Here is a 72,089-nt window from a genome sequence, read left to right as displayed (position 1 = left end):
CCTGGGCACAGCCAGGAGAGTATCGCCGTCCAAAAGAGGAGCTGGAGGCAGCTAGAGTGGAGCGGCGACACTACGAGGAATTGGCTCGAGGTAACGTGAGCGAGGGGGGAGGCGCACGGGGAGATTGGCGGAGTCAGGTAGGAGACCTGAGCCAACTCCCCGTGCTTACCGTGGCGAGAGAGTGACCGGGCAGGCACCGTGTTATGCGGTGAAGCGCACGGTGTCCCCAGTGCGCACACATAGCCCGGTGCGCTACATCGCAGCTCCTCGCATCGGCCGGGCTAGAGTGGGCATCGAGCCAGGAGGGATGATGCCGGCTCAGCGCATCTGGTCTCCAGTGCGTCTCCTCGGCCCAGGGTATACTGCACCAGCCCTACGCACGGTGTCCCCGGTTCGCCAGCACAGCCCAGTGTGGCCTGTTCCAACTCCCCACACTTGCCGGGCTACAGGGGGTATCCAGCCAGGACGAGCAGGCTCGTTGCTCGAGACCTCCAGTGCGCCTCCACGGCCCAGTGCATCCGGTGCCTCGGCCAAGGACAAGGCCTCCTGCATATCTCCCCAGCCTGGTGAGTTCTGTGCCTGTGCTAAGCCCTAACCCTCCTGCATGTCTCCCCAGCCTGGTGAGTCCTGTGCCTTATCCCAGAGCCAAGCCTCCTGTGAGGATCCATGGCAAGAAGCCTCCAGTGATGATCCATGGCACGAAGCCTCCAGTGATGATCCATGGCAAGAAGCCTCCAGTGATGATCCATGGCACGAAGCCTCCAGTGGTGATCCATGGCACGAAGCCTCCAGTGGTGATCCATGGCACGAAGCCTCCAGTGATGATCCATAGCACGAAGCCTCCAGTGATGATCCATGGCAAGAAGCCTCCAGTGATGATCCATGGCACGAAGCCTCCAGTGATGATCCATGGCAAGAAGCCTCCAGTGATGATCCATGGCACGAAGCCTCCAGTGATGATCCATGGCACGAAGCCTCCAGTGATGATCCACGGCAAGAAGCCTCCAGTGATGATCCATGGCACGAAGCCTCCAGTGATGATCCATGGCAAGAAGCCTCCAGTGAGGATCCATGGCACGAAGCCTCCAGTGAGGATCCATGGCACGAAACCTCCAGTGAGGAGTTATGGCACGAGGCCTCCAACGAAGGCTGTCAGTCCGGAGCCTCCAGCGACGCCCTCTAGTCCGGGGCCTCCAACGATGCCCTCTAGTCCGGAGCCTCTAGCGTCGCCCTCTAGTCCGGAGCCGCCAGCGTCGCCCTCTAGTCTGGAGCCTCCAGCGACACCCTCTAGTCCGGAGCCTCCAGCGACGCCCTCTAGTCCGGAGCCTCCAGCGACGGGCTTCAGTCAGGAGCAGCCAGAGTCTCCCTCCTGTCCGGAGCAGCCAGAGTCTCCCTCCTGTCCGGAGCAGCCAGAGTCTCCCTCCTGTCCGGGACCCGCTGCGAGGGTCCGGCGTCGGCGTTAAGGGTCCCCACGTCCCGCACCAGAGACGCCACCGCGGTGAAATGCCCAGCCAGACCCTCCCCTATAGGTTCAGGTTTTGCGCACCTTTGGGGGGGGGGTACTGTCACGCCCTGACCTTAGAGATCCTTTTTATGTCTCTATTTTGGTTGGTCAGGGCGTGAGTTTGGGTGGGCATTCTATGTCTGGTGTTCTATGTTGTTCTATGTTTTGTATTTCTATGTGTTTGGCCTGGTATGGTTCCCAATCAGAGGCAGCTGTCTATCGTTGTCTCTGATTGAGAACCATACTTAGGTAGCCTGTTCCCACCTGTGTTTGTTACTTAGGTAGCCTGTTCCCACCTGTGTTTGTGGGTAGTTGTTTTCTGTTTTGTGTGTATACCTTGCAGAACTGTTCGTTTGTCGTTTTGATGGTTTTTGTTCAAGTGTTTTGTATTTATTAAAAGTAATATGGACACTTACCATGCTGCACCTTGGTCCTCTTCTCCTTCTCCCGACGACGTTCGTTACAGCGCAGGAATACACAATAGAGGTTTTTAATACACCCAAAACAAACACGTATACAAAAACACTGGGCTGTACCCAAACAAAAAAGCGAGGGTAAACCTTATTGACCGACACGGGACGATACCCGTAATACACAATATACTGTATATATAAAGCACGCAGCATAACAGCTGAACCAACGCATAGGTACTCACACCACCAATGGACATGGGAACAATAATCGAGAAGACAATGGAAACCAAAGGGCACATATATACAAATACTAATCAGTGGGAATAGGGGAAAGGTGTGCGTGATGAAAGTTCCGGAGGGATCCGTGACAGAAATATAAGATCCCAGACATTTTCCATATGCACAAAAAGCTTATTTCTTTCAAATCCCTGTTAGTGAGCATTTGTCCTTTGCCAAGATAATCCATCCATCTGACAGGTGTGGCATATCAAGAAGCTGATTAAACAGCCTGATCATTACACAGCTGCACCTTGTGCTGGGGACAGTAAAAGACCACTCTAAAATGTGCAGTTTTGTCTCAGACGTCTCAAGTTTTGAGGGAGAGTGCAATTGGCATGCTGACTGCAGGAATATCCACCAGAGCTGTTGCCAGAGAATGGAATATGAATTTCTCTACCATGAACCGTCTCCAATGCCATTTTAGAGAAGTTGGCAGTATGTCCAACTGGCCTCACAACCGCAAACCACATGTAACCATGCCAGCCCAGGACCTCCACATCCTGTTTCTTCACCTGTGGGATCATCTGAGACCAGCCCTCTGGACAGCTGATGAAACTGAGGAGTATTTCTGTCTGTAAAGCCCTTTTGTGGGGGAAAACTAATTCTGATTGGCTGGGCCTTGCTCCCCAGTGGGTGGGCCAGTCTCCCAAATGGGTGGGCCTATGCCCTTCCAGGCCCACCCATGGCTGCGCCCCTGCCCAGTTATGTGAAAACCATAGATTAGGGCCTAATGAATTAATTTAAATTGACTGATTTCCTTATATGAACTGTAACTCAGGAAAATCGTAAAAATTGTTGCATGTTGCGTTTATATTTTTGTTCAGTATATAATTTTGATATCATGGATGGTCAGTCCTTGCACCCATAGCTCTGTCTATGAATTTGAAAATGGTTACATTTCTACAGCCCCAACCCCTCAGCTGTTTACAGAAACAGTGTAGATTGCCCCTTTAATGACTCCGAACACGCATTCTCAGAGGAAAATAATAATTGATCTTATGCCATTCAGACAGTCCAACTGGTTTTAATCGGATATAGGAGTTTTGTGCAAGATGGGTTCTTTACAGGTTTTAATTAACCACGTCATGTCTTCCCACAGGTAGCCTATTCAATTATCACAAGTTTAGTGAAATATACATGTTGTGGACATAGGCCTACATGCCATGTTTGTTGGGAATGTGATTTACTGCTTGTAGGCTACATACATGAGTATATTTTGTTATTTTGAATGTTTGCGATGTCTAGTTCAACATACAGAGGGCCGGAGGATATCGATTCATGGTCATCTCGTCTCACAATGGTGTGTGAGTGCAAACCAGAGCGGCTCATCTCTTTTCAGTTCAAGTTCAAGTTTAAGTTATTTGGCAATGTTTTACTTTACAATAATACACGAACAGTGGCGATTTTAGCATGTAAATCTTGGTAGGGGGAAAAAAAGTGGTATGCATGCCAGAAAAGCCACTACACAACACTAAACAATACATTAATTGCACTATAACGGTGACAAATGGTGCCCACAAACTGTTAGGGCCTACATAAAGCTGTCCCAACAGCAGTCCCAACATCTTACCACTGCTACACCTAACTATCAGCGGAATCTTGTCTGGCAGCGAAACAGTTCACTCAGCCTCATTTACTGCCTTTAAAAAAAACATAGCTGATATGAATGACTTGCTTAAACAAATGTGGTTTCTTCTGACAATTGAGATGTACAAACTATGGCATAATGGGACAACAAGTGGATAAGAGGCCATCTGTAATTTGAAATTAAGACATTAATGAGCAAGCTAGGACAGACGTAGTCAATATAACGATTTGTTAAGCACTTTTGAAATGTACAGCAATAGATTTCAGAACATAGGTCGTTCTTACAGTGTTCTCCCTGTACACCAAGTCAGAACCATAGGATAAATAATGGGGGCATATAAGCAGACAATGAAAGCTCTTACAATATTCGATGATTACATTTCTCAAAAACAGGTTATAGGCTACAATTTCACCACCAAGTCAGAACAGTAGGCGAAATTAAGAGGTGAAAATAGACCAAATTATTAGGGTGAGGCACATGGGCTACTAACAGCTTACTACAGAACATACACTTCATCTTACTTTCTTAGCTACATTATACATATCTCCCTGGCATATTACATCATTTATGCAGCGGCATACAATACATTTTTGGACTCACCTTGTTGTGCTGTGTTCACTTGAACAGGAAGGTGGTGCGGTGGTCCTTTTGGGCAAATTTTGTCATCAAACTTTGTCATCAAAGCCTGACATTCTCTGGATTTATAGTGAGTCAAGACAACTGGGAACTCTGGGAAAAAAAGGCTGAATCATGACGACGTCAGTGATCTTCAGGTCGTAGCTCTAGAAAGAGTCCCGAATTCCGAATTGACAATTCCGAGTTGGAGGAAAGTTCAAAACCTATTTTACCAGTCGTAGCTCATTTTTCCAGAGTTCCCAATTGTCTTGAACTCACTAAAGTCAGATTTTGCAGTTCCAAGTTAACAGTTGTTTTGAGCATGGCACAAATCATGCTTCATTGACAGCATGGCCAATGTTGAATATTTATCATTTTAAACTAGGAAAAGAGACCCTTAATCTTAGACTTGGGATCATACAGCAACTCCACTGAATAGCAGGCTAATGATTGCTTTGCAATGCTTGCAGTTATAGCCACTGATTCCTTCCAAACCAGTCATTGTTGAATTTGCGATTTCCAACTTGTTGTGTAATGTTTATGTCTAAAGGCCGATGAGCACCGATCTCTTCATATGACAAGGATTACGAAGGATTTGCCAGTAAATTGTTGACTTGATTCATGATGATGACAGCTTGCTAAGATTTTGAAAGTATGATGTCCAATCAAAGATCATATTTCGTTAATCTAGCTGAACAAAGTTACATATAAATCGAATAGACATACATTTTGGACAGACGTTTATTAAGACGAAATTAATTAATTAACCTGTAACCAGTTGCCTACAATTTCAAAGTGAGCATATAGACCGAAGGCTCCAATAATTTCTCGCTGGCCCATGGAAGGAAGATTTAACAGCAGCCTATCCCGGGGGTCAGCCTAAAATATACACAGTTAACAGTGTTTGCCTGATACTTTGACGTTAAGGTTTATCATTACCTTTATTTAGAGTGTATGATTTATCTTACATTTTATACGAAAGTTAAAGCTGGCTTCCTCTATCATGGGAGTTCTCTTTCTGTCTGTTTTCACGTTAATTGGTGGTTGCAATGGGAGCCGTAAATCAAGCACTACGGAGTGTATTAATGAGTTGGACCACCCAAGACACCATTTTATCCCCAGTTTCTTGATGGACAATGTAAGGATACTCGAGTCTTGCACGCTCTGAAAACCATTAATGAACATTCACAAGAGCAATGGTCTCCTACTGTCACATTTCCAGTACAGGCCTGTGGTGGGGTGCAGGCCTACAACTGTATTTCACAAAGCTGAAGTATTTTGGATACAAAATTAAACTAATTTGTTTATTATACATGCCATATGTTTGTCCAAATCATGAACGGTGTGCAATTGCATTGAACGACAATGCAAGAGGGATGGGCCTAGTGGCTGTGCAATAAACTGTTTTGTAGATTTTTAAAATATTTTAAATCGTGGGGAAATGTGAATGCCATTGCCATACCATGCAATATTTGAATACGTGATATTTTACAAAAACACCAAATGTCCTTGGTGCATAATTGGGCTCATTTCAAACGAGGGAACACGTTGTTTAAACTTATACAACTCTAAATACAATTGGTTAACCGTTTCAGAAGAAAGCCTTTGGTCCGTCTGCTGTCAGCTTCTCTTTTGTTTTGTTAATAGGATTATTATTTGTATTTTTTTTAAATCGGCCAAAAATATCCTAATAAAGGGCTAATAAAAAAAGATATAATACATATCTATAAAAGGCCGAAACGTTTTATTGCTAAAACAATTTGACATGACATTTTTAGTCAGACGCTCGTATCCAGAGCTATTGAAAGCTATTTATCCTCTTCAACCCCAATGCGTATCTCCTGGTGTTTCTTCAGAGTGCTGAGTTGTGAGAATGCTTTCTCACAGACATTGGAACGTTGGGGCAGTTTCTCTCCGGTGTGTTATCATTTGATTCTTTAGAGCGCAAAATAAAGCATTTAAAGTTTATTTTATTTCATGGTATAAAGTAGGCGACAAATCACGTTGTACCATGAAACATCTCAATATCTCCAAGACCTCATTCCAAAATCTCGTTAAGTTGTTATTACTATTCCAAGAAACGCAAGACCATAGTTACAAAATTGAGACGGCCTACTGAAACGTCAGGCAGTCAGTAATTAATTAACCTACCATTACTCCAGAATATGCCTATGATTTACAAAGCGTAATAGATGATTTTTTTTAAAGTATTATATATTTGAACTTTTTATGAACTCTTTGAATAGCAAAATTAAATATTATATCAATCAGTCACTCACCAAAAATCACATTCAACTAGTCCTACGTTCTCGGTATTTTGTCTTTTAAAGTGCACTTCAATGATTAATAACTTAGTTCAAAAAAGTTATTTCCCCAAAATGTTTTACTTTAAAAACCTGCCAGAGGTTCTTATCGGAAAATAAAGAATTAAACCTATTTTGCACACCAATGTGGAGCGCAGGCTTTTACCACCGCCCAAATTGAAAATTGTCTTCCATTATAACAGTTCACAAAGATAGACCAGTGAACTATAAAACACAAAGGCTATAATCTTGTTAAAAGGTTTTTCCTCCAGGATACAAAATACTACATTTGCAAAATACACTCATCAATATGAAGGGAAAGTATTATTAATTGAAATGTTAACCTTGATGAGCAGGCTTTGAACTTTCAACCAAGTTTGGCATTCATCATTCATAGTGAACCCAAATTAAACATCACATTTACACAAGACTGATGATTCGAAAGACTCATGATTAGTTTTTAAATATCTTTAAAAAACATTGTTTTGTCATGTCAATGGGTAATATGTATGTCCCTGAAAATTTGTTCAGGAATCCCCACTGCTCTAACTCACCTGTATCATCCTTCTCACCTGTCTACAATAACTCTCACTTGTTCAGGTTAGCATTCAAGATGTAGGATTTCTGCCTCCTCTCTCCTTCCTTCTTTCCCTCACACACTGTCTATTTACTCAGCCAGGCTGTCCAAGCCATTCCTAAAGTGGAGAGCGGAGGAGTCCGCATCGGGGAAGCTAAATGCCCATCTTAAGAGACTTTTGTTCTCTGACACTGTGGCTTTTTAACCCACATCCTCGTGCTGAAAGATGTCGTCTTCCCACACCTGGCCCTGAAATGTGTTCTCTCCAAACACTGTAGCTCTCTAAACACTGTAGGCCTGTGTGTGTCCCTCTCAATGAAGGGACCTCAGTCAGACAGGCAGTTCAACCAATTACCTTTAAAAACTGGATGGATGACCATAGATATTGAAAAAGGGCTCATGCAGTTATCTTACTTGGAGCAGTTCTATACTGAGAACACTGAAGGGGCTGTAGCAAAATAACTGCCTCATTTTCAACAACTGCCTTTTAGGTTGAATACAAATGGAAGTAACCACCCATTCTAATCATAATCACACCAAGTCTAACGGTAGTTGTCACCTTATCACTGTTTAGGTTTGTGTGTATGGTACGTCATTGCACTGGGAAATGTAGAACAAAGACTACTGTGATAGGAAAATGGTCACACACCTGGTAAATAAAAAGCACAAATAGGACAACCATGAAAAAGTGTTAGGTAGATATTCCTACTGGATTCCAGTCTATCCTTTCTTACCCACGGCATCATATTTTTCAGCCTGGTCTCATATACGAGACGTAACATAGTAAATGTAAATCCGGCTACTCAAATTAGTATGAAATGTTATTTTGGTATGGTTAAACAAAACAGATGGTTACTTAAAGCAAAAACGAATGTAGGGTGGTTGGTCGGGGTGGACATATAACCCAAGCGCCTAGCAATCCAAAGGTTGTGAGTGTGAATCTCATCACTGACAACTTTTTCATTTTTGCTAATTAGGAACTATTCAACTACTTACTACGTTTTAGCTACTTTGCAGCTACTTAGCATGATTGCTAACCCTTCACCTAACTTTAGCTAACTCTTCCCCTAAAACTTTAATTTAACTCCTAAACATAACCTTAACCCTAACCCCTAGCCTAGGTAACGTTAGCCACCTAGCTAGAATTCGCAACATAACATACATTTTCATAACATATCATACCAAATGGAGTGTCTCAGATTTACGTTAAGAATAATTTTTTTATTTTACCTTTATTTAACCAGGTAGGCTAGTTGAGACCAAGTTCTCATTTGCAACTGAGAGCGACCTGGCCAAGATAAAGCAAAGCAGTTCGACACATACAACAACACAGAGTTACACATGGAATAAACAAACATACAATCAATAATACAGTAGAAAAGTCTATATACAGCATGTGCAAATGAGGTAGGATAAGGGAGGCAAGGCAATAAATAGGCCATGGTGGCGAAGTAATTACAATATAGCAATTAAAAACTGGAATGGTAGAATGTGCAGAAGATGAATGTGCAAGTAGAGATACTGGGGTGCAAAGGAGCAAGATAAATAAATAAATACAGTATGGGGATGAGGTAGATTGGATGGGCTATGTACAGGTGCAGTGATCTGTGAGCTGCTCTGACAGCTGGTGCTTAAAGCTAGTGAGGGAGGTAAGAGTCTCCAGCTTTAGTGATTTTTGCAGTTCGTTCCAGTCATTGGCAGCAAAGAACTGGAAGGAGAGGCGGCCAAAGGAAGAATTGGCTTTGGGGGTGACCAGTGAGATATACCTGCTGGAGCGCATGCTACGGGGTGATGCTATGGTGACCAGTGAGCTGAGATAAGGCGGGGCTTTACCTAGCAGAGACTTGTAGATGACCTGGAGCCAGTGGATTTGGCAACGAGTATGAAGCGAGGGCCAGCCAACGAGAGCATACAGGTCGCAGTGGTGGGTAGTATATGGGGCTTTGGTGACAAGACGGATGGCACTGTGATAGACTGCATCCAATTTGTTAAGTAGAGTGTTGGAGGCTATTTTGCAAATGACATTGCCGAAGTCGAGGATCGGTAGGATGGTCAGTTTTACAAGGGTATGTTTGGCCGCATGAGTGAAGGATGCTTTGTTGCGAAATAGGAAGCTGATTCTAGATTTAATTCTGGATTGGAGATGTTTAATGTGAGTCTGGAAGGAGATTTTATAGTCTAACCAGACACCTAAGTATTTATAGTTGTCCACATATTCTAAGTCAGAACCGTCCAGAGTAGTGATGCTAGACGGGCGGGCAGGTGCGGGCAGCGATCGGTTGAAGAGCATGCATTTAGTTTTACTTGCATTTAAGAGCAGTTGGAGGTCACGGAAGGAGAGTTGTATGGCATTGAAGCTCGTCTGGAGGTTAGCTAACACAGTGTCCAAAGAAGGGCCAGAGGTATACAGAATGGTGTCGTCTGCGTAGAGGTGGATCAAAGAATCACTAGCAAGAGCGACATCATTGATGTATACAGAGAAGAGAGTCGGCCCGAGAATTGAACCCTGTGGCACCCCCATAGAGACTGCCAGAGGTCCGAACAACAGGCCCTCCGATTTGACACACTGAACTCTATCAGAGAAGTAGTTGGTGAACCAGGCGAGGCAATCATTTGAGAAACCAAGGCTGTTGAGTCTGCCAATAAGAATGTTGTGATTGACAGAGTCGAAAGCCTTAGCCAGGTCGATGAATACGGCTGCACAGTAATGTCTCTTATCAATGGCGGTTATGATATCGTTTAGTTCCTTGAGCGTGGCTGAGGTGCACCCATGACCAGCTCTGAAACCAGATTGCATAGCAGAGAAGGTACAGTGGGATTCGAAATGGTCGGTAATCTGTTTGTTAACTTGGCTTTCGAAGACCTTAGAAAGGCAGGGTAGAATAGATATAGGTCTGTAGCAGTTTGGGTCTAGAGTGTATCCCCCTTTGAAGAGGGGGATGACCGCGGCAGCTTTCCAATCTATGGGAATCTCAGACGATATGAAAGAGAGGTTGAACAGGCTAGTAATAGGGGTTGCAACAATTTCGGCTGATAATTTTAGAAAGAGAGGTTCCAGATTTGTCTAGCCCGGCTGATATGTAGGGGTCCAGATTTTGCAGCTCTTTCAGAACATCAGCTATCTGGATTTGGGTGAAGAAGAAGTGGGGGAGGCTTGGGCGAGTTGCTGTGGGGTGTGTAGGGCTGTTGATTAGGGTAAGGGTAGCCAGGTGGAAAGCATGGCCAGCCGTAGAATAATGCTTATTGAAATTCTCAATTATTGTGGATTTATCAGTGGTGACAGTGTTTCCTAGCCTCAGTGCAGTGGGCAGCTGGGAGGTGCTCTTATTCTCCATTGACTTTACAGTGTCCCAGAAATTTTTTGAGTTTGTGCTACAGGATGCAAATTTCTGCTTGAAAAAGCTAGCCTTAGCTCTCCTAAGTGCCTGTGTATATTTGTTCCTAACTTCCCTGAAAAGTTGCATATCACGGGGGCTATTCGATGCTGATGCAGAACGGCACAGGATGTTTTTGTGCTGGTCAAGGGCAGTCAGGTCTGGAGAGAACCAAGGGCTATATCTGTTCCTGGTTCTACATTTTTTGAATGGGGCATACTTATTTAAGATGGTGAGGAAGGCACTTTTAAAGAATAACCAGGCATCCTCTACTGACGGGATGAGGTCAAAATCCTTCCAGGATATCCGGGCCAGGTCGATTAGAAAGGCCTGCTCGCTGAAGTGTTTTAGGGGGCTTTTGACAGTGATGAGGGGTGGTCGTTTGACCGCAGACCCATTACGGATGCAGGCAATGAGGCAGTGATCGCTGATATCTTGGTTGAAAACAGCAGAGGTGTATTTGAGGAAAAGTTGGTTAGGATGATATCTATGAGGGTGCCGAGTTTACGGATTCGGGGTTGCTCTGAGACCAGGTTATATTTCTTTATACAGTATTCATACATACTGCAAATGACTTGTAACAACCCATCATTGGTCCAATATAGTGTACATTAGGTGTTTGTGTGTGTAGCCTGCCCTTCACAATGAGGACCCTTGACCCCTCGGTGAAAGGGTGAAAAGTTACCTTTTCTCATAGCATGGCATGGGTGTCACACAGACCAATCACCCAACCAACCACACACAAACCAACCACACACATACCAACCATTCAACCAACCACACAAGAAGGGATTTGGAGAAAGCGTTTTCTGCTCACATCAAATAAAATGTTTTTGGTCACATGCTTCGTAACCAACAGGTGTAGACTGTGAAAAGGGTACTTACTGGCCCTTCCCAACAATGCAGAGAGAAAGAAAATAGAAAAATAATATAAAAGAAATAATAATAAATAATAAAAGGAATAGTAAGAATAAATACAAAATGAGTAATGATAACTTTGCTATATACACAGGTTACCAGTACCGAGTCGATGTGCAGGGTTGCAAGATAATTGAGGTAGATATGTATGCTATATATACAAAAGTATGTGGACACCCCTTCCAATTAGTGGATTCGGCTATTTCAACCACACCCGTTGCTGACAGGTGTATAAAATTGAGCACACAACCATGCAATCTCCATCGACAAACATTGAATGGCCTTCAGTGACTTTCAACGTGGCACCGTCATAGGATGCCACCTTTCAGTTTGTCAAATGTCTCCCCTGCTAGAGCTGCCCCGGGCAACTGTAAGTGCTGTTATTGTGAAGTGGAAACTTCTAGGAGCAACAAGTAGGCCACACAAGCTCACAGTACGGGATCACCGAGTGTTGAAGCGCATAGCGTGTAAAAAATTGTCTGACCTCGGGTTGCAACACTCACTCCAAACTGCCTCTGGAAGCAACGTCAGCACAAGAACAGTTAGTCAGGAGCTTCATGAAAGGGGTTTCCACAGCCGAGCAGCCCCACCCAAGCCTAAGATCACCATGCTCAATGCCAAGTGTCGGCCGGAGTGGTGTAAAGCTCGCCGCCATTGGACTCTGGAGCAGCGTAAACGTGTTCTCTGGAGTGATGAGTTACGCTTCACTATCTGGCAGGCTGACGGACGAATCTGGCTTTTGCAGATGGCAGGAGAACACTACCTGCCCGAATGCATAGTGCTAAAAGTAAAGTCTGGTGGAGGAGGAGTAATGGTCTGGGGCTGTTTTTCATGATTCGGGCTTGGCCTCTTAGTTGCAGTGAAGGGAAATCTTAACGCTTCAGCATACAATGACATTCTAGACGATTCTGTGCTTCCAACTTTGTGGCAATAGTTTAGGGAAGGCCTTTTCCTGTTTCAGTATGACAAAGCCACCATGCATAAAGCGAGGTCCATACAGAAATGGTTTGTGGAGATCGGTTTGGAAGAACTTGACTTGCGTGCACAGAGCCCTGACCTCAACCCCATCGAACACCTTTGAGATGAATTGGAACGCCGACTGCGAGCCAGGTCTAATCGCCCAACATCCGTGCCCAACCTCACTAATGCTCATGTGGCTGAATGGAAGCAAAGGCTGAATGCAGATAGTTAAATGGTTAACCAAATAGCTACCAGAATTAACTATTTGGAAGTCTTATTGCTTGGGGGTAGAATCTGTTCAGGGTCCCGTTAGTTCCAAACTTGGTGCATCGGTACCGCTTGCCGTGCGGTAGCAGAGAGAACAGTCTATTTTTAATTTTTAGGGCCTTCCTCTGACACCGCCTGGTATAGAGGTCCTGGATCGCAGGGAGCTCACCCCTAATGATGTACTGGGCCGTACGCACCACTCTCTGTAATTCCTTGCGGTCTGATGCCAAGCAGTTGCCATACCAAGCGGTGATGGAGACAGTCAAGAGGCACCAAATGGTGCAACTGCATAACCATTTGAGTATCTGATGGCCCATGCCAAATATTTTCAGCCTCTTCATGCCTGTGTTGGTGTGATGTTGACACAGAGGAACTTGAAGCTCTCAACCCGCTCCACTACAGCCTTGTTGATGTGAATGGGTGCCGAACTCGGCCCTACGTTTCTTGGAGTCCACTCTCTGTGAGGATCAACACTGGAGATGAGAAGCAGGTATAGGTAGTGAATATTTAATTAACAACAGACATGAAACAGAACAGGAACAGCGTCTGGACAGGGGGGAAAAAACGACATCATTGCTGACACAGGGAACAAACTGAGGAGCATACAAATATAGAAGGGGTAATCAACAAAGTAATGGAGTCCAGGTGAGTCCAATATTGTGAGGCTGCATGTAATGACGGTGACAGGTGTGCGTAATGAAGGGCAGCCTGGCACCCTCGAGCGCCAGAGAGGGAGAGCGGGAGCGGGCATGACAGTACCCCCCCTCTAGGGGCGCCACCCGGCATCCCACCTGGGTGAGCCTGACGGGCAAGCCGAGGCATGGGCGTGGGCGCTGGACAAGCTGGCTGAGGCGTGGAAGCCAGACGAGCCGGCAAAGGCGTGGGAGACTGGCGAGCCGGCTGAGGCGTGGGAGCCTGACAATCCGGCTGAGGTGTGAAAGCCTGACGATCCCGCTGAGGCGTGGGAGCCTGACGAACCAGCTGAGGTGTGGGAGCCTGACGGGCCGGCTGAAACATGGCGTGGGGTGGGCGCCTGCCGAGCCCAAAGAGGCGAAAAGACCTCTCGAACCAGCTAAGGCGTGGAAGCCCGACGAGCTAGCTGAGGCATCCTGGTACCATCGGCGACGGCACCCGGAACCGACGTTACAAACCACTCCCTGATGCTTCCTTTAGTGGTGTCAGCATTCTGTGAGGAGCACCAGAGAGGGAGAGCGGGAGCAGGCGTGACCCTTTCAGCTCTTTTGCCTTGCTGACGTTGTGGGAGAGGTTGCTGTCATGGCACCACACTGCCAGGTCTCTGACCTCCTCAATATAGGCTGTCTCATCGTTGTCGGTGATCAGGCCTACCACCGGGTCGTCAACAAACTTGATGGTGGTGTTGGAGTTGTGCGCGTCGTTGAACAGTATGCGAATTGGAGTGGATCCGCGGTGTCTGGGATGATGGTGTTGATGTGAGCCACGAGCAGCCTTCCAAAGCATTTCGTGGCTACAGATGTGAGGGCTATGGGGCGATAGTCATTTAGACCAATTATCTTGGCGTTCTTGGGCACAGGGACTATGGTGTTCTGCTTAAAACATGTAGGTATTACAGACTGGGTCAGGGAGAGGTTGAAAATGTCAGTGAAGACACTTGCCAGCTGGTCAGATTACGCATCCTGGTAATCCGTCTAGCCTTGCGGCCTTGTGAATGTCAACCTGTTTCAGGGTCTTACTCACATTGGCTACAGAGAGCCTGATTACACAGCTGGTGCTCTCGTGCATGGTTCAGTGTTGCTTGCCTCAAAGCGAGCATAGAAGGCATAGGATTAGTCTCCCGCTCCTTGAAAGCGGCAGCTCTAGCCTTTAGCTCAGTGCGAATGTTACTTGTAATCCATGGCTTCTGGTTGGGATATGTATGTATGGTCACTGTGGGGACAATGTCGTCGATGCACTTATGAAGTAGGTGACTGATGTGTTAACCTCTTCAATGCCATTGGATGAATCCCGGAACATATTCCAGTCTGTGCTAGCGAAACAGTCCTTCATCGGACCACTTCCGTATTGGGCGCGTCACTGGTACTTCCCGTTTGTGTTTTTGCTTGTAAGCAGGAATCAGGAGGATAGAGTTATGTCATAGTTGCCAAATGCAGGGTGAGGGAGAGCTTTGTATGCGGTTTTGTGTGTGGAGTAAAGGTGATCTAGAGTTTTTTCGCCTCAAATTGCACAGATTACATGCTGGTAGGAATGAAGTAAAATGGATTTCAGTTTCCCTGCAAAAAAATCACTGGTCACTAGGAGTATTTCCATGTTTACTTATAACTCTATACAGCTCATTAAGTGCAGTCTTAGTTCCAGCATCGGTTTGTTGTGGTAAATAGACAGCTAAGAAAAAAATAGATGAAAACTCTAGGAAAATAGTTTGGTCTACAGCTTATCATGAGGTATTCTAAACAGGCAAGCAGAACATAGAGACTTCCTTAATATTAGAGATTGCGCACCAGCTATTGTTAACAAAGAGACACACACCTCCCCCCTTGAGCCTACCCGAATCTGCCGATCTGTCCTGCCTATGCATAGAAAAACCAGACAGATGCATATTACCCATGTCCTTGTTCAGCCACGACTCTGAGAAACATATGATATTACAGTTCTTCAGGTCAAGTTGTTAGAATAGTCTCGAATGGAGCACGTCCAGTTTGTTCTCCAGTGATTGTACGTTTGCAAATAGAACGGAGGGTAGAGGCGGTTTATCAACTAGCCGATGTAGTTTCATCAGTGTGCCTGCAACAAATTGAAATGAACATTCAAAGCACTTGTGAAAATACAGTACATCATAAAGAGAGAACCATTTAGAGTTTTAAGTGCTAACCCAAATACTGTGGTCATCGGAACAGATATCACATCTTTAGGGTCCCTATTTTTCTGAGAAGTTCGGCTTGATTGGCTGTTTGGAAGTCTCTCAGATCAGCACCATTGGATGGTCTTGTGGCTTAGAAGCTAGAAGGAGATGATAGAGAACCATGTCTGCATCAGCCAGTCCTTTTAGTTACCATGAAAATATTATTGTACTTAGCGAGCAGATAAAACCTTTAAGGGGCCACAGCCTACTCTTGAATAATCCTATTCCATTTTACTCAAACATCCCTGAGACAACATAGAATGTATTGTCCAAGTTGATGTGCTCGTCACACTATTCACAATGGGCCATACACTGACTTGAGTTGAGCACACAAACCCCTGACAATTGAGCACATATGCCATTGAAACCAGAGGTTGCACCAATGCATCTCAATTCACGATTGAGCCCATTGTTTGGAATTATTTAACATTTCTTAGGGCACCTTTTTTCTCAATTTCCACCTGACTGACGTGCCCAAAGTAAACTGCCTGTTGCTCAGGCCCTCAAGCCAGGATATGCATATAATTGGTACCATTGGAAATAAAACACTTTAAAGTTTGTATAAATGTTAAAATAATGTAGGAGAATATAACACAATAGATATGGTAGGAGATAATCCAAAGATTTTCTCCAAAGCATGGAGAGACCATGCTCTTACAATGGAAAGCATAAGGGCATACTGAATTCTAGCTACCAGGATGCAATTTCTATGGCTTCCACAGGGTGTCAGCAGTCTATGTTCAAGGTTTCAGGCTTGTAACTTCCAAAACGAATAAGAAATATCAGTTTTAGTACAGGGACACAGTCTTAGAAATTCTGTTTGGGCTCACGATGAAGACAAGACGCACCTGCTAAAATCGGTTTCCTATTGAACATACTTCTTGCCGTAATAAATATTATAGTTTGATTACATTTTAGGGTATCTGAGGAGTAAATAGAAACGTATTTTGACTTGTTGAAACAAAGTTTAGGGGTAGATTTTCGGATTCCTTTCTCTACATGTTGAACGAGCGGATTACTCAAATCGATGGCGCCAACTAAACAGACTTTTCGCTATTTGTGAATTTATGAAACCTGTTCCGGTGGAAAAATATTTTGATGTGGGGCGCTGCCCTCAAACAATTGCTTTCGCTGTAATAGCTACTGTAAATCTGACAGTGCAGTTAGATTAACAAGAATTTAAGCTTTCAACCAATATAAGACCTGTACCTAAATGTTTAATATCCATCATTTTTATGATTATTTTTTAAATTGCGCCCCCTCCATTTTCACCGGATGTTGTCCCGCTAGCGGGACGCCTAATTAAGTGTTCGAATCAGACAGGAGAAATGTGTGAAAAAATTACCTAAATATATCTTCAGTTCTTGCCAAACAAGGTGCAGATAACAATTCACAGCCTGTTTGGGAGGAGGGGGGTGGTCTGTATTTTGAACAGTATTCAAAGTCATAAAATATAACAGTGAGAGAAAAATCACTGATCACAGACAGTTCAAGGTCTGACAATAGACAACAGCAAACACCTCAGTAGGTGGGCGGAGATCATTGGTTTAGCTGAAACCCTGAAAGAAGAGGATGTCCTGGGGAGGATGTAGGTGAAAGATGGAGAAATAGCACAAGCAACTAACTGCATGCAGGGGCATGGATACTGAACATTATTGATGCATGTTAACAAGAGACACAAAACCTAACAACTGTCTGCATTCTGAGGGACAGAAACGCATACCTTCTCAGATGTACTAAGACATGTTTTTCTTTCTGTATTCCGGGGAATAAAACGACCACTGACTGAAGGCCAGAGGTAGCGGGAAAGGCGATTTAAAAAAAATCGAAATGAAATGTATTCAAACAGAGGGAAAACCTTCCACCTCACTACAGCATAGTCCACAGGGCAGAAAGAACAAACTGACAGAAGGGCAGAAAGACACGGACCATGCTTAGTCATCAGAACAGGTGCTTTATAGTACAGTCAGCCACAGAGGAAAAACACTGTCAGCCATGTATTCATCAATACATTTAAATAACAAGAACAAACAGTATAGTACACAAAAAGGAACAAACATTTTTACAATTTTATTGTAAGTGAATTCAACCCTGATGGTCAACCATAAAGTTGGGACTAAGGACAAGGCTTTTTTACAAGGCAGAGAAAGCTGTAAACTCCGAATGAACATAGGAGAGGTGATAAGAAGAGGATTTTCATGCCCCAACAGAGAACGAATCCCTGATGCAACTTGACTGTCATGCTGCATCAAAACAAGGGGATCCTAAAAATTGATGTATTTCCCTGCAGTGCCATTTGTAGGGGAAAGGGGGGAGGGGCGACCAAAGGGGGTGTCACATATACAAGTTGAAACTGGAAGGAAATCAATCAGTCCCATAACTGGAGAATAACAACAGTGGTGAGCTATGGGCCATATCTGACATTAATCCTGAACCTTCCAGTCAGCGTAAAGGAATGACAGGACACAATTTGGTGGGAGAGAATCCTGATACGGGGTTTAACGAGGAAAGTGCTGATGCTAATGAGTGCATCAGTGGGCCTTAACGAGGCTGTCTTGTTTGGTATCTTAATTTACAATGAGTCGCATCTCAGGGGTTCAGGATAAAATGAGCCGGGCTGGGATTCCCAGGGCAGGGAGCGGAATAACCCACCTCACAAAGAGGACACAAACTCCCACAATGTGTGTGTGTTTGTGTGTGAGAGAGTGTGATAGAGAAAGCGGGAGGGAAACAGTGTGTGTGTGTGAGTATGAGAGAGAGAGAGATACAGTATGTCTGTCTGTGGGAGGGGGAAAGGCGAGAGAAGAGGAGGGTAAGAGAACAGCTAGATGTCATCCCTGCCTGATACGCTTGTTTATACACTCACATCATTGAATCACCGTGACCAAGTGAGAAAAGCTTGTGCTCTCTATGACAAACTGACCTCGGGCAACAAATAGACTCACGGATAGAGGAATCGGGGAGGGAGGGAGTCTGAGCAATACGAGAGAGAGGAGTATAAGCAAATAAGAGAAAAAGCCATACAGTCCTAAAAAAAGGTTGAATGTTGATTCACTGCAATATTTTCATTGACATTAAGTGTTGTTGGCATTGACCTTGGTTGACTGCATTACTAGGAGCTATGGCCCACTTCAATCTGTATCAATGAAGTAAGGTCAGCATTTCTACCTGTCCATGAGCATTCTATATACTATCAAGGAGAAATGATCAACTACTAAAGGGATGGCATTCAGTTTCAGGTCTTTCTTACCGGACTACCCAGAGAAAATATTCTTGCACTGCGTTCCGAAGTCAGCTAACAAATACAGAGGCTCGGTGACCTCAGTGTATAAAACCAAATGCAGAGTATGCATTGAGCCCTGCCGCCCCGCCTCTTTCTGCTATGTCTGCATTAGTCAGGCTCAAATGGGTTCCTGCCATGAGTAACAGAGCATGACAGTCGCTAAACAACGCCAGGCGGATGACAGGACAGCTCCGTTTGATGATGGCCGCTGCTGATGAGCCCGCTTTTTGATTTGGAGGAATATCAGGGCAGCGTGATTAATTATGAGATGCAGGTGGATTCGGATCTAATGAGTCTGCCATATTACACACACCTCAAAATGCAAATCGAAAAATAACCACAGGAAATATGTAACATTCACAGTATATATTCACCCAATGGTGAGTTATGGTCTCATCTGGACTTTAAGCAAAAGCTAAAATATGGGACTTCTTGGCACGGTCTTTGAGAACTGTGTTTAAGGATTCAGAGACTTCATAACATGTTAATGTTGACCATCAAGGGCCATCAAATAATTCCGACACCACTGAAAACTCTGATCAATCACTTTAGTGGAATTTCTCCTCACAGTCCACTACTGTCTGTGAGAATGCGTGGATCCACACAACTCTAATTGACACAGTTAATAACACTGGCCCCCTCTGGCTAGCTAGCTGGCTGGCTTAATGCAGCTCTACCAGTAACGGGCATATTGGTCATTCCTCCGGTCACATTCACAGATCTGAATAGAGTACCAACATTATGAATCATAATACCCATAAAACCTAGTGGTCACAGGGAAATGGTTCCAATTGTCATTAAACCATTAATTTGCCCCGCCATTAATTTTTCCCATAGGGGATTTTAGAAACACTTAAAATAAGGGCTGTGTTTCGTGTAGGCTTACCCCGGCGACTGGAACCATTTCCCTGTTTGACTGCTAGGTTTTATGGGTATTACGACACCTCCACTGTGGGGCTCTATTGGAAGAGGGGTGAAAGAGATGCAATATGAATGAAAAATTACCTTTGTTATCTAACTTAAATTCCAGAACTTGAGATGCACCAAAAGGGTGATCGTAAACGGCTAACTACACTGACATTAATTTACAGATGATTAACAGGATTGTTTAAAAGAAACAGACAGAATAGCATCCCCAAAAAATCTTTGGTATGTAAAGTATTCATTCATTTATGGTATTATGTTACTTTAAATCTGATACATTTACTCTATTCCTCAAATAAACCGGACAATATTCAGAGTACATACATTTCAATTACACTGGAAAAAAACCTAATGAAACATGGAAAGTGTTGGTACCATGTTTCATGAGCTAAAATAAAAGATCCCAGAAATGTTCCATATGCACAAAAAGCTTATTTCTCTAAAATGTTATGCACAAATGTGTTTATATCCATTACTGAGTATTTCTCCTTTGCCAAGATAATCCATCCACCTAAAAGGTGTGGCATATCAAGAAGCTGATTAAACAGCATGATTATTAAAACAGGTGCACCTTGTACTGGGGACAATAAAGGCCACTAAAATGTGCAGTTTTGTCACACAACACAATGCCACAGATGTCTCAAGGTGAGGGTGTGTGCAATTGGCATGTTGACTGCAGTTATGTCCACCAGAGCTATTGCTAGAGAATTGAACGTTCTGAAATAAAGCTGAAAATGTCCCAGTTGTTCCATGGCCTGCATACTCACCCATTGAGCATGTTCACTCTGAATCGACAATCATGTTCCAGACAATATCCAGTAACTTCGCACAGCCATTGAAGAGGAGTGGAACAACATTCCACAGGCTACAATCACTCTATGCGAAGGAAATGACTCGCACTGCATGAGGCAAATGGTGGTCACACCAGATACTGACAGGTTGTCTGATCCACATCCCTAACTTCTAAAGGTATCTGTGACCAACAGATGCATATCTGTATTCCCAGTCATCTGAAATCCATAGATTAGGGCCTAATTTATTTATTACAATTGATTGATTTCCTCATATGAACTGTAACTCAGTAACATCTTTGAAATTGTCACGTTTATATTTTTGTTCAGTACATACAGTTGAAGTCGGAAATCTACATACACCTTAGCCAAATACATTTAAACTCAGTTTTTCACAATTCCTGACATTTAATCCTAGTAACAAATCCCTGTTTTAGGTCAGTTAGGATCACCAATTTACTTTAAGAATGTGAAATGTCAGAACAATAGTAGAGAGAATGGTTTATTTCAGCTTTTATTTCTTTCATCACATTCCCAGTGGGTCAGAAGTTTATATACACTCAATTAGTATTTGGTAGCATTGCCTTTAAATTGTTTATTTTGGGTCAAACGGTTCAGGTAGCCTTCCACAAGCTTCCCACAATAAGTTGGGTGAATTTTGGCCCATTCCTCCTGACAGAGCTGGTGTAACTCAGTCAGGACTGTAGGCCTCCTTGCTCGCACACGCTTTTTCAGTTCTGCCCACAAATGTTCTATAGGATTGAGGTCAGGGCTTTGTGATGGCCACTCCAATACCTTGACTTTGTTGTCCTTAAGCCATTTTGCCACAACTTTGGAAGCATGCTTGGGGTCATTGTCCATTTGGAAGACCCATTTGCGACCAAGCTTTAACTTCCTGACTGATGTCTTGAGATGTTGCTTCAATATAATCCACATCATTTTCCTGTCTCATGATGCCATATATTTTGTAAAGCACCCCCACAACATGATGCTGCCATCATCGTGCTTCACGGTTGGGATGGTGTTCTTCGGCTTGCAAGCCTCCCCCTTTTTCATCCAAACAATGGTCATTATGCCAAGCAGTTCTATTTCTGTTGGAAAGACAGTACCGTGCATTATCGAAGAGCCCTCACTGCTGCTCGATCATCCTAATTTTCCAACTTAATTGAGGAAAATAAGAACAATCCAAAATGTATTTTTGATACTGTTGCAAAGCTAACTAAAAAGCAGCATTCCCCAAGAGAGGATGGCTTTCAAGCAGTAATAAATTCATGAACTTCTTTGAGGAAAAGATCACGATCATTAGAAAGCAAATTACGGACTCCTCTTTAAATCTGCGTATTCCTCCAGGGCTTAGCTGTCCTGGATCTGCACAGCTCTGCCAGGGCCTGGGATCGGGAGAGACACTTAAGTGTTTTAGTACTATATCTCTTGACACAATGATGAAAATAATCATGGCCTCTAAACCTTCAAGCTGCATACTGGATCCTATTCCAACTAAACTACTGAAAGAGCTGCTTCATGTGCTTGGCCCTCCTATGTTGAACATAATAAACGGCTCTCTATCCACCGGATGTGTACCAAACTCACTAAAAGTGGCAGTAATAAAGCCTCTCTTGAAAAAGCCAAACCTTGACCCGGAAAATATAAAAAACTATCGGCCTATATCGAATCTTCCATTCCTCTCAAAAATTTTAGAAAAAGCTGTTGCGCAGCAACTCACTGCCTTCCTGAAGACAAACAATGTATACGAAATGCTTCAGTCTGGTTTTAGACCCCATCATAGCACTGAGACTGCACTTGTGAAGGTGGTAAATGACCTTTTAATGGCGTCAGACCGAGGCTCTGCATCTGTCCTCGTGCTACTAGACCTTAGTGCTGCCATTGATACCATCGATCACCACATTCTTTTGGATAGATTGGAAACCCAAATTGGTCTACACGGACAAGTTCTGGCCTGGTTTAGATCTTACCTGTCGGAAAGATATCAGTTTGTCTCTGTGAATGGTTTGTCCTCTGACAAATCAACTGTACATTTCGGTGTTCCTCAAGGTTCCGTTTTAGGACCACTATTGTTTTCACTATATATTTTACCTCTTGGGGATGTTATTCGAATACATAATGTTAACTTTCACTGCTATGCGGATGACACACAGCTGTACATTTCAATGAAACATGGTGAAGCCCCAAAATTGCCCTCGCTAGAAGCCTGTGTTTCAGACATAAGGAAGTGGATGGCTGAAAATGTTCTACTTTTAAACTTGGACAAAACAGAGATGCTTGTTCTAGGTCCCAAGAAACAAAGAGATCTTCTGTTAAATCTGACAATTAATCTTGATGGTTGTAAAGTCGTCTCAAATAAAACTGTGAAGGACCTCGGCGTTACTCTTGACGCTGATCTCTCTTTTGACGAACATATCAAGACTGTTTCAAGGACAGCTTTTTTCCATCTACGTAACATTGCAAAAATCTGAAATTTTCTGTTCAAAAATGATGCAGAAAAGTTGATACATGCATTTGTTACTTCTAGGTTGGACTACTGCAATGCTCTACTTTCCGGCTACCAAGATAAAGCACAAAATAAACTTCAGTTAGTGCTAAATACGGCTGCTAGAATCCTGACTAGAACCAAGAAATTTGATCATATTACTCCAGTGCTAGCTTCCCTACACATGCTTCCTGTTAAGGCAAGGGCTGATTTCAAGGTTTTACTGTTAACCTATAAAGCGTTACATGGGCTTGCTCCTACCTATCTTTCCGAGTTGGTCCTGCCGTACATACCTACACGTACGCTACGGTCACAAGACGCAGGCCTCCTAATTGTCCCTAGAATTTCTAAGCAAACAGCTGGAGGCAGGGCTTTCTCCTATAGATCTCCATTTTTATGGAACGGTCTGCCTACCCATGTGAGAGACGCAGACTCGGTCTCAACCTTTAAGTCTTTACTGAAGACTTATCTCTTCAGTAGGTCATATGATTGAGTGTAGTCTGGCCCAGGAGTGTGAAGGTGAACGGAAAGGCTCTGGAGCAACGAACCGCCCTTGCTGTCGCTGCCTGGCCGGTTCCCCTCTCTCCACTGGGATCCTCTGCCTCTAACCCTATTACAGGGGCTGAGTCACTGGCTTACTGGTGCTCTTTCATGCCGTCCCTAGGAGGGGTGCGTCACTTGAGTGGGTTGAGTTACGGACGTGATCTTCCTGTCTGGGTTGGCGCCCCCCCTTGGTTTGTGCTGTGGTGGAGATCTTTGTGGGCTATACTCGGCCTTGTCTCAGGATAGTAAGTTGGAGGTTGAAGGTATCCCTCTAGTGGTGCGGGGGCTGTGCTTTGGCAAAGTGGGTGGTGTTATATCCTTCCTGTTTGGCCCTGTCCGGGGTATCATTGGATGGGGCCACAGTGTCTCCTGACCCCTCCTGTCTCAGCCTCCAGTATTTATGCTGCAGTAGTTTATGTGTCGGGGGGCTAGGGTCAGTTGGTTATATCTGGAGTACTTCTCCTGTCTTATCCAGTGTCCTGTGTGAATTTAAGTATGCTCTCTCTAATTCTCTCCTTCTCTCTTTCTTTCTCTCGGAGGACCTGAGCCCTAGGACCATACGTCAGGACTACCGGGCATGATGACTCCTTGCTGTCCCCAGTCCGCCTGGCCTTGCTGCTATTCCAGTTTAAACTGTTCTGCCTGCGGTTATGGAACCCCTACCTGTCCCAGAACTGCTGCTTTCAACTCTTAATGATCGGCTATGAAAAGCCAACTGACATTCATTCCTGATTATTATTTGACCATGCTTGTCATTTATGAACATTTTGAAAATCTTGGCTCTCTCTAATTCTCTCCTTCTCTCTTTCTTTCTCTCTCTCGGAGGACCTGAGCCCTAGGACCATACGTCAGGACTACCGGGCATGATGACTCCTTGCTGTCCCCAGTCCACCTGGCCTTGCTGCTATTCCAGTTTCAAGTGTTCTGCCTGCGGTTATGGAACCCCTACCTGTCCCAGACCTGCTGTTTTCAACTCTTAATGATTGGCTATGAAAAGCCAACTGACATTTATTCCTGATTATTATTTGACCATGCTTGTCACTTATGAACATTTTGAACATCTTGGCCATGTTCTGTTATAATCTCCACCCGGCACAGCCAGAAGAGGACTGGCCACCCCTCATAGCCTGGTTCCTCTCTAGGTTTCGGCCTTTCTAGGGAGTTTTTCCTAGCCACCGTGCTTCTACACCTGCATTGCTTGCTGTTTGGGGTTTTAGGCTGGGTTTCTGTACAGCACTTTGAGATATTAGCTGATGTACGAAGGGCTATATAAAATAAACTTGATTTGATTTGTTTTGTTTTATCAGACCAGAGGACATTTCTCCAAAAAGTCCGATCTTTGTCCCCATACGCAGTTGCAAACCGTAGTCTGGCTTTTTTTGTTTACTACTGCTTTTATGCAGTGTTACACACTCACCCAGCTTAAATTAGGATGGGAACGTAGGGTACACTCCCTCTCTTACACAATGCTCACATATTTCATATTATACACATTACTAGCGATTCCCAAACTCGGTCCTTGGGACCCCAAGTGGTACAAGTTTTGTTTTTTGCCCTAGAGCTAACCAGTTGATTCAACTAATAATCAAGCTTTGATCATTTGAATCTGCTGTGTAGTTTTAAGGCAAAAACCAAAACGTGCATTCCTTGTGGTCCCGAGGATCGAGTTTGGGAAACGCTGCATTATACACATGCATATTGAACCCACATGCCTGCATTTGTCCCATAACCCCAGTGTGGTTGCACTAATGCTTGGGACATGTTATGATGCGTTATGAATGGTCTGGTTGGGAAGGGGAGGTTTTTATCTTGTATCCCTGATTTAGCCAATATACAGTTGAAGTCTGAAGTTAACATACACTTAGGTTGGAGTCATTAAAACTAGTTTTTCAACCACTCCACAAATTTCTTGTTAACAAACTATAGTTTTGGCAAGTCGGTTAGGACATCTACTTTGTGCATGACACAAGTAATTTTTCCAAAAATTGTTTACAGACAGATTATTTCACTTATAATTCACTGTATCACAATTCCAGTGGGTCAGAAGTTTACATACACTAAGTTGACTGTGCCTTTAAACAGCTAATCGACATCATTTGAGTCAATTGGAGGTGTGCCTGTGGATGTATTTCAAGGCCTACCTTCAAACTCAGTGCGTCTTTGCTTGACATCATGGGAAAATCAAAAGAAATCAGCCTAGACCTCAGAAAAATAATTTTAGACCTCCACAAGTCTGGGTCATCCTTGGGAGCGATTTCCAAACGCCTGAAGGTACCATGTTCGTCTGTACAAACAACAGTACGCAAGTATAAACACCATGGGGCCACGCAGCTGTCATATCGCTCAGGAAGGAGAGGCGTTCTGTCTCCTAGAGATTAACGTATTTTGTTGCAAAAAGTGCAAATCAATCCCAGAACAGCAGCAAAGGACCATGTGAAGATGCTGGAGGAAACAGGTACAAAATTATCTATATCCACAGTAAAACGAGTCCTATATTTACAAAACCTAAAAGGCCGCTCAGCAAGGAAGAAGCCACTGCTTCAAAACGTCCAGAAAAAAGCCAGACTACGGTTTGCAACTGCGTATGGGGACAAAGATCGTACTTTTTGGAGAAATGTCCTCTGGTCTGATAAAACAAATCAAATCAAGTTTATTTTATATAGCCCTTCGTACATCAGCTAATATCTCAAAGTGCTGTACAGAAACCCAGCCTAAAACCCCAAACAGCAAGCAATGCAGGTGTAGAAGCACGGTGGCTAGGAAAAACTCCCTAGAAAAGCCGAAACCTAGAGAGGAACCAGGCTATGAGGGGTGGCCAGTCCTCTTCTGGCTGTGCCGGGTGGAGATTATAACAGAACATGGCCAAGATGTTCAAAATGTTCATAAGTGACAAGCATGGTCAAATAATAATCAGGAATAAATGTCAGTTGGCTTTTCATAGCCGATCATTAAGAGTTGAAAACAGCAGGTCTGGGACAGGTAGGGGTTCCATAACCGCAGGCAGAAGAGTTGAAACTGGAACAGCAGCAAGTCCAGGTGGACTGGGGACAGCAAGGAGTCATCATGCCCGGTAGTCCTGACGCATGGTCCTAGGGCTTAGGTCCTCCGAGAGAAAGAAAGAGGAGAGAATTAGAGAGAGCACACTTAAATTCACACAGGACACCGTATACGACAGGAGACGTACTCCAGATATAACAAACTGACCCTAGCCCCCCGACACAAACTACTGCAGCATAAATACTGGAGGCTGAGACAGGAGGGGTCACGAGACACTGTGGCCCCATCCGATGATACCCCCGGACAGGGCCAAACAGGAAGGATATAACCCCACCCACTTTGCCGAAGCACAGCCCCCGCACCACTAGCGGGATATCTTCAACCACCAACTTACAATCCTGAGACAAGGCCGAGTATAGCCCACAAAGATCTCCGCCACGGCACAAACCAAGGGGGGGGGGGGGGGCAACCCAGACAGGGAGATCACGTCAGTGACTCAACCCACTCAAGGGACGCACCCCTCCTAGGGACGGCATGAAAGAGCACCAGTAAGCCAGTGACTCAGCCCCTGTAATAGGGTTAGAGGCAGAGAATCCCAGTGGAGAGAGGGGAACCGGCCAGGCAGCGACAGCAAGGGCGGTTCGTTGCTCCAGAGCCTTTCCGTTCACCTTCACACTCCTGGGCCAGACTACACTCAATCATATGACCTACTAAAGAGATAAGTCTTCAGTAAAGACTTAAAGGTTGAGACCGAGTCTGCGTCTCTCACATGGGTAGGCAGACCATTCCATAAAAATGTAGATCTATAGGAGAAAGCCCTGCCTCCAGCTGTTTGCTTAGAAATTGGAGTCCACCTGTGGTAAATTCAATTGATTGGACAGGATTTGGAAAGGCATGGTGCACTCAGCAACTCTCCTTCTATCAGAATGGATGGTAAATTGGGATTCTAGAAACAGTAAACATTTTAGAAAAAGACCAGACATTTTCAACATGCATAAAATCAAACACTTTATTATATTTGTTCATACTTTCCATATGTATCCCAAAAATACAGTTACAAATTTCATACAGTAAGAACATTTAAGACTGCTTTTGTAATGAAGTGAACATGTATATTTGTAATGAGACTATATAGAGTCCCACAGTTGACAGTGCATCTCAAAGCAAAAACCAAGCCATGAGGTTGAAGGAATTGTCTGTAGGAATTGTCTGTACATAATTATTCAGTCACTTTACTCAGTACTTTGTTGAAGCACCTTTGCCAGCGATTACATAATCGAGTCTTCTTGGGTATGACGCTACAAGCTTGACACACCTGTATTTGGGGAGTTTCTTGCATTCTTCCCTGTAGATCCTCTCATGCTGTCAGGTTGGATGGAGAGTGAAACCACTCCTGTGTTGTCTTGGCTGTGTGCTTAGAAAGTCACTGTCCTGTTGAAAGGTGGAACTTCGCCCCAGTCTGAGGTCTGGAGCAGGTTATGATCAAGGATCTCTCTATACTTTGCTCCGTTCATCTTTGCCTCAATCCTGACTAGTCGCCCAGTCCCTGCCGCTGAAAAACATCCCCACAACATGCTGCCACCACCATGCTTCACTGTAGGGATGGTGTTATGTTTCCTCCAGACGTGACGCTTGGCATTCAGGCTAGAGTCAAATCTTGGTTTCATCAAACCAGAGAATCTTTAGGTGCCTTTCCGCAAACTCCAAGCAGGCTGTCATGTGTCCATTACTTAGGAGTGGCTTCCACCTGGCCACTCTACCATAAAGACCTGATTGGTGGAGTGCTGCAGAGATGGTTGTCCTTCTGGAAGGTTCTCCAATCTCCACAGAGGAACTCTTGAGCTCTGTCAGAGTGACCATCCGGTTCTTGGTCACCTTCCTGACCAAGGCCCTCCTCCCCCGACTGCGCAGTTTGGCTGGGCGACCAGCTCTAGGAAGAGTATTGGTGGTTCCAAACTTATTCCACTTAAGAATGATAGAGGCCACTGTGTTCTTGGGGATCTTCAATGCTGCAGACATTTTGTGCTACCCTTCCCCAGACCTGTGCCTCAACACAATCCTGTCTCAGCGCTCTTCAGAGAATTCCTTCAACCTCATGGCTTGGTTTTTGCTTTGAGATGTACTGTCAACTGTGGGACTCTATATAGACAGGAGTGTGCTTTTCCAAATCCTGTCCAATCAATTGAATTTACCACAGGTGGACTCCAATCAAGTTGTACAAAGGATAATCAATGGAAACAGTATGCACCTGAGCTCAATTTCAAGTCTCATAGGAAATGGTCTGAATACTTGAGTAATTATGGTCTTTTTTTTTTATACATTTGCAAAAATGTTTAACCCTGTATTCGCTTTGTCATTGTATGTAGATGACTGAGGATTTATTTCACCCATTTTAGAATAAGGCTGTAACGTAACAAAATGTGGAAAGGGTCAAGAGGTCTGAATACTTTGAAGGCACTGTGTATATGCACATTATTGGATCAACAAAACACTAAATCAGTACTTTGTGTGTTGGGTCTTACAGTATATTGTGTGATTGAAAACATTGGTCTTTTATGAAGGAATCGATAGGTCTGAGATTGAGTTTTAGATTTCTGGTTTTAAAAATAGGGCAATGGATTGAGCAGATAAAGAGATGAAATGAGAAGAGCGATACAAGGTAACAACCCATTTATTTAGTGGTACATTCTGCGAAATAGAAATTTTATTTAAAACTTCAAAAAGGCAAAAACAAATTGAGAAGATCAGGGAAATAGGAGAACGCATAAATTCACAAGCAAGGAATGCAATTTGTTCAATCGACTCACATAGTACAATAAAGTTCAGGGAACAAAGCTTTTTAACATTTGCTTTTATCCGTCTTTCCTTTGGAGCAAGAACATAATACAAAATATACAGTTATTGAACATTGTAGTCAGAGAGGCCTCTGAGAAGCAGTTGAATCAACATAGACAATACTTATCTACAGCACTAAAGCTATTCTTGAATGCATTCATAAATATAGCAGACATGTATGCACATTTCAAATGCTTACAAGGTTACCCAATTGTTTAACACTTGCATTTGCTGAAAGTAGGACATCTGAAGGAGTGAGCAATTTAAATAATATTTCAAAAGATTCAACAAGGTAACATTTGTCTTTAATATAAACCAGAAATGAAAAGGTGTACCATGTGACTACCAACATAGTATGCCACTTTGTAGAGAAGTACCCTAACTTGGAAACACCATTTGAAATTACTCCTTGAAGTGTTCCAATGAACAAGTACTTTAGGGGGTTGAGTTAGATTGGGTAAGGCAAATCGGTGAGCTTATTAGTGAGCTGAAAAAGGTCAGCAACATGGGGTTCAGGCCCCCTGTTAAAGGGGACACAACTCACCACTGCCAAAGGGTCACACAGTATCACCACAACTGAGGTACATCAATATTATGTACAATATGGGCACAAGCATTAAAATCTTTTACTCCAATATAAATATGTTCCTTATGAGGCTTAAATAAGAATTATGACAGAGATGGCGCCTTACATGAACCTAACACCTTAGTCACTATGCAAGTCCTACAGTACGCGAGTAGCCCACTTTAAAACTAGTGTGTTGACAACAGAACGCTGACCTTAAATCCCAAACTCCTTAAACAGCAGCAGGGCAGCACAAAATCAGTGTTGAGTTGTACAGATGACAGAAAAATGTCAGGCTAGCCTAAAGATTAAGTTAATGCATTATGGAAATAAAATAGTATTAATTTCCAGTCTTGTAAAAAAAAAAAACTGATAGTAAAGACCGATTTTCCTTGGTTACATCATTTCGTAAATGAAAAACAATATACATACTGTAGTATTTCTGTAGAAAATACTTTAGCTTGTAAAAAGGACAACAGCGTAACCGAATGTTTGCACTCCTTAATCTAAGATCCTAAACAACTATTCACAGACATTAAAAAAAGCTAGGGCTTGTGTTACAGTTGTTCACGTCTCTTTGCAATCCTAAAACTTGATTCCCTTTACACAAAATCACAGTAGAGAAAGACAACATTTACCAATTTAACCACATTTCTTTCTCAATTTGGAAAAGTGACTTGGGTACCTGTGACAGTTGAACCGAATGGGTATATTGCATCTCAACAATGACTACATAATCACTTCACTTCATCAGATTCATTCATCAGTCACTTCATTGCTTAAAATTATGAAGGCATTGTTAGACTTGTTTACCCTTTAACAAAATTGTAAGTATAATTGACATTACAGCTGTATCAATTGTCCATATGGCAAGTTCAGAAAAAATAAACATTTTAAGAGTTAATCTGTGATGTACTTCGTATTGTTTAGAATTTCTAAAAACAACTGCAGGTATGGAAAAAAATACAATAACAAGGGTGGCATATCAAGCCATCTCTAAACTGTTTTTCTTGGGGTCAAATTCAGGAGTCAATGTGGTAGTTTGTTGCCAGAAGTTACATCATTAGATTGTCAGTTGGTTAAAGAGAAATTATAAATTCAGTACGTTACCCTGTGTTAGACCAGTGTTTCCCAAACTTGGTTCTGGGTCCCCCGGGTGCACGTTTTGTTTTTTGCCCTAGCACTCTGCTGCGGATTTTAAAAAAAACTTGTCATCAAGCTTTGATTATTTGAAATCAGCTGTGTAGTTCAAGGGGAAAAAAAACAAAACGTGCATGGGGGGGGAACCAGGACCAAGTTTGGGAAAAACTGTTTTAGACAAACAGGACAGAACCCTGGGGGATTAGGACACATTTACCTACAGCGCTCAATTCTAATTGATTCAACATCCAAAAACAAGAGTATCTTGCTAACCATGCATCTAACTCAAGCAACATGATTTCTTCCTTGACAATAGGTCAGAAAAGACATACATTTGCAGCAATGCAGTTCAAAATAAAATAAAATCTCACCAAGAAATACATATGTGTGTTAAATACAGATTTAGTCTGACTATTCATTTGATTTGTTTAAGGGAAAGATTTACAGCAAAATCACACACACTATAGAAGCATACCATATTGTGCACGGGCTCCTGGTGCAGTGGCTGAGGACTCTACACTGAGAGCCCCCCAAACCACTCATAGTAAATACAAGGTACTCTAGGACAGCTCATTGCATTCAGTGGATTTGTTCTTGGTTGTATAATTGAATATTGCAACAATTAAAAAATACCACCTCGAAATTGTTAAGGGAAGATTGAAGGTTCACTAAGACTGATGGTGATAATTACATACCCTACAGTACTCATCTCATAGGTATATACCGTACTCTATCCCATCTACTGCACCTTGCCTATGCCGTCTGTACCATCACTCATTCATATATCTTTATGTACATATTCTTTATCCCTTTACACTTGCGTGTATAAGGTAGTAGTTGCGGAATTGTTAGGTTAGATTACTTGTTGTTATTACTGCATTGTCGGAACTAGAAGCACAAGCATTTCGCTACACTCGCATTAACATCTGCTAACCATGTGTATGTGACTAATAAATTTGATTTGATAATTAGGGTTAACAAATCGGCACTTATACACTTGTATAATCAAATAATCATATAGATGCTGTGATTTGAACTCCTCTCAGTACCAAAACGCAGGCCTGTAACAAATAAAATGCACTAAATCTCAGAAAACTTCACTTGGCATGCCGGGCTGTCATAAAGCTGAAATATGTGCATCTGTGACATATTACATCTATTTACATTAATGACATGAAAACTAGTCAGACTAGCATAAATCACTGCATGTCAGTAGAATTACAAAATGGTTGTGGCAGATGTCACAAGTTAAAAATAGAAATAAGTCAACTTAATCCATCCAGTGTCATATAAAGTGTCCTCCAAAGCTCTGAAGTGAAGGGTAGTATCGTACTAATATACAAGATGGGTGCACAATAGGTATGTAGGAGTAATGGAGGAACATTTGCCATAATCTGCACCACCATAGCAAACATTAGCTTGCAGCTACAGATATACAGATCTACCTCTATACAAACATGTGCACGCACACAAGCACCTAGGAACACTTGCCAGTACCCACAGGCAGGCGCACACAGAGCAAGTGTTAAAAGGTGTCAGGTGAGCTCATCTTCATGTGCATCTAGGAACTGCTTCGTTACGTTGTTTACAGGAGATGAACAAGAATTTCCCCCAAAAGACAGAACACACAATGAAAGACTGTAGTACCATAGTTACTACACTACGTAGATTTTTTTTATACAAACAAAAGAAATGTAGATATTAAAATTGATATGGTTTAGAGAGCTTACTGTGCTGTGAACCTATACAATTTACCCGTTTAAGGAGCAAAGACAAAAATAAAAAATAAAGAGCAAGAGGATAATATCACCTGGAGGACAAACAGTAATATTCACTGAATAGACATTTGTTGGAACTCCAGAAGAGCAGGAAAAGGGCTGATAGTGTATAAAGGCAATTTAATATATTTTTTACTTTAACTAAGCTGCATTAAATACAGGCTTTGTACAGGACAATTGCACTTCACAAAAACAGAAATATACAAACACAAGGAAATTACAGCCCAAAACAGTTGTTTCAACTGACTATTTAAAAAAAGAAAACCTAAAACATAACTACCGAGTCCCAACAGGTTAAGGGTGGGATTGAAAATAAAGGTGAGACAAAATGGAGGGGATCCTGAACTCCAGAGCTGACTGGTGCTGCTCTGTCCGGGGTGTAGGGGTGTGCGTGCGTCTCCTCCTCCTCCAATCATATTCCCTTCTTACAAATGAAACGCTCATAGGGGTGGAGAGACAGACCGCTGAATGGAGCTGCTGTGAGTCTTGAGGGTAGAGGTTTGTAAACTCTGTGCTGTGTTAGTGGTACGGGTTGTGTTACCACATGTCGTCTGTGGACGCTGAGTCCTTGAAGGATGGAAGGAAGGAAAAACCCATCAGATACTGGATCAACATCCAAGGGGTCTCTATTTCAACTCCTGGAGATGTGCTGATCACCCAAGAGGATAATTTTGTCCTAAACTAGTTACGAACTTGGACAGGCATCCAGAAAATAAATTTAGGCTTGAGCAAAGCTTTCTGGGAATTGAGATTGAGATCCCTGGTATAAACAGCAATTTCTTGAAGTCTTCCCTTTTGCCTAAATTTCGTACAGTATTTTATTTATGGTTAGTTTGAATAGAACATCTCACTAACGACAAGTTGTAGGAGTGAGTAGTCATCATTGAAATGTTTAGATATGAATTCTGCGTTTTTCACGCGGAAAGAAAAATATTAAAAAACATAAGAAATATATTGCTGCGTTTTGTAAAAGGAGATCTAATTTCTGCTCGGCTTCAGACAAATTTCGTGCTTCAGTTGCACATTTCCTCTGGCCTTCAGACCAATTAAATTCCCGAATTCAAGAACAGCATTCGATCAGCAGACAGTGAGCCGACTGATGGCAGAGAGGAATAATGGTTACTTTTAGCTGGTCGTTTTGGCAAAAGATTAGGAAATGTAGCTGGCTACATTCTTTCTAATGGTAAACATAAGAAATCTGATAGCCATGCGTTGTCTTTGCAAAAAAATACCTTACTTTTTCATTGTGGCTAATTTAATTGTTTGTTTGTCTGCTCGCCAAATAGTGTTGCACTTCTGTTGTCATCTGATGAAAACAATGCCATTTTCGGACTAATGTTTTGCATTACTTTATTTTGTGTGATGAAAAACTAGAGTTGCACGCCACTTATCACTCAATTTATAGCAACAAAAACTGTTGCCTTTCAATATAAAATGCAGGTGAAATGGTTTAATAAGACAGTTTTTTTGACGGTCTATGTTTTGAAAATGCAGATTTCTGAACGCTCATGCGACCCCTGTATAAACAGCTCCACAAAAGAACAATTGCCTTTTCAAAGTGAAGCGAAAAGCTTATTTGATCATGACAGTACCCAACTAGTAATAGAAACTCTAAATCAAGCTGGAGGCTAGCTAAATACTGATTTACCTAGTTAATCAAGCACGACAAATGTGATTGCAAGTGCTGGTTTGGTTTCATAGACCTAGGTTAAGCCTAGTCTTAACATAATCTTAATTGAAAACACAATTTATTAAACTGTTTCATGGGCATGGCTGACCTCTGCTAGATATGTACACTGGCTAAGTTCCATAAAAAAAGTTTGAGCTACAGTACAGAACTTGCTGTCGAGAAGAACATTGGCTGTGTTCATGCAATCTCATCTGCTCAATACAGTATAAAGCATTTTGGATCTTTACATCAAAGGCTGTCAATTCAGGAGTGAACTAAACAATACACATGAAACAGCTGTGAACTGTGGGAAGAACCAAATGCATTCTGGGATGGTATGGTAATGAGCAAAATGGATTACAGGTCAAATAGAAGTGGATTACAAACAAGGATTATATACAGTTGAAGTCGGAAGTTTACATACACCTTAGCCAAATACATTTTAACTCAGTTTCTCACAATTCCTGACATATAATCCAAGTAAAAAATCCCGGTTTTAGGTCAGTTAGGATCATCACTTTATTTTAAGAATGTGAAATGTCAGAATAATAGTAGAGAATTATTTATTTCAGCTTTTATTTATTTCACCACATTCCCAGTGGGTCAGAAGTTCACATACACGCAATTAGTATTTGGGAGCATTGCCTTTATATTGTATAAAACTTGGGTAAAACATTTTGGGTAGCCTTCCACAAGCTTCTCACAATAAGTTAGGAGGAATAGGCCAAAATGCACCTAACAGAACTGGTGTAACTGAGTCAGGTTTGTAGGCCTCCTTACTCACACGCTTTTTCAGTTCTGCCCACAAATTTTCTATAGGTTGAGGTCAGGGCTTTGTGATGGCCACTCTAATACCTTGACTTTGTTGTCCTTAAGCCATTTTGCCACAACTTTGGAAGTATGCTTGGGGTCATTGTCCATTTGGAAGACCCATTTGCGACCAAGCTTTAACCTCCTGACTGATGTCTTGAGATGTTGATTCAATATATCAAATAATTTCCCTCCCTCATGATGTCATCTACACTGCTCAAAAAAATAAAGGGAACACTTAAACAACACAATGTAACTCCAAGTCAATCACACTTCTGTGAAATCAAACTGTCCACTTAGGAAGCAACACTGATTGACAATAAATTTCACATGCTGTTGTGCAAATGGAATAGACAGAAGGTGGAAATGATAGGCAATTAGCAAGACACCCCCAAAAAAGGAGTGATTCTGCAGGTGGTGACCACAGACCACTTCTCAGTTCCTATGCTTCCTGGCTGATGTTTTGGTCACTTTTGAATGCTGGCGGTGCTCTCACTCTAGTGGTAGCATGAGACGGAGTCTACAACCCACACAAGTGGCTCAGGTAGTGCAGTTCATCCAGGATGGCACATCAATGCGAACTGTGGCAAAAAGGTTTGCTGTGTCTGTCAGCGTAGTGTCCAGAGCATGGAGGCGCTACCAGGAGACAGGCCAGTACAACAGGAGACGTGGAGGAGGCCGTAGGAGGGCAACAACCCAGCAGCAGGACCGCTTCCTCCGCCTTTGTGCAAGGAGGTGCACTGCCAGCGCCCTGCAAAATGACCTCCAGCAGGTCACAAATGTGCATGTGTCTGCTCAAACGGTCAGAAACAGACTCCATGAGGGTGGTATGAGGGCCCGACGTCCACAGGTGGGGGTTGTGCTTACAGCCCCAACACCGTGCAGGACGTTTGGCATTTGCCAGAGAACACCAATATTGGCAAATTCGCCACTGGCGCCCTGTGCTCCTCACAGATGAAAGCAGGTTCACACTGAGCACATGTGACAGACGTGACAGAGTCTGGAGACGCCGTGGAGAACGTTCTGCTGCCTGCAACATCCTCCAGCATGACCGGTTTGGCGATGGGTCAGTCATGGTGTGGGGTGGCATTTCTTTGTGGGGCCGCACAGCCCTCCATGTGCTCGCCAGAGGTAGCCTGACTGCCATTAGGTACCGAGATGAGAACCTCAGACCCCTTGTGAGACCATATGCTGACACATGCACATGTGGCCTGCTGGAGGTCATTTTGCAGGGCTCTGGCAGTGCACCTCCTTGCACAAAGGCGGAGCTAGCGGTCCTGCTGTTGGGTTGTTGCCCTCCTACGGCCTCCTCCACGTCTCCCGATGTACTGGCCTGTCTCCTGGTAGCGCCTCCATGCTCTGGACACTACGCTGACAGACACAGCAAACCTTTTTGCCACAGCTCGCATTGATGTGCCATCCTGGATGAACTGCACTACCTGAGCCACTTGTGTGGGTTGTAGACCGTCTCATGCTACCACTAGAGTGAGAGCACCGCCAGCATTCAAAAGTGACCAAAACATCAGCCAGGAAGCATAGGAACTGAGAAGTGGTCTGTGGTCACCACCTGCAGAATCACTCCTTTTTTGGGGGTGTCTTGCTAATTGCCTATAATTTCCACCTTTTGTCTATTCCATTTGCACAACAGCATGTGAAATGTATTGTCAATCAGTGTTGCTTCCTAAGTGGACAGTTTGATTTCACAGACGTGTGATTGACTTGAAGTTACATTGTGTTGTTTAAGTGTTCCCTTTATTTTTTTGAGCAGTGTATATATATACTGCTCAAAAAAATAAAGGGAACACTAAAACAACACATCCTAGATCTAAACGAATGAAATATTCTTATTAAATACTTTTTTTCTTTACATAGTTGAATGTGCTGACAACAAAATCACACAAAAATGATCAATGGAAATCAAATTTATCAACCCATGGAGGTCTGGATTTGGAGTCGCACTCAAAATTAAAGTGGAAAACCACACTACAGGCTGATCCAACTGTGATGTAATGTCCTTAAAACAAGTCAAAATGAGGCTCAGTAGTGTGTGTGGCCTCCACGTGCCTGTATGACCTCCCTACAACGCCTGGGCATGCTCCTGATGAGGTGGCAGATGGTCTCCTGAGGGATCTCCTCCCAGACCTGGACTAAAGCATCCGCCAACTCCTGGACAGTCTGTGGTGCAACGTGGCGTTGGTGGATGGAGCAAGACATGATGTCCCAGATGTGCTCAATTGGATTGAGGTCTGGGGAACGGGCGGGCCAGTCCATAGCATCAATGCCTTCCTCTTGCAGGAACTGCTGACACACTCCAGCCACATGAGGTCTAGCATTGTCTTGTAATAGGAGGAACCCAGGGCCAACCGCACCAGCATATGGTCTCACAAGGGGTCTGAGGATCTCATCTCGGTACCTAATGGCAGTCAGGCTACCTCTGGCGAGCACATGGAGGGCTGTGCGGCCCCACAAAGAAATGCCACCCCACACCATGACTGACCCATCGCCAAACCGGTCATGCTGGAGGATGTTGCAGGCAGCAGAACGTTCTCCACGGCGTCTCCAGACTCTGTCACATGTGCTCATGTGCTCAGTGTGAACCTGCTTTCATCTGTGAAGAGCACAGGGCGCCAGTGGCGAATTTGCCAATCTTGGTGTTCTCTGGCAAATGCCAAACGTCCTGCACGGTGTTGGGCTGTAAGCACAACCCCCACCTGTGGACGTCGGGCCCTCATACCACCCTCATGGAGTCTGTTTCTGACCGTTTGAGCAGACACATGCACATTTGTGGCCTGCTGGAGGTCATTTTGCAGGGCGCTGGCAGTGCACCTCCTTGCACAAAGGCGGAGGAAGCGGTCCTGCTGCTGGGTTGTTGCCCTCCTACGGCCTCCTCCACGTCTCCTGATGTACTGGCCTGTCTCCTGGTAGCGCCTCCATGCTCTGGACACTACGGTGACAGACACAGCAAACCTTTTTGCCACAGCCCGCATTGATGTGCCATCCTGGATGAACTGCACTACCTGAGCCACTTGTGTGGGTTGTAGACTCCGTCTCATGCTACCACTATAGTGAGAGCACCGCCAGCATTGAAAAGTGACCAAAACATCAGCCAGGAAGCATAGGAACTGAGAAGTGGTCTGTGATCCCCACCTGCAGAATCACTCCTTTATTGGGGGGAGTGCCTGACCTGCTGAGGAGTGACGGACTCCATCCTAGCTGGAGGGGTGCTCTCATCTTATCTACTAACATAGATAGGGCTCTAACTCCCCTAGCTCCACAATGAAATAGGGTGCAGGCCAGGCAGCAGGCTGTTAGCCAACCTGCCAGCTTAGTGGAGTCTGCCAATAGCACAGTCAGTGTAGTCAGCTCAGCCATCCCCATTGAGACTGTGTCTGTGGCTCGACCTAGGTTGGGCAAAACTAAACATGGCGGTGTTCGCCTTAGCAATCTCACTAGGATAAAGACCTCCTCCATTCCTGCCATTATTGAAAGAGATCGTGATACCTCACATCTCAAAATAGGGTTACTTATTGTTAGATCCCTCACTTCAAAGGCAGTCATAGTCAATGAACTAATCACTGATCATAATCTTGATGTGATTGGCCTGACTGAAACATGGCTTAAGCCTGATGAATTTACTGTGTTAAATGAGGCCTCACCTCCTGGTTACACTAGTGACCATATCCCCCGTGCATCCCGCAAAGGCGGAGGTGTTGCTAACATTTACGATAGCAAATTTCAATTTACAAAATAAATAAATGACGTTTTCGTCTTTTGAGCTTCTAGTCATGAAATCTATGCAGCCTACTCAATCACTTTTTATAGCTACTGTTTACAGGCCTCCTGGGCCATATACAGCATTCCTCTCTGAGTTCCCTGAATTCCTATCAGACCTTGTAGTCATAGCAGATCATATTCAAATTTTTGGTGATTTTAATATTCATATGGAGAAGTCCACAGACCCACTACAAAAGTCTTTCGGAGCCATCATCGACTCAGTGGGTTTTGTCCAACATGTCTCTGGATCTACTCACTGCCACAGTCATACTCTGGACCGAGTTTTGTCCCATGGAATAAATGTTGTAGATCTTAATGTTTTTCCACATAATCCTGGACTATCGGACCACCATTTTATTACGTTTGCAATCGCAACAAAGAATCTGCTCAGACCCCAACCAAGGAGCATCAAAAGTCGTGCTATAAATTCTCAGACAACACAAAAATTCCTTGATGCCCTTCCAGACTCCTTCTGCCTACCCAAGGACGTCAGAGGACAAAAAACAGTTAACCACCTAACTGAGGAACTCAATTTAACCTTGCGCAATACCCTAGATGCAGTTGCACCCCTAAAAACGAAAATGATTTGTCATAAGAAACTAGCTCCCTGGTATACAGAAAATACCCGAGCTTTGAAGCAAGCTTCCAGAAAATTGGAACGGAAATGGCGCCACACCAAACTGGAAGTCTTCCGACTAGCTTGGAAAGACAGTACCGTGCAGTACCGAAGAGCCCTCACTGCTGCTCGATCATCCTACTTTTCCAACTTAATCGAGGAAAATAAGAACAATCCAAAATTTATTTTTGATACTGTTGCAAAGCTAACTAAAAAGCAGCATTCCCCAAGAGAGGATAGCTTTCACTTCAGCAGTAATAAATTCATGAACTTCTTTGAGGAAAAGATCATGACCATTAGAAAGCAAATTAATGACTCCTCTTTGAATCTGCGTATTCCTCCAGGGCTTAGCTGTCCTGGATCTGCACAGCTCTGCCAGGGCCTGGGATCGGGAGAGACACTTAAGTGTTTTAGTACTATATCTCTTGACACAATGATGAAAATGATCATGGCCTCTAAACCTTCAAGCTGCATACTGGATCCTATTCCTACTAAACTACTGAAAGAGCTGCTTCCTGTGCTTGGCCCTCCTATGTTGAACATAATAAACAGCTCTCTATCCACCGGATGTGTACCAAACTCACTAAAAGTGGCAGTAATAAAGCCTCTCTTGAAAAAGCCAAACCTTGACCCGTAAAATATAAAAAACTATCGGCCTATATCGAATCTTCCATTTCTCTCAATTTTTTTTTGAAAAAGCTGTTGCGCAGCAACTCACTGCCTTCCTGAAGACAAACAATGTATACGAAATGCTTCAGTCTGGTTTTAGACCCCATCATAGCACTGAGACTGCACTTGTGAAGGTGGTAAATGACCTTTTAATGGCGTCAGACCGAGGCTCTGCATCTGTCCTCGTGCTACTAGACCTTAGTGCTGCCATTGATACCATCGATCACCACATTCTTTTGGATAGATTGGAAACCCAGATTGGTCTACACGGACAAGTTCTGGCCTGGTTTAGATCTTACCTGTCGGAAAGATATCAGTTTGTCTCTGTGAATGGTTTGTCCTCTGACAAATCAACTGTACATTTCGGTGTTCCTCAAGGTTCCGTTTTAGGACCACTATTGTTTTCACTATATATTTTACCTCTTGGGGATGTTATTCGAATACATAATGTTAACTTTCACTGCTATGCGGATGACACACAGCTGTACATTTCAATGAAACATGGTGAAGCCCCAAAATTGCCCTCGCTAGAAGCCTGTGTTTCAGACATAAGGAAGTGGATGGCTGAAAATGTTCTACTTTTAAACTTGGACAAAACAGAGATGCTTGTTCTAGGTCCCAAGAAACAAAGAGATCTTCTGTTGAATCTGACAATTAATCTTGATGGTTGTAAAGTCGTCTCAAATAAAACTGTGAAGGACCTCGGCGTTACTCTTGACCCTGATCTCTATTTTGACGAACATATCAAGACTGTTTCAAGGACAGCTTTTTTCCATCTACGTAACATTTCAAAAATCTGAAATTTTCTGTTCAAAAATGATGCAGAAAAGTTGATCCATGCATTTGTTACTTCTAGGTTAGACTACTGCAATGCTCTACTTTCCGGCTACCCGGATAAAGCACAAAATAAACTTCAGTTAGTGCTAAATACGGCTGCTAGAATCCTGACTAGAACCAAGAAATTTGATCGTATTACTCCAGTGCTAGCTTCCCTACACATGCTTCCTGTTAAGGCAAGGGCTGATTTCAAGGTTTTACTGTTAACCTATAAAGCGTTACATGGGCTTGCTCCTACCTATCTTTCCGAGTTGGTCCTGCCGTACATACCTATACGTACGCTACGGTCACAAGACGCAGGCCTCCTAATTGTCCCTAGAATTTCTAAGCAAACAGCGGGAGGCAGGGCTTTCTCCTATAGATCTCCATTTTTATGGAACGGTCTGCCTACCCATGTGAGAGACGCAGACTCGGTCTCAACCTTTAAGTCTTTACTGAAGACTTATCTCTTCAGTAGGTCATATGATTGAGTGTAGTCTGGCCCAGGAGTGTGAAGGTGAACGGAAAGGCTCTGGAGCAACGAACCGCCCTTGTTGTCTCTGCCTGGCCGGTTCCCCTCTCTCCACTGGGAATCTCTGCCTCTAACCCTATTACGGGGGCTGAGTCACTGGCTTACTGGTGCTCTTTCATGCCATCCCTGGGAGGGGTGCGTCACTTGAGTGGGTTGAGTTACTGACGTGATCTTCCTGTCTGGGTATGGCGCCCCCCCTTGGTTTGTGCTGTGGTGGAGATCTTTGTGGGCTATACTCAGCCTTGTCTCAGGATTGTAAGTTGGTGGTTGAAGATATCCCTCTAGTGGTGCGGGGGCTGTGCTTTGGCAGAGTGGGTGGGGTTTTTCCTTCCTGTTTGGCCCTGTCCGGGGGTATCTTCGGATGGGGCCACAGTGTCTCCTGACCGCTCCTATCTCAGCCTCCAGTATTTATGCTGCAGTAGTTTATGTGTCGGGGGGCTAGGGTCAGTTGGTTATACCTGGAGTACTTCTCCTGTCTTATCCAGTGTCCTGTGTGAATTTAAGTATGCTCTCTCTAATTCTCTCGTTCTCTCTTTCTTTCTCTCTCTCTGAGAACCTGAGCCCTAGGACCATACGTCACGGCAAACCGGGCATGATGACTCCTTGCTGTCCCCAGTCCGCCTGGCCTTGCTGCTATTCCAGTTTAAACTGTTCTGCCTGCGGTTACGGAACCCCTACCTGTCCCAGACCTGCTGTTCAACTCTTAATGATCGGCTATGAAAAGCCAACTGACATTTATTCCTGATTATTATCTGACCATGCTTGTCATTTATGAACATTTTGAAAATCTTGGCTCTCTCTAATTTTCTCCTTCTCTCTCTCGGAGGACCTGAGCCCTAGGACCATACGTCAGGGCTGCCGGGCATGATGGCTCCTTGCTGTCCCCAGTCCACCTGGCCTTGCTGCTATTCCAGTTTCAACTGTTCTGCCTGCGGTTATGGAACTGCCACCTGTCCCAGACATGTTGTTTTCAACTCTTAATGATCGGCTATGAAAAGCCAACTGAAAATAATTCATGATTATTATTTGACCATGCTTGTCACTTATGAACATTTTGAACATCTCCACCCGGCACAGCCAGAAGAGGACTGGCCACCCCTCATAGCCTGGTTCCTCTCTAGGTTTCTTCCTAGGTTTTGGCCTTTCTAGGGAGTTTTTCCTAGCCACCGTGCTTCTACACCTGCATTGCTTGCTGTTTGGGGTTTTAGGCTGGGTTTCTGTACAGCACTTCGAGATATTAGCTGATGTACGAAGGGCTATATAAAATAAACTTGATTGATTGAAACTTGATTGGTGTCTTGCTAATTGCCTATAATTGCCACCTTTTGTCTATTCCATTTGCACAACAGCATGTGAAATTTATTGTCAATCAGTGTTGCTTCCTAAGTGGACAGTTTGATTTCACAGAAGTGTGATTCACTTGGAGTTACATTGTGTAGTTTAAGTGTTCCCTTTATTTTTTTGAGCAGTGTATATATATATATATATATATATATATATTATTTTAAAATAAATATTGCCTCTCCTTGATTCATCTTAAAAAAACAGATTTTTGGGGGGGTTTAAATTCTAAAAAGTGTTACATATGTTGAATGTTCCAAATTGAGCTGATGAAAATTGTATTTTTCCCCTTGACATACAAACAGATGTGCACAAACACAAACGTACGTACGTAAATACATATACATTCAAATTAAAAAGCTTTTATAAGAGGATAGCAATTGTCGGGTGATACTTACTGTGTCATCACCTCGGTATGGGTTGAGTTTGTTGTACACTGCTTCAATAACGCTTCGTCTAAAACATAAAAAAGTAAAGTTACCAACCATGCAGGTTTAGCTATGCAAGCAATAACAAAACCATTGTATGCAAGTCCAACGAAAACAAAACAGTTTATACAGGGGAGCTAAATGCTGAGCATAAGAGGGGAAAATAGAAGGCTGGAATTGAAGTGCAAAATTCAATTATCCCAATAGCCCAAACTTTCAAGCAAGTCGAAGCTATCAAAACCACTTAGGTGAAAAGTTATGAGTGCCTGTGCACCTGAGATCAGAAATAGATTCCTCCCCCTAAAGAAACCTTACAGTGCAAAGCATGCTACTCTATTTTGCTAGTACTTAATCGACCTCAGAAACATTCAGTTGGCTGAGGTAGTCAAAAGAGCTCACTCACTTGCTGGCCAGCTCTCCCCCAGGAGGGAGGTTAGGGATGCTCTCCAATGCTAACGTCCGCATCACGTGGACCAAGTCTGGAACCCCTTCGTTTCCCTGCTTCTTTATGATCTCTGTGGAAATTAGCAGAACCACACATTCTCTAAGTGGAAAACAATCTATGAAATACACAATTTGTGATGCGAGCTTCAAATCACATTAAATTCATGACAAGGTTCTTGTATTATCTAGGTTTCTATACGCATATTAAGATGCTGCACCTTCTACTCTGCTTTCCAGGTACTTATCCAGCTCCGCTTCCCTTTTCACAGCTTCTGCAGTCACCTTTGGAGCCCCTGGGAGGCAGATCAGCACAGCACTCATATTGTCCCGACTCCCCTGTTCAGAGCGAGTGCAATACAGACAGACTTAAAGTAAAACGTTTAGCATGTGCTATCCATGATGCCTATTCATGTAATAAAATGTTGTGAAAATTTTGAAATGGACTGTCTACATGTGAGTGGTAACATTCAAGTGCATGCAAATGCTTAACTGTTAGCGATTATGTGAACAATAAATTGACCAATCTCACCTTGTACAAGCAAGTGTCAACAATTTCATTGCAGACTCTCTCAAGGTCATCGGTCACCTCAAGCCTGGACCTGACAAAGTTACAAAGTTCCTCATTGGCCATGACATCCCAGATGCCGTCGCAGGCTAGGACGATGAACTCATCTTCCACCTCAGACCTTTCAATGGCATACACCTCAGGCTCTGGTGAAACAAGCTGCTCTGTGGGGCCCTTGCCATGCACACACTTGTAGTCAAAGTCTCCCAGTGCCCGGGACACTGCCAGAGAGCCATTCACTCGCTGGATCATGACAGAGCCACCTGCGTTCTGGATCCTCTCCTTCTCTAGTGGGTTGCTGGGCTTGTGGTCCTGTGTGAAGAAGTGCACAGCTCCTCCACGGCTAAGAAGACCCCGGGAGTCTCCACAGTTGATGAAGTAGATGTGACCTGGGGAAATCATGACCCCCACCGCGGTGGAGCCGCTGCGGTCCACACCGTGCTTCTTCTCAGAGATGGACCGCATATGCTCGTCAATCTGCAGGAAACCTGTGCGGATGCCGGTCTTCACACTCTCTACGTTGGGTTCCGGCTCCAGAGCACTCTGGAAGTCTGGGTTGCTGGTGATGTGCTCCAGAAGGTGCCCACAGCAGTATTTAGCCACCTGGGAGCCAGCATGCCCATCATAAACCGCAAAGAAGGCCCAAGGGTCGAGCCCATGAGGCAGGCCAATGACTGCCGTGTGGGCATCCTCCATCTCCACCCTCCAGCCCTGCATGCTGCTCAGGCCATAGGTCAGACGGTTCCCCTCACCATGAGCATTGTGCTTCTCCATCTTTGGCTTGTCCAAAAACGCACCCATTGTGTCCCCCTTAAAACAGGAATGAAACAATTACTCTATTCAATTTAGGACAGTTGAGTTTTTACAATATTGACATTTGTTATTCTGCTAAGCTCAGCTAGCTACAAGTTCAATAAATAAACACCTAAATATTAGCCAGATAACAAAATGTTAAGATAGGGATTATTTAGAAGCAGATGACACAACTGCAATCATTTTATTGCAAAATGATTAACTAGCACCTTAGGGCTGATCTCATGCATTGCAACGTGAACTCAGAGCATTTCGTATTATTCTGCAGGTAAATCCTAGACACTCCATTTCGTATGATATGTATTAATTTGTGGATGTCCATGATCCATTTCAAATATCTTCGAATTGAAATTCGTACAATGTTACAAATTGCAATTCATTCAACATTGAGAATTTTCAAAACGTACAATATGTTACAAGTTCCAATTTGTTATGGCTAACGTTTGCTAGGTGGCTGATGCTAGCTCTAGGGCTTAAGGTTAGGAGTTATGTTCAAGGGTGAAGGTTAGGGGAAGGGTTAGCTAAAAGGGTTAAGGTTAAGGAAAGGGTTAGCTAAAAGGGTTATGGTTAGGGGAAGGGTTAGATAAAAGGGTTAAGGTTAGGGGTAGCTGAAAAGTAGTAAGTATTTTGCATGTAACCATACACTACCAAAAGTATGTGGACACCTGCTCGCCGAACATTTAATTACAAAATCATGTGCATTAATATGGAGTTGGTTCCCCTTACATGCTATAACAGCCTCCACTCTTCTGGATAGGCTTTCCACTAGATGTTGAAACATTGCTGTGGGGAATTGCGTCCATTCAGCCACAACAGCATTAGTGAGGTCGGGCACTGGATGTTGGGCGATTAGGCCTGGCTCGCAGTCAGCATTTCAATTAATACCAAAGGTGTTCAATGGGGTTGAGCTCAGGGCTCTGTGCAGGCCAGTCAAGTTCTTCCACACCGATCTCGACCAACCATTTGTGTATGGACCGCGCTTTGTGCACTGGGGCACTGTCATGCCGAAACAGGAAAAGGGCCTTCCCCAAACTGTTGCCACAAAGTTGGAAGCACAGAATCGTCAGAATCTCATTGTATGCTGTACCATTAATATTTCCCTTCACTGGAACTAAGAAGACAAGCCCGAACATTGAAAAAAAGCCAAAGACCATTATTCATCCAGCAAACTTTACAGTTGCCACGAAGCAGTCGGGCAGGTAGCATTATGCTGGGAGCCGCAAAAACCAGATGTCTGTCGGACTGCCAGATGGTGAAGCGTGATTCATCACTCCAGAGAATGCGTTTCCACTGTTCCAGAATCCAATGGCAGCAAGCTTTACAGCCAAAGTTTGGCATTGTGCATGATGATCTCAGGCTTGTGTGTGGCTGCTCTGCTACGGAAACCCATTTCATGAAGCTCCTGACAAACAGTTATTGTGCTAAAGTTGCTTCCAGAGGCAGTTTGGAACGTGGTAGTGCGTGTTGCAACCGAGGACAGACGATTTAAACACGATACGCACTTCAGCACTTTGTGATCTTGTGTGGCCTACCACTTCGCGGCTGAGCAGTTGTTGCTCCTATACGTTTCCACTTTACAATAACAGCCCTTACAATTGACCTGGGGAGCTCTAGCAGGGCAGAAATTTGACTTACTGACTTGTTGGAAAGCCGGAATCCTATGACGGGGCTACGTTGAGAGCTCTTCAGTTAGGCCATTATACTGCCAATGTTTTCTATGGAGATTGTATGGCTGTGTGATCGGCAACAGGTGTGGCTGAAATTGCCGAATCCAATAACTTTTGTTTATATACAGTACCAGTCAAAAGTTTGGACACAACTACTCATTCCAGGGTTTTTCTTAATTGTTTTTATTATTTTCTACATTGTAGAATAATAGTGAAGACAAACTATGAAATAACATATTGAATCCAAAAATGTTTATATTAAAGATTCTTAAAAAGTAACCCTTTGCCTTGACAGCTTTGCACACTTGGCATTCTCTCAACCAGCTTCATAAGGTAGTCACCTGGAAGGCATTTCAATTAACAGGTGTGCCTTTTTAAAAGTTAATTTGTGAAATTTCCTTCTTAATACTTTTGAGCCAATCAGTTGTGTTGTGACCAGGTATGGGTGGTATACAGAAGATAGCTTTATTTGGTATAAGACCAAGTCCATATTATGGCAAGCACAGCTCAAATAAGCAAAGAGAAACGACAGTCAATCATAACTTTAAGACATGAAGTGGCACAGCGGTCTAAGACACTGCATCTTAGTGCTAGAGGTGTCACTACAGACACCCTGGTTCGAATCCAGGCTGTATCACAACCGGCTGTGATTGGGGGTCCCATAGGGCGGCACACAAGTGGCCCAGCATCGTCCTGGTTTGGCCAGTGTAGGCCGTCATTGGAAATAAGAATTTGTTCTTAACTGACTAACCTATTTTTTTTTAACAGCTCAAATAAGCAAAGATGAACGACAGTCCATCATGTCTTTAAGACATGTAGGTCAGTCAATCCGGAAAATTTAAGAACTTTGAAAGTTCAAGTGAAGTCACAAAAACCATCTAGCGCTATGATGAAACTGGCTCTCATGAGGACCGCCACAGGAAAGGAAGACCCAGAAGATAAATTCATTATTTACCAGCCTCAGAAATTGCAGCCCAAATAAATGCTTCTCATAGTTCAAGTAACATCTCAACATCGACTGAGACTTGCTTGGTCCAAGATACACGAGGAATGGACATTGGAATGGACATTAGACCGGTGGAAATCTGTCCTTTGGTCTGATGAGCCCAAATTTGAGATTTGTGGTTCCAACCGCCGTGTCTTTGTGTGAGACAAAGTAGGTTAACGGATGATCTCTGCATGTGTGGTTCCCACCATGAAGCATGGAGGTGGTGGTGTGATGGTGCTTTGCTGGTGACACTGTCTTTGATTTCTTTAGAATTCAAGGCACACTTAACCAGCATGACTACCACAGAATTCTGCAGCGATATGCCATCCCATCTGGTATGCGCTTAGTGGGACTATCATTTGTTTTTCAACTGGACAATGACCCAACACACCTCCAGGATGTTTAAGGGCTATTTGACCAAGAAGGAGAGTGATGGAGTGCTGCATCAGAGGACCTGGCCTCCATTATCACCCGACCTCAACCCAACTGAGATGGTTTGTGATGAGTTGGACTGCAGAGTGAAGGAAAAGCAGCCAACAAGTGCTTAGCATATGTGGTAACTCCTTCAAGTCTGTTGGAAAAGCATTCCAGGTGAAGCTGGTTGAGAGAATGCAACGCTGTCAAGGCATAGAGTGGCTACTTTGAAGAATCTAAAATATATTTTGATTTGTTTAACCATTTTTTTGGTTACTAAATCATTCCATATGTGTTACGTCATAGTTTTGATGTCTCCACTATTATTCCACTATGTAGAAAATAGTAAAATAAAGAAAAACCCTGGAATGAGTCAGTGTCAACTTTTGACTGTAAACTTACTGTAGGTATCATACTAATTTGGCTGTCCCGAGTTTACGTTTACTATGTTACCTCTAGTCTATGCGACCAGTCTGCAAAAATAGGTGACTATTGTAAACGAAATATTTGTCTCACTACACTAGCTATGAACGTCTATAGCTATCAATGAATTACTAACGTTACCTGGTAAACGAGCTATGTTATGGGTGTTGGCCATTGATTGCATGAGTTCATTACAGAACAGTCAGCACTGCAATAACCTAGCTAATCCATCCAGCTAGCTAGCTTCCTAGTTAGGTCCCAAGCCAACGTCCACTACTAGTTACGTGTTGTTCTTGTGTGGTTAGGTAGCTAACGTTAACTAGCAACATTACAATAAACAGTGTAGCTAGCTAACGTTAGCTAGCTATCTTGGTGTGTTAATGATGTTGGCTACCTAACTGGTTTAACAATCTGTTAAATAGTTAACTAGCAACCTACATAGCTAGCTAGCAAGATGTGTTAGGTAACGTTAATTAACATTCGCTAGCTATGTTTGCTCGTAAACTTGTATTAGTTAATAGCTAGATCACAATAACACGCTAACACTAGTTAGCTAGTCATCGGCTTACTAAGTCAATGACAGAGCCAGTACTAGTTAAATTTCTAGAACAATAAAAACTTTCAAGAAATTACCAACAATGTTTTGAACGGCGTTTATTAGTTGGCTAACTAGTTAACTTAAATCCTCCCGGGGCAATATGACAATTAAAATAAAACATTGCGTCGTTCTGGGCCTCGGCCCCAAGAACCTCAAGCGTTCACATAACGTTAACATTGACAGGCCTTTACTCCCTCACGGACTCATCGCGCTGCCCCCAATACTAGTGAGTATGGCTAATCGCAAATGTTAACGGACTAACTTGGTAGACAGTTTCTTACAGGCACAAACAAATGTGACTTACCAAAATCAGAAAGAGCTGTTTTGAAAGTGTAAAGACAAACAGAAGCTGCGACAGAAACACCAACCAGATTGATCGTTTGTGGGTAACGTTAGCTACCACCTCTCTGTACATCAATTTGTGAAAGTTCGGAACTCCCTGTACTAAGTAAACCAGGGATAAATTACTTTCTCATTTGGCGACGTGAAGTATATTTAAACTGTCCCTCCTTTAAACTTTTAGGCCGGAGCTGTTGAGGCCAAATAGCGTCAAGCCGAAAGCCCCAGCCTCTTCAATTGACAGACAGCCTGCACCTAGCTAGCTTAACGAAACAGGAATCGAAAAAGACCCGGATGTTGCAGGTTGCGTACTTGAAAGCATTACATCATTCCTATGAGGCAGTCAGTGGTTGATATCCTCTAGCAGATAATATTGACAAAATTCCAGTGAAACTTTCTGCTTTTCATCGGCAGGTTTTCTTGTCATGGTCCTTAATTTATAAACACAATTTTTCTCCACACAGATATTATATATGGAATAATCGGGATATATTGTATAAAATACTTCTTTGTTTTTAGAATATTGGTTCCGAAATAATATCCTATTGGTGAGCCAACTGGTAAATGCAGAGGGTATTTTACTCAGTTATAAGGAATTCTTATCTCTTTACAAGGTCCCTGTAACACCTAAAGATTTTGCAATAGTTTTAGACGCCATTCCCTCAGGTGTTGCTCTGTTATTCAGGAACGTGTCAAGACCTGACCCTCAGAGCCTACCTTCTATTGACCCTGTTGACTCATCAGTAGGAAAGATGTGTTTCTCTTTTGGCCCATTCAACAACAAACAGAGCGATACGAACCTTGTTTCAGCAGGATGTTGTATCTATACCTTATGTCATGCCTTATTGGAATGGATTTATTGATAATATCTGTTGGGGAAAATTTGGGATGTTGCCACACACATACCTACTGGTTAACAAAATTAAGGAGGTTTCCTTTAAAATTATTCATAAATATTACCCTGCCAACCACTATATGAAGAAGTTTAAGGAAAACATAAATTCAAATTGCTCCTTTTGTAATGACCACCCAGAAACAGTGTTGCATCTTTTTTGGCATTGTATACATGTAAGAAAACTGTGGCAAGACATCAGTAGATTTATAATTGAACACATTTATGAAGATTTTACACTATTGTGGAGAGATGTACTGCTTGGATTCTTTACATATGATAAAAATAAGCTGAAACATTTGTATGTAAATAATTTCATTATTATTTTGGCCAAATTTCATATACACAAGTGTAAATTTACTAACAAAAAACAAATTTTCTTACCCTACAAAAATAAATTTAACTGTATTTTAAGACTATTAAATACTCTACTAACAAAAAAGCTGTTAGAATTGTAAGTGTATGTATGTCCCTTAAGGTCCTTGTGTAATTGTAATGTGATATTGTACCCCCTAGCTCGATTGTCCATTATATATAATCTATATATACTTGTGTTCCTTTATGTACTTTCTGTATTGATTTGTTGTTAAAAAATAAAAATAAAAATAAAAAAAAGATATCCTCTAGCAGTGGTTGATGTGTATGTCATATCAAAACAAAAACCCATAAATGGATTAAACATTGTAAAGGCAAACACAGAATTAACAGAAACAAAAATACATTTCGTATGGAAATAGCTGTGGCCAATCTTATTTTTCTCACTAATACATTTCTTTCAGTCACATTATCCTTTATCACTCTCTGTCTCTATTAAAGCGGCACAGTGCGCCAAATATCAGCATGAACATTGTCTATTTATCCTGACATATATTTCTAAATTCTAAATATGTCTTTAATATCTTCTAATAGAGTAAACTGTAACCGGAAGGGTTTTCGTTTCTATTAATAGTCGCTTCCGGGTTATTTACGTTATTATTACAGCGTTTTTTTTTCTAACGCTGGAGAGCAGATAGCTGTTGTTCTTGTACTGCGACTTTGATAACATTTTCACACAAGCCAGAAGACTATGGATTTGGGCGTGACGTTGCTCACAGGAATTGCATTTTACTTGCTTGTACAGTTTGTGTGCTTCATATTTGCGGACGCTGACTTGACCTTACTATGGGCAACCTTGTTTGGGAGCAAGCCAGGTAACACACCTGTCCCTTAATTAACTTGTATTGACCAATAACGCAAGGCAGTCGCCTCAATGTGGCAATGTACGAGGAGTCAATCTTTCAATACAGACTGTTACACGTTGTTCTCACTTGTATATCTACATTGTTTCAGTGCAGATCCATGTTGAAGAATCCATCTAATGTAACACAGAGGTTGTTTTGATGACACGTTCTGTAGTCTGAGCACCAAGCAGACTTTGACCTCTCAGGATCTCATTCAGATTTGAACAGCAATGGCCACACAATGTTGCAATGATATGGAACATCTGGAGATCCAGAGAGGTCCGGCTACAGAATTTGTCATATAAACAAAATGTCTTTGTATTACATTGGTTGCTTGCCCTCCAGGGCCAATAGGGGAAAATTACAACAACGTGGAAGGACCTGTTCTATAATGGTTGGAGAAACCGGGTGACGGTGAATATGACCGCTACAACTGTATGGCACAATATGACTGTTCACCACCCTCCTCAAACAACGTTGTAGTACTGTTACTCAGTATTTGCTGTGAAAAGTAACACAATCTGCTGCTTGTTTTCTAGAGACCAAGTTGAAAGGACTGGTGGTGTGGGTCACAGGAGCCTCCAGTGGCATAGGGGAGGAGCTGGCTTACCAACTAGCTCGATGTGGGTCTCGTCTGATTCTATCTGCCCGCCGTGTGGATCAGTTGGATAGGGTGAAACTTCACTGTTTGGGTGAGGATGATAGTTCTCTCGTCTAATGAAAACCGTATTCTCTCGCACACAATTAGGTTAATTCTCTTTACTGTTAAGCATTATAAATTACATAGCTTACTGCTTCAATGCAGTCACAGTAGTACGTGTGATTTTATACACCTAGCCCTTTCATTTGCAGACCATTTAACAACATTTTTCATTCCCAAGAGTGCTCCAACTTGAAAGATAAGGATATTCTTGTTCTTCCACTTGATTTGCTGGAGAGAGCGTCCCATGAGGCAAAAATGAAAACTGCTATCCAGCACTTTGGCAATGTAAGACCACTACACTTGAAAATTTGTAATAACTCTCCCTTATCGCTCTTTATTTTGTCGGGATTTTAAGTTAGTTAAATTTAACTCAGTGTTTGACCATTTCCAATTGATTAACCACTAAATAAAGGTTGAAGAAGTAACCAGGCATTAGTCATGTCGGACAGGGGTTCCCAAACATTTTCCCTCGGGGGGGTGTATGCAAGGTATGCAATGACTAACATGACAAGAGGAACTGATGATTCTCTACCCAATTTTGAAATTGCACCTTGTGCGTTCAGTTTGAAGCTGGACTGCGTTCCTTGAAATTGTTTCGTGTGTGTATATGTGTGTGTATATATACACTGCTCAAAAAAATAAAGGGAACACTAAAACAACACAATGTAACTCCAAGTCAATCACACTTCTGTGAAATCAAACTGTCCACTTAGGAAGCAACACTGATTGACAATACATTTCACATGCTGTTGTGCAAATGGAATAGACAAAAGGTGGAAATTATAGGCAATTAGCAAGACACCCCCAATAAAGGAGTGGTTCTGCAGGTGGTGACCACAGACCACTTCTCAGTTCCTATGCTTCCTGGCTGATGTTTTGGTCACTTTTGAATGCTGGCGGTGCTTTCACTCTAGTGGTAGCATGAGACGGAGTCTACAACCCACACAAGTGGCTCAGGTAGTGCAGTTCATCCAGGATGGCACATCAATGCGAGCTGTGGCAAGAAGATTTGCTGTGTCTGTCAGCGTAGTGTCCAGAGCATGGAGGCGCTACCAGGAGACAGGCCAGTACATCAGGAGATGTGGAGGAGGCCGTAGGAGGGCAACAACCCAGCAGCAGGACCGCTACCTCCGCCTTTGTGCAAGGAGGAGCAGGTGGAGCACTGCCAGAGCCCTGCAAAATGACCTCCAGCAGGCCACAAATGTGCATGTGTCTGCTCAAACGGTCAGAAACAGACTCCATGAGGGTGGTATGAGGGCCCGACGTCCACAGGTGGGGGTTGTGCTTACAGCCCAACACCGTGCAGGACGTTTGGCATTTGCCAGAGAACACCAAGATTGGCAAATTCGCCACTGGCGCCCTGTGCTCTTCACAGATGAAAGCAGGTTAACACTGAGCACATGTGACAGACGTGACAGAGTCTGGAGACGCCGTGGAGAACGTTCTACTGCCTGCAACATCCTCCAGCATGACCGGTTTGGCGGTGGGTCAGTCATGGTGTGGGGTGGCATTTCTTTGGGGGGCCGCACAGCCCTCCATGTGCTCGCCAGAGGTAGCCTGACTGCCATTAGGTACCGAGATGAGATCCTCAGACCCCTTGTGAGACCATATGCTGGTGCGGTTGGCCCTGGGTTCCTCCTAATGCAAGACAATGCTAGACCTCATGTGGCTGGAGTGTGTCAGCAGTTCCTGCAAGAGGAAGGCATTGATGCTATGGACTGGCCCGCCCGTTCCCCAGACCTGAATCCAATTGAGCACATCTGGGACATCATGTCTCGCTCCATCCACCAACGCCACGTTGCACCACAGACTGTCCAGGAGTTTGCGGATGCTTTAGTCCAGGTCTGGGAGGAGATCCCTCAGGAGACCATCCGCCACCTCATCAGGAGCATGCCCAGGCGTTGTAAGGAGGTCATACAGGCACGTGGAGGCCACACACATTACTGAGCCTCATTTTGACTTGTTTTAAGGACATTACATCAAAGTTGGATCAGCCTGTAGTGTGGTTTTCCACTTTAATTTTGAGTGTGACTCCAAATCCAGACCTCCATGGGTTGATAAATTTGATTTCCATTGATCATTTTTGTGTGATTTTGTTGTCAGCACATTCAACTATGTAAAGAAAAAAAGTATTTAATAAGAATATTTCATTCATTCAGATCTAGGATGTGTTATTTTAGTGTTCTCTTTATGTTTTTGAGCAGTGTATATATATATATATATATATATATATATATATATATATATATATATATATATATATATATATATATATATATATATATATATACACACACACACACACTATCGTTCAAACGGTTGGGGTCACTTCGAAATGTCATTGTTTTTGAAAGAAAAGCAATTTTTTGGTCCATTAAATAACATCAAATTTATCCAATAATCCAAGTTTATAATTTTAAAAGGCTAATTGATCATTAGAAAACCCGTTTGCAATTATGTTAGCACAGCCTAAAACTGTTGTACTGATTAAAGAAGCAATAAAACTGGCCTTCTTTAGACTAGTTTAGTTTCTGGATCATCAGCATTTGTGGGTTCGATTACAGGCTCAAAATGGCCAGAAACAAAGACCTTTCTCTGAAACTCGTCAGTCTATTCTTGTTCTGAAAAATGAAGGCTATTCCATGCGAGAAATTGCCAAGAAACTGAAGATCTCACACAACGCTGTGAAATACTCCCTTCACAGAACAGAGCAAACTGGCTCTAACCAGAATAGAAAGTGGTAGGCCCCAGTGCACAACTGAGCAAGAGGACAAGTACATTAGACTGTCTAGTTTGAGAAATAGACGCCTCACAAGTCCTCAACTGGCAGCTTTATTAAATAGTACCCGCAAAACACCAGTCTCAACGTCAACAGTGAAGAGGCGACTCCGTGATGCTGGCCTTCTAGTCAGAGTTCTTCTGTTCTGTGTTCTTTTGCCTATCTTAAGCTTTTCTTTTTATTGGCCAGTCTGAGATGGCTTTTTTTTTGCAACTCTGCTTAGAAGGCCAACATCCCGGAGTCGCCTCTTCACTGTTGACGTTGAGACTGGTGTTTTGTGGGTCCCATTTAATGAAGCTGCCAGTTGAGGACTTGTGAGGTGTCTGTTTCTCAAACTAGACACTCTAATTTCATCCCTTCTTACTGCGTTTGAGCCAATCAGTTGTGTTGTGACAAGGTTGGGGTGGTATACAGAAGATAGCCCAAGTCCATATTTTGGCAAGAACAGCTCAAATAAGCAAAGAGAAACGACTGTCCATCATTACTTTAAGACATGAAGGTCAGTCAATCCGGAAAATCTCAAGAACTTTGAAAGTTTCTTCAAGTGCAGTCGCAAAAACCACCAAGCGCTATGATGAAACTGGCTCTCATGAAGACCGCCAACAGGAAAGGAAGAGACACAGAGGATATGTTCATTAGAGTTACCAGCCTCAGAAATTGCAGTCTAAATAAATGCTTCACACAGTTCAAGTAACAGACCCATCTCAACATCAACTGTTCAGAGAAGACTGCGTGAATCAGGCCTTCATGGTCGAATTGCTGCAAAGAAACCACTACTAAAGGACACCAATAAGAAGAGACTTGCTTGGGCCAAGAAACACAAGCAATGGACATTAGACCGGTGGAAATCTGTCCTTTGGTCTGATGAGTCCAAATTTGCGATTTTTGGTTCCAACCGCCATGTCTTTGTGAGATGCAGAGTAGGTGAACGGAAGATCTCTGCATGTGTGGTTCCCACCGTGGCTTGACCCCCTGCCGGCCCCCTCAGTTTGGGAACCACTGATGTAGGACATACTTTCTTCGCATTTACTTAAGTCTAACCAGACTGGCCTTATTTATAAGACAATACATATTATTCAGGCTGTAATACACAAATAATTGGTATATACAGCCGTAAACATTTGTGTGTAAAATTTTGTAAATGTTCCTTGCAAGCCAGAATGTTAAATAAAATTACATTTGAACTTACTCTACCGGTTGTCTCTGAGACAAAATGTCCACAGCAAAGTATTGTTTACCCAACTTTTTAGAGAGCCGGTAGGTATTGTCTTTACTGAGGTGTGGATTGTTCTCCATCCTCCCCTGATTCAGAATATACAATTTTAATTGTACCGAACTATATACCTACCGGCTGTCTAAAAAGTCACTTATCCAAAACTTTCCTGTGGATATTTTGTCTCAAATTTTGTGCAGCTGAAGTACAAACCGCACAGACAACCAGTAGAGTAAGTTCACATGTAATTTTATTCAATATTCTGGTTTGTAAAGAACATTTACTGTCAACGATTTTGTACACACATGTTTCTTGCTGTATATACCAATTCATTGTGTATTACAGTCTGATTAATCAAACTAGCTTACTACCAACCAGCTCCCAAAGGCAAATTATGCACATGCTCAACATGAAAATTCAAGGCTAAGTCCAGTATTAGCGCCGTCTTATTAGACGTGTTCTCTTATTCTGAGACATGAGGTTGTTTCCACTTGTAATCTGTGTTTTGATTATACCTTTGGCAGAAATGTTCACAACCAAGTCTTGATTTTGTTACCAGTGTATCATGAATTCAATGAATTCCTTTGAAGAATAAGATAATTGGTGATACATGGCTTGCTTTGTTCCGGCCTCTCTCTGCACTATGCCCATTTAGATTGACATCCTGGTTAACAATGGTGGCCGCAGCCAGCGTTCTCTGTGCCTGGAGACCAGTGTGGATGTGTACCAGGCGCTGATGGAGCTCAACTTCCTGGGCACAGTGTCACTTACCAAGCAGGTGTTGCCCCACATGACGCAGCGAGGGTCGGGCAGTGTAGTTACTGTAAGCAGTGTGGTCGGCCTGGCTGGGGCACCTCTGGCAACCGGATACTCTGCCAGTAAACACGCTCTTCAGGTTAGATCAATCATGGGCCACCCTCTGCCCGTTTGTAGTTGTACAACATCTAGATAGATAAATTGATTAAGATCTTGAGATGACAATCTACTTTTTCCACAGGGCTTCTTCAATTCTCTTCGAACAGAGCTGACTGAATACCCAAGGATACTCATCAGCACAGTATGTCCAGGACCTGTACAGTCACAGATAGTCCAGAATGCTTTCACAGAAGAAGTGGGAAAGGTTGGTTTTGCTTCCAATTTGTGATAATTTTGATTCACATTATTGCTGAATTCATGCTTAATTTTACATCGACATTGGACATGTTGCAATTGCATCACATTTTGTTATTGTCAAGATGTCACAAACGCATTCATGGGAAAGCCATTGGTCTTTCAAATAATTGTCATTAAAGTATGATTTAACTTCCGTTGAATTGAACATTTTTGTTTGAGTGTTGACATTAATTTCCTGTCTTATCCCTTCCATATCTAAGGCCATTCCCACTGCTGGGGACCAGCAACACAAGATGGTCACTAGTCGTTGTGTGCGTCTCATCCTGGTGGGTATAGCCAATGGCACCAAGGAGATGTGGATTGCCCAGCAGCCCTTTCTGCTGTTCTACTATGTGTGGCAGTATGCTCCCACCTGGGCCTGGTTCATCACTGATGTGCTGGGCAGGAAGAGGGTGCAGAACTTCAAGGCTGGCCTGGTTAGTATTGGTTTTCTGTAGGTCTCGCAACATGATTTTGCTTAAGAATGTGTTTTCTGAGCTGCATACTATAAATTGTTACAGTTTTGCCTATAGAATGATCCGAGCTCAGTGTATTCCATAGACCAGTGTTTCCCAACTCCAGTCTCCTCCAGTACCCCCAACAGTACACATTTGTTGTAGCCCCGGACAAGCACACCTGATTCAACTTGTCAACTAATCATCAAGTCCTCAACGAGTTGAATCAGGTGAGTTTATCTGGGGCTACAACAAAAATGTGTACTGTTGGGTGTACACAAGGACGAGGTGGGTGAAACGCACTAGGCCAGGGATGGGCAACTCCAGTTCTCTGGGCTGGAGTGGTGTCACACTTTCCCTCCCATCCCACAGCTGATTAAACTAATTTCCTTCTAAACTGAAGATCTTGATTATTTGATTATTGGAGTCAGGTGTGTTAGATGGGGATAGGGCAAAAGTGACACCAATCAGACCCTAGAGGATTGGAATTGCCCATCCCTGCACTAGGCATCATTTATGCAGGTTCTTGCTTTCACATTCTCTAAGGTTAACCTTGCCAGGCCAGGAATAAGGGGACAATAACCGTGTGAACAGTCAAATACTTCAGTGAAGCAGACTCTATTTAGAGCTGTCTCTTAACAGCTAGGGGGCTCAGCTGTTACTGACCTTGCTTCAGCCTGATAAAGAGAAGGGGGCGGCCACACTGGCCAGGGTATAGCAGTGGGCATGACTGCTTCCCAGTGGCAGTGACTGACTTACTGACTTCTACGTCTGGTGGCCTCTGCTGGACAGCTGAGGGCCACGCAGAAAGGTCATTTTCTGACTGACCAGACATTTTTGTGTCAGGATTTGGATGGACAATGTCACCCAACCACTGTGGCTTAGTTGTGTGTAGGAATGCTCAAGGTTTGGTCAATATATTAAAAAAGTTATACAAAGGAGAGAAAATACAGACTGAGGAAAGGCAACTTAGATAGTGAGTTTGCAGGTTTTCATTCTTCATCTGTCAATGAACAGTATTTGAAATCTAGACACCTGAAACAGACAATGAAGCAAGATCGGCCTCAGAACATAGGACATATGGATAAAGTAGAATCAGTCACCTTTCATTAAACTGAGATATGACCCATTCCCACATCATCCTGTTGACAAGTCCATGTTCTGATGCCTTAACTTCTTGAGTGACAGAGCGTCTCCCCAGAATGTAAAATGTTTATATTTGGCATGTGCTACAGATTTGTTTTTACAGTCGAAAAAAGATAACTTTAAAATTAAGCTTTGTTTTACAGGACGCAGACTCTGCTTACTTCACAAAGCCCAAGTCTTCCTGAAAGGCATTCCAAATGCTTGAGCTCCACCTTGAAATGGGTTAACTTGAACCTGGAAGCAATTGTCTCATTTTTAGCTGAAAGGAAAATGTTTTAGGACAGCCCTCTTCACAAAGCAGAAGAATAGGGATGAGGGTGTCAAATAGAAACATTGAAGATTTTCCTCTAGCCTATGAAATTAGGATGTGTCCAGGCTGACTCAGTTGATGGGGAAAAAAGTATTTCAGAATGAGGAACATTAAAATTGATTAGATTGTCTGATAGGTGGAGTATAATTAATGCACTCCCCACAGATCTGTGATGAATGTCTATAGCACTAACCAATCTCCAGTAAACAATAGCCTATCAGGTTTCTTTGAAAACGTTATAAGTGTATATACAATTACACACATCAGTATGTACAAGAGAACATTAGTCTTAAAAACAAGAACTGTAAACAAAATGATAGCAAAATGAAGACCAACCGAAAGGCACATCCTTGAATATAACACTGAATTAAAACATTTTTAAAAAAGCAAAATCTTTGTCCCATTTTGCCTTTGGGAGCATTACATAACTGTATTTGAGGGAAAACATTTGCTAAATAAGTTTATCATGAAATTGGCACTGTGTTGGCTGTCCTCTTGAGGGGAAGGTGGTTGTATCTGATTAAAATTTTATTTACACATGATACAATTGTTTTTTCCAGAATGATAAATATATTCTGAACAATTATATCCCATGTAAATATTTTTTTCTCTCCAGAAAGCTGATATTCCGTTGTTTGAACTAGTACCACACCTTTGGTAATGTCGCTCCTGCATGAATGAAACCATTTGTTTTAATCTGCCTTCCAGGTACTTTCCTAAGATACCCTTGTGCAGGGGTAGGCGACTAGATTCAGCTGCGGGACGATTTTTGCCGAGGGGACGCAAAATAATTTTAACTTGTAAACTGCCATTTGACCACAACTAAGCCCAAAAGAGATTGAATTTAGCAACAAAAAAAAATCATACATTGAGACACGAGCACCTGTTTTTATTTGTAGGAACACTGGAACAGATTTCGTAAATGAAACACTTTTTGTTGAATTTTTAGTGATTTCTAGTATTTTTTTCACAAACTAAAATCCCCCAAATACATTGAATCTTGTATTTTACAAAACTTTTTGGGGGCAAAAATGAATTGCGGGCCAGTTTTGGCTCGCCTGTTGCCGACCTCTAGATGGGTTACATTTACAGCCCACAACATTGGGCTTACCCAGTGATAAAGTTAGGAAAACCAGAGGCAGGGTGGGTATAGGGGAGTCGGTGAAGATGGCGTATCCCAACAAGGGGTTGGGGTTAGAAGCAGGGGAGGTGCAGGGGGACAGAGGAGTAGATGGGGTACCCCAGAGGGGGTCGGGTGCCTGGACAGTGAGGTCCCTCAGCATGATGGGGTGGGCCTGGATGCTGTAGTGCTCATCATCGTTGGTGGCGTAGAGCAGGTCCCAGGACAGGTTAGCCCACTAGCCACGCACCACCACCTCATTCAGACGGCCTACCTGAACCAGCCCTGTGTAAGTGCTCTGTGGAGACAGGCAGGTAGAGGTCACTTACTGTACTGACCACTAGCTCAGTTTAAAATATACACACCCCAAAGATAAGACTACACAAAACACTCTATACAAACAAACAATTTTTAAGCAATGTTAATAGTTCATCAGTTGTTTGTTGGGTTACTTTAGTGAGAACCTTGTGAGTTAGTAAGGTAACAGAAACACAGGTGTAGTGTGGTGAGTTTGGTTTCCAGGGTGAGGTCATGGCCCGGTGAGAAGAGGAAGGGTTTCTCCTGTAGGACACAGTCCTGCCAGCCTCTTGTCAGCCACCAGGCCGATGTACCAGTCCCTCTCATACTCCTCCAGTGTGCTGAACAGCTCCTCAAGACTCTCTATTGGCCCCAGACTCACCTGATCAAACAGCAGCTTGAAACTGTACCTGCAGGTAAATAGATCAGGGACAAGCTTAGTTTGGATAGCAATATTGAATATGTGTAACACACATCCAGTATATACGTTTTAGATTCCCTATGTTGGGTAGCAGCTACACCCATGTTTCACCCCTGCCCTCTTTACCTGAAAGCCTTAAGTGCAAGCTGGTGAAGTAATTTGTTTTCAGAGAGCCACTCCAGCCCCTCTGTCCAAGGCACGTCCCCACAGTAGACCCTGTAGACATAGCTGGGGCTGGTAAAGGCAGACTCTGCCCCCAGGGAGATGAGGCATGACAGGTCCCTCAGCTCCTCATCCTCCTTCAGGGCTTTGGTCACATCTTCCAAAGCCTTGTCCTGAATGGACAGTGCCAACTGCCCCAGAGTGAACCGAAACCACTCGGGGAACAAAAGCATAGGGCTGCTGCAACCGGGATGATAAGGGGGATGTCCTCTACCCAGGGGGCAGACTGAACAGCTCAGTGTGGGGCAGCTGAGGTTTGCATGGGCCAAGATGCCGGAGGACTCTGTGGGGGTTACTTCAGGGTTCCTGCCCTTGTCCACAGCCGGGAGCCCCAGAGGCTGGAGGGACGAGAGGGCCATGTTTTCAAACCTACTGTCCATCTCCACAGAGCCTGGCAGTGAGGGGCTGGTGTGGAGCACTGTGTGTCCCAGCTGGACCACCGTACTTACCAGCACCACCGTCCTCCTGGCTGGCTGAGCCCCAAACAGGTCATCCTCATCTGACCAGTCACCGGAGAAGGTCAAACTGGAGCTGTCCCGTCTAAACTTGAGAAAGGAGACGGACTCCACCATGACAGCCTCTGCAGGCTGGGTGACAGTTGACTGGCCAAGATGGGAGGCTACTTCCCTTTCCCGGTGTCCCCAGTAAAAGTATTATGTCTCTGGACAGAGTTCCTCAGCAGCAGCCACACCAGGGCCTTCAGGAAGTCATCCTGGAGCTTCCTCAGGTCATGCGAGTCAATGATACCCGAAAGCACATATCAGGCATCAGAGTAGACGTGGACAGGCAGGGCAGCACAAGGGGTGAGGGCGTTACCCAAGTGCAGGTTTAATCCCTGGTTGAGACCAAGCCGCTTAGGGCGCTCAAAGGCCCCCTCAAACACCTCATCCACCCTCCGAGCCTCCACTGTATGGCACGACGTCTCCTGCAGCTCCAGACCCTGAAACAAAATGGTCAAATGAGTTCACCACAAATGAGCGATTCAAACACATAACCATTAATGAACCAGTACCTTGATGTTGACTGTGCAGTAGCCATATCCTCTCTCCAAGATCATGATCCAAACCATGCGGTGTCCTGGAAGCGACCCAGGAAGTGGGAGCCAGAGAACCTTCAGAGGGGAGGAAAGAAATCAAATGTAGGCCTATCAGCTTCTTCATACACTTATCCACAGCTAAGATTTCGGGTAAGGCTTATTCCATTACGCCTCATGTCCCTATTCATAGCATATTCTCATCGCAGCCTTTGAGTGGTGTTATACTTGGTCACAGTCATCCCAGTGGTAAATTATTATTATAGGACATGCAGTCAAGAGATGCTGAAGATGAGAAAGCTTGGAGTATATACATAGATAAGTTCCCCCTGGTTACAGAACCCTTTCATTTTGCATCAGTAGTGAGTCTTTCGGCTGTGGATAACTTGGCTGTCGGATTAACTTACCATTTCAGTTGTAGAGGAAGGTCATGATACAGTTTAAACTGGCTGACTGCACAGATCTAAATAGTGAATTCCTTCTATTTCTCTGCTTTCCATTAGTCTCTAAATATTCATTCCTTTCATGGGAGTAGACTTGGGGAATTTGTAGGAGGGGGCATTTCATTTTTGGTCGACAGAGGGGAGAGCGGACAGACATTTTTAGTGAAATTGTAGTGGCAGAGCGATGGTTGCCTTCGTTTAAGTTTGACTAGTGTTCAAGGATAATGTCATATCCTAAAGCGGCGTCTCGAAATAGTCACCGACGCTGCCTCGCGATGGGAAATGACACGCTGTGCGTTCTCCGCTCCCGCTCAATGCTCACTGATGCACAGCCGCCAATGTCACAGAGGGGGCAAAGGGAAAAAAAGAACACTACACTACAAACTCTCCTTTTTCTACTGGGTATAGCATGCCCAACAAGCGCTTAGCCTAAATTAAACATCACAGCTCAGGCACCCTCAGTTACCCAAGAAAACAATAAGATTGAGTGATGACATTACTATAGCAATTTTTTCTGTTTCGAGTAGTCAATCAATAAATAATTAAGCTTGTACTTGCTCAGTTTTTTCCTTGCCCCCTCCTGACAGCAAATAGAGCACTGAACACATTTTTTGGAAGAAGCTCTGGCTGGCTTTAGAGTATTGAGGTTAATAGTGTTGAAACATTTGGATGTAATGAATACAGATCAGAGCGATTTTGTTCGGGTCACTTCTCGGGAATCACAACTGGATCCTGCAAGCTTACATTACTGCCGGCGGCTCTACTGAGCAACTCGCAACAACATTCCTCTTAATATGAAACAGTAAGAGGCTCCCCCCCGCCCGGCTCTTTCATCTGCATACATTCCCTGCTCGACCAATCTAAAAGTTCACTGTCACTGCGATTGAGTCAACATACACAGTGAGTAAAAAAACAACCATGAGGACACGGAGCTGGAGCTGGAACACCTTGAGTGCACTATGGTGTTCTGTTCTAACTGCTTGTGGTTGGAAAATTAATGGCTTCTCCCAACAATAGGGGTTAAAGATTCAACTGAAAACATATGCCCAACACCTAATGCAGTATGTAATGTATACTGTAAAGTGTGGGTAAATAAGGAAGTCTGACAACATTACTGCCGGTGTAAATGTAATGTTTACCTCGCCATTATCATTTCATACATTGTACATAAGCTACAAAGTCATGTCTAGAAATGTTAAAGTTATATCAAAGTACTTTCACTTCACCCAGTACCTGGAGTCGCAAGCCAAATAGAAAAAGTAACAAGCCAGGCCTCCCCGGGTTTGAAGTTTTTGCTGAACTACAGTGCATTTGGAAAGTATTCAGACCCCTTCACTTTTTTCAAAATTTGTTACGTTACAGCCTTCTAAAATTGATTAAATTGGGGGGGGGGGGGGGGGGGGGGGGGGGTTCTCAGCAATCTACACACAATACCGCATAATGACAAAGCAAAAACAGGTTTAGATATTTTTGCAAATTTTATAATTTTTTCAAACATCACATTTACTTAAGTATTCAGACCCTTTACTCAGTACTTTGTTGAAGCACCTTTGGCAGTGATTACAACCTTGAGTACTTGGGTATGACTCTACAAGCTTGGCACACCTGTATTCGGGGAGTTTCTCCCATTCTTCTCTGCAGATCCTGTCAAGCTCTGTCAGGTTGGATGGGGAATGTTGCTGCAAAGCTATTTTCAGATCTCTCCAGAGATTTTAGATCGGGTTCAAGTCCAGGCTCTTGCTGGGCCACTCAAGGACATTCAGACACTTGTCCTGAAGCCTGCATTGTCTTGGCTTTATGCTTGGGGTCGTTGTCCTGTTGGAAGGTGAACCTTCGCCCCAGTCGGAGGTCCTGAGTGCTCTGGAGCAGGTTTTCATCAAGGCCTTGCTCCGTTCATCTTTCTCTTGACTAGTCTCCCAGTCCTTGCTGCTGAAAAACATCCCCGCAGCATGATGCTGCCACCACCATGCATCACCGTAGGGATGTGATTGCCCAGGTGTTGAGCAGTGCCTGGTTTCCTCCAGACGTGACGCTTGGCTGTAATGTGCCTTTTACTGAGCAGTGGCTTCCGCCTGGCCACTCTACCATAAAGAACTGATTGGTGGAGTGCTGCAGAGATGGTTGTCCTTCTGGTTGATTCCCCCCATCTCCACAGAGGAACTCTGGAGCTCTGTCAGAGCAACCATCGGGTTCTTGGTCACCTCCCTGACCAAGGCCCTACTCCACCGATTGCTCAGTTGGACAGGAAGCCAGCTCTAGGAAGCGTCTTGGTGGTTCCAAACTTCTTCCATTTAAAAATGGAGGCCACTGTGTTCTTGGGGACCTTCAATGCTACAGACATTTTTTGGTACCCTTCCCCAGATCTGTGCCTTGACACAATCTTGTCTCGGAGCTCTACAGACAATTTCTTTGACCTTATGGCTTGGTTTTTGCTCTGACATGTACTGTCGACCATGGGACCTTAAATAGACAGGTGTGTGCCTTTCCAAATCCTGTCCAATCAATTGAATTTACCACAGGTGGACTCCAATAAAGTTGTAAAAACATCTCAAGGATGATCAATGGAAACAGGATGCACCTGAGCTCAACTGAGTCAAAGCAAAGGGTATGAATACTTTAAAAAATAAAACAAATACCTTATTTACATTACATATACAAACATGTCTTAACCTGTTTTTTCTTTGTCATTATGGGTTATTTAATTAATTTTAGAATAAGGCTGTAACAAAGTGAAGGGTTCTAAATACTTTCTCAATGCACTGTAAATGTGTCTGTGTGCTAAGGTGCAGAGAATCAGAGCAGGTGGTCAGTCCAGTTCAAGTGTTCAGCAGTCTGATGGTTGTAGATAAACTGTCTCTGAGCCTGTCTCTAAGGGGCGGGCCTTTACCGTGGTAACGGTGTGATTCACATGTCTGACTGAGATTCTCCGACATACCTTTGCTAGTACCAATTTAGCAAGCTCAAACAAATATTGAACAACACAATGTCAAGAGCCAAGAAACACAAGGACAAAGTCACACTTCAGTAGACTTTTTGGTAAATTCGAGCAAATTTATGGTTGTGCGCTTCTAAAAATATATTTCAGTGCGCACACCGCCCCAGGCACAGTTGCTACGGCCAAGGCACTGTTGTTGCGCACAAGTTGGGATATATGGGACTCTACATAGGTCTTTGTATAGAAATAAATCATTCTTATTTCTATGGTTTTTGTGTGATTAGCTACCAGCTATGAAACACAATTGCATAAAGACATTGAAAATAGCTACGGCTGGATTTTTTTTGTTGTTGCTATAAATCACAACTCGCACATGCTCATATTTAAGCTTACTTTTTCAGTTCGTACGCATCTACTTATAGGCGTATATGAAAGTATAATGGTCACATCGTAGAGCCCTGAAATTCACTCAAAGCATCATGCTCTCCCCTTCCTCTGTGTAAATAAATTTGACTACAACCAACCGAACCTCAGCGCACACAAAATCACACTGCCCACAGCAGACTGTCAAACCAGCATTGTTTCCCTGTCATCGCTCGCTTTGTGACGGACAGGCACCTGTCCTATCAATAGATCGCTAGAAGAGACATCGTTTATTGTAGCGGGAGAGGGCTCGTCTGACTTTTTACTTTTTTTAAAGTAGCCTAGTTAATTCAAGTGGAAAAAGTAGCCGGCTGAAAATGAGTCTAATCTGCTGTTTAGCTGACAGCCAGCGCTAGTGGAAAACACTGTTCACCAATGAATGGAAGAAAATAAGAAACAGGGGAAAATAACTAAAGATTGACACCCACAAACCAAGTGATCCCCTGGTGAAGGTACTCCTCAGAGCACAGGCCAGGCTCCCACTCATCTGCTGGTAGTAGATGGAGTCTGGACAGAGGCAGGCGGTGCCCCCGGGCCCAACCCAACTACGCTGAGGCCTAGGGAAGCCCAAAGGAAGATGGGCAGGGAGAAGAGGGGCAGCAGAGGAGCAGAGATCATGGCAGACCAGAACACCACAGAGAGCAGCAGAGGACACAGGGTCCCGGTCCCGGCCGACGCCGCTGTTTCTTCTCAGTCCAGGAGGTCACCAGCACGGCCAGGGCAAACTTAAGCTTGGACAGGACCTGGAGCAGCCTATCACTCAGCAGGCCCACCTGGGTTGACCAATGACAGACAAACTTTGTGCATTTCTGATTTTGGGAGATACTGAAGATTTAACCAGGACTTCAATTGCAATGTTCAACTTTAAATATTTTTCCGGAAAAATATCATGCCTATGTCATGAATGCTGAAATGTGTTGTTACCAAAAGGAGCTTCTGCGCTGCATGAACACCCGGACATTGGCCATTCCTCTTGGGTACAGTGGGTTGAGGAACACTCCTCCAAAAACATAGGCTCCCTGGATCTCTCCGAGAGCCCAGCAGACAATGAAGAGGATGAGGAGGTAGCTGACAGCAGCTTGAGGTTCTGGGGCTGAGAGGGACTGAGGAAGTGATGTAAGAGGCCTGCCTCAGCCATGGCTCCCAGCAGCAGCCCCAGGTAGAGCAGCATCTCCCTGCAGCACAACTGCCAGCCAAACCAGCGGGGAGTGGCAGAGGATGCCCCCCCCACGCCATCCACTGTCGCCGCGGGTCACCCTGGGCCTTCCTCTACAATGTGCCCCAAATTGTCTGAGATCTAAACTAAGCAGAAACCCCATGGCCATGGAGAAGACGACCACACCCACAGTGGACGGGATGAAGAAGGTACAAACAGTGACACATGCAGATATGGCGAACATCCCCAGCAACCTTTAGGAAGGACAGAGAGCACAGAATCATAGGAGCTCACACAGGCATATGGTAAAGAGCTCAAGGAACTACATCAGTGACTTAAGTATAATCAGACAGCATCTAAATGTTGACAAAAAAATAACTGATGTGGACATGGGAGAGCCGCCCAAACCGAACACCAGAGCCTGCTCCATGCCCCAAAGGGGGAGGGCGTCCAGAGGTGACAGCATGCCCAGCGCCAACAGCAGAGGTAGGACCAGGAACACCACATGAAGAACCTGACTGGTTAGCTGGAGCTCTGGATCTGTAAATCTGGACACCAGCATTGGGAGAGAAAAAAACGGCAAAGAATCACAAAATGTAAGCAATCCTATCAAAATATCCATAAGTTTCAAAACAGTCATTAAGACCAATTTTGTTATTTCTTACCTATCAGCAAGGTCCACAGCTATGAAAGTTAATATGTAGAGTGGTCGGATGAGTGGGATGATCTCATAGGTGTCCTGTGCATGGAATGTGGCCATCGCTGTGGCCGTGTTGATGATAAGGGTGTACAGTCACCCAGCTCAGGACAAAGACTACCAAGGCTACACCCACACTGCCGTAGAGTGCAGTTAACCTGCCCAGGAGCACATACCATGTTCCCAGCCCACAGAGGGCCCCCGCCAGCATGGTGTGGAGCACCACGTTCAGCCCAAACCTCTTCCCCGGGGCGATGAACCTCACCGTCTCTGGGCTTACACAGTTGGGTGAACTCCGCCTCCTCGTCAGCCAGGATGTTAGGCACTCCCAACCTCTCCACCGTGCCATTCCTGCGGGCTGCATACAGTGCCAAGGCCTGGACACTCACTGCTGCCCCCAGCATGAGCATACCAGGCAGCGTGGAGCTCCTCCTGCAGCTGGCACAGCAGTGTGCCAATGCCACCCAACAGCCATGGTGTCAAGAACAAGACCGCCTGGTTGACATAGATATAAGGCAGTAGCCCAACTTCATGCGCGGACCCCCCAGCACCATCTGAGGGAAGCACTTCCAGAACTCCTGCTTGTATTCATTGAGCAAGGGCACATCTGGCCCCATCCCGACCATGCCCTAGGGTGGTGCAGGTCATCTTTCTGGGGCTGCAGTTAGCTTCTGTGTCATCCTATAGGACAAGATCAAAGAGGCAGCTTGTCATATGTCTGCTACAAAAGGAATGCTGCTTGCAGGAGATTTATTTTTATATAAACTCGCTCGAAAACCTACCGAACATCAGTAATGTATAATTGTAAACAAATTTGCTAGGTATGTTTTCAACTGCTGTCAAAGAGCTGGCTGCCTGGGTGTGTCAGTCACCCACGCACGGATGACTAAGTTTATAGTCAGGTCGATAACATTGCATAGCTACACTAGTACATGTTGTATAAACTGACCTTGACTAAAACATGTAAACAGTAAGGGCTAGCTAACGTTATCGCAGCAAGGTTGCAAAGAAAACATGAATACAAGCTAGCAGCATAGCATACGCTAGCTGCATTCATATATATGGGATGGCTAGCTAGCTACTGAGGCGAATGTCAGAAATAACGTTTGTGAAAAAAATAATTTGCTAGCTACATTAGATTTAGCAATCTAGCTAACATTAGCCAGCTAACTTACCTATTGTACCTTTGAATGGAGAGATAGGATATCCTTTAAATTAAGCGACTGTCTTATTAATTTTCGACAGTAAGTATAGCAATTTGTTTAGATACAAAAATGCTGTGTAAATGTGTCGTTCCCAGTGAGCAACGATAGCTAGCTAACATTTGAGGCTAGAAAACAATAATCACAACAAGAAGTGAGGGCGTGCGCTCCAACTAGGATAGGCGAAGTTTGCACTTTGTGACAAATGGGTGTGTCGCGTGGTCGTGACAAAACAGTCAGCCTACCCATCAATTTCCACTCCGCTCTTCTTCTCTTCTTAGTAGTCTTCTTCTTCTTCGTGGTTTAACGGCGGTTGGCATCCAATAAATGTTGCATTACCGCCACCAACTAGACTGGGGTATAAATCCCTTATACCTTGAGTGGGAAAAGGGGGAAAATTACAAATACTGTGTAATCTAACCCTATTCCAATATTTAAACCTATCTAATCCTAGCTCAGGCCAAGGGCCTGGAAGGATGGGACACCACCACTCAACTGTAACTCTTCTGATGTCAAATCTCGTACACCCAAATACCTCCCCGCAGCTGCCACCACAGGCTCTATTTTTTGCGGTACAGTTGATAACCATTGCTATGTATGCTACAAAGCCAATCTTACTGAAGCATATATCACTCGTTATATATATATATATATATATATATATCCCTTTGTACTGGCACAGATCTACCACTCACACAAATCCTTTCAGAATCCCTCCCCATTGACCCATCTTCCGCTACTTTCTTCACTGCCTCAGCATATGGACACCCTCTCCATTACTCCAACCCTGGTACACTCAACCTGCCTCTCTCGCACCAGACACTTCTGATCCCCAGCCCCATGGGCACCCCTACAATTAACACATACTGCTTCTTTCCCCAATACTTCACATTCTTTTCTCTTGTGACCTTCTGCTCACCCCACTCACCAGATGGGACTATCTAATGACATTTCTATACAGCTATTACCGAAAGGGACTTTTTCGTAGAAAGTTAGGAGAACTTACGCAGCAGGAGAATTAGGTTAAGATTAGAAAAAGGGTTAGTTTAAAAAAAATATATATATTTCTTAACCTGCTGCGAAAATCACTTTGGGCGAAGTGACATGTTTTTGGGGAGTCCCCTCACCAGACAGACCGAAAGACAAACAGAGAGAGAGACACACCCAAACACACATATCCTCATGTTTGCATTGAACTGCTCTTTTACTATCATTGCCTTATGGATAGCTACAGTTGAAGTCGGAGGTTTACATACACTTAGGTTGGAGTCATTAAAACTCGTTTTTCAACCACTCCACACATTTCTTGTTAACAAACTATAGTTTTGGCAAGTCGGTTGGGACATCTACTTTGTGCATGAGACAAGTAATTTTCCAAAAATTGTTTACAGACAGATTATTTCACTTATAATTCACTGTTTCACAATTCCAGTGGGTCAGAAGTTTACATACACTAAGTCGACTGCCTTCAAACAGCTTGGAAAATTTCAGAAAATTATGTCATGGCTTTAGAAGCTTCTGAAAGGCTAATTGACATAATTTGAGTCAATTGGAGGTGTACCTGTAGATATATTTCAATGCCTACCTTCAAACTCAGTGCCTCTTTGCTTGACATCATGGGGAAATCAAAAGAAATCAGCCAAGACCTCAGAAAAAAAACTGTAGACCTCCACAAGTCTGGTTCATCCTTGGGAGCAATTTCCAAATGCCCGAAGGTACCACGTTCATCTGTACAAACAATAGTCAGCAAGTATAAACACCATGGGACCAAGCAGCTGTCATATCGCTCAGGAAGAGACGCGTTCTGTCTCCTAGAGATGAACGTACTTTGGTGTGAAAAGTGCAAATCAATCCCAGAACAACAGCAAAGGACCTTGTGAAGATGCTGGAGGAAACAGGTACAAAATTATCTATATCCACAGTAAAACGAGTCCTATATCGACATAACCTGAAAGGCCGCTCAGCAAGGAAGAGGCCACTGCTCCAAAACCGCCATAAAAAGCCAGACTATGGTTTGCAACTGCACATGGGGATAAAGATCGTACGTTTTGGAGAAATGTCCTCTGGTCTGATGAAACAAAAATAGAACTGTTTGGCCATAATGACCATCGTTATGTTTGGAGGAAAAAGGGGGAGGCTTGCAAGCTGAAGAACACCATCCCAACCGTGAAGCACGAGGGGGCAGCATCATGTTGTGGGGGTGCTTTGCTGCAGGAGGGACTGGTGCGCTTCACAAAATAGATGGCATCATGAGGATGGAAAATTATGTAGATATATTGAAGCAACATCTCAAGACATCAGTCAGGAGGTTAAAGGTTGGTCGCAAATAGGTCTTCCGAATGGA

At 43.6% G+C, this 72,089-nt stretch overlaps 2 protein-coding genes and 1 pseudogene across 6 annotated transcripts; 1 reads left to right on the top strand and 2 right to left on the bottom strand.

Annotated features, from left to right (window-relative positions):
- Nucleotides 1-26,634: 26,634 nt before the first annotated feature.
- Nucleotides 26,635-50,223, bottom strand: ppm1aa (protein phosphatase, Mg2+/Mn2+ dependent, 1Aa). 4 transcript variants are annotated; one of them, XM_055865001.1, is made up of 6 exons: nucleotides 49,892-50,221; nucleotides 44,649-45,494; nucleotides 44,338-44,455; nucleotides 44,079-44,190; nucleotides 43,646-43,703; nucleotides 26,635-26,808 (listed from the first exon to the last, which is right to left on the bottom strand). In XM_055865001.1, exons 1-6 carry the CDS (start codon nucleotides 50,000-50,002, stop codon nucleotides 26,767-26,769), a joined length of 1,287 nt encoding a protein of 428 aa, XP_055720976.1. In that variant the 5' UTR covers nucleotides 50,003-50,221; the 3' UTR covers nucleotides 26,635-26,766. The 4 variants fall into 4 exon arrangements, with proteins under 4 accessions (XP_055720976.1, XP_055720977.1, XP_055720975.1 ...); XM_055865002.1 differs by lacking the exon at nucleotides 26,635-26,808 and adding an exon at nucleotides 29,358-33,587 and having other exon boundaries at nucleotides 49,892-50,219; XM_055865000.1 differs by lacking the exons at nucleotides 26,635-26,808; nucleotides 49,892-50,221 and adding exons at nucleotides 38,300-40,271; nucleotides 46,224-49,883.
- Nucleotides 50,224-51,764: 1,541 nt separating this feature from the next.
- dhrs7 (dehydrogenase/reductase (SDR family) member 7) lies at nucleotides 51,765-60,188 on the top strand. 2 transcript variants are annotated; one of them, XM_055864996.1, is made up of 7 exons: nucleotides 51,765-52,008; nucleotides 52,578-52,730; nucleotides 52,920-53,026; nucleotides 57,389-57,628; nucleotides 57,731-57,853; nucleotides 58,107-58,322; nucleotides 58,447-58,742. In XM_055864996.1, the coding sequence occupies exons 1-7, from the start codon at nucleotides 51,885-51,887 to the stop codon at nucleotides 58,540-58,542; spliced, it is 1,059 nt and encodes a 352-aa protein (XP_055720971.1). In that variant the 5' UTR covers nucleotides 51,765-51,884; the 3' UTR covers nucleotides 58,543-58,742. The 2 variants fall into 2 exon arrangements, with proteins under 2 accessions (XP_055720971.1, XP_055720972.1); XM_055864997.1 differs by lacking the exon at nucleotides 58,447-58,742 and adding an exon at nucleotides 59,630-60,188 and having other exon boundaries at nucleotides 51,767-52,008.
- Nucleotides 60,189-60,664: 476 nt separating this feature from the next.
- LOC129813357 (pecanex-like protein 4) lies at nucleotides 60,665-69,984 on the bottom strand (annotated as a pseudogene).
- Between the last annotated feature and the right edge of the window lie 2,105 nt (nucleotides 69,985-72,089).

The sequence above is a fragment of the Salvelinus fontinalis genome, chromosome 16 (assembly GCF_029448725.1).
Source record: "Salvelinus fontinalis isolate EN_2023a chromosome 16, ASM2944872v1, whole genome shotgun sequence".
Lineage (NCBI taxonomy): Eukaryota > Metazoa > Chordata > Actinopteri > Salmoniformes > Salmonidae > Salvelinus > Salvelinus fontinalis.
The sequence above is the reverse complement of the archived record's forward strand: the minus strand, read 5'-3'. Positions and strand labels throughout refer to the sequence as shown.

Excerpts from the sequence above, each read along its gene's own strand:
- dhrs7 (XM_055864996.1), top strand. The coding sequence starts at position 51,885 with ATGGATTTGGGCGTGACGTTGCTCACAGGAATTGCATTTTACTTGCTT. Across the intron at positions 57,854-58,106 it reads TCACAGAAGAAGTGGGAAAG|GCCATTCCCACTGCTGGGGA; the intron begins GTTGGTTTTGCT and ends TCCATATCTAAG. Across the intron at positions 58,323-58,446 it reads AGAACTTCAAGGCTGGCCTG|ACCAGTGTTTCCCAACTCCA; the intron begins GTTAGTATTGGT and ends TGTATTCCATAG.
- ppm1aa (XM_055864998.1), bottom strand. The coding sequence starts at position 50,002 with ATGTACAGAGAGGTGGTAGCTAACGTTACCCACAAACGATCAATCTGG. Across the intron at positions 44,191-44,337 it reads CCTGGAAAGCAGAGTAGAAG|AGATCATAAAGAAGCAGGGA; the intron begins GTGCAGCATCTT and ends TAATTTCCACAG. Across the intron at positions 40,272-43,645 it reads CATACCGAGGTGATGACACA|GCCCTGGCAGAGCTGTGCAG; the intron begins GTAAGTATCACC and ends TCCCGATCCCAG.